This window comes from Euphorbia lathyris, chromosome 1 (assembly GCF_963576675.1).
Source record: "Euphorbia lathyris chromosome 1, ddEupLath1.1, whole genome shotgun sequence".
In the NCBI taxonomy this organism is placed as follows: domain Eukaryota; kingdom Viridiplantae; phylum Streptophyta; class Magnoliopsida; order Malpighiales; family Euphorbiaceae; genus Euphorbia; species Euphorbia lathyris.
In genome coordinates, this window is record NC_088910.1 from 38,492,298 (window position 1) to 38,564,386 (window position 72,089).

General features: G+C 36.3%; 2 protein-coding genes across 4 annotated transcripts; one reads left to right on the top strand and one right to left on the bottom strand.

Moving 5' to 3' along the window:
- Window positions 1-15,345: 15,345 nt before the first annotated feature.
- LOC136228840 (probable adenylate kinase 7, mitochondrial) lies at window positions 15,346-18,199 on the top strand. Of its 3 annotated transcripts, XM_066017334.1 has the most exons (6): window positions 15,346-15,759; window positions 16,330-16,470; window positions 16,702-16,780; window positions 16,890-16,930; window positions 17,090-17,147; window positions 17,873-18,002. In XM_066017334.1, coding segments are annotated over exons 1-6 (672 nt in total). In that variant the 5' UTR covers window positions 15,346-15,408; the 3' UTR covers window positions 17,875-18,002. The 3 variants fall into 3 exon arrangements, with proteins under 3 accessions (XP_065873406.1, XP_065873413.1, XP_065873397.1); XM_066017341.1 differs by lacking the exons at window positions 17,090-17,147; window positions 17,873-18,002 and adding an exon at window positions 17,012-17,056; XM_066017325.1 differs by lacking the exon at window positions 17,090-17,147 and having other exon boundaries at window positions 15,347-15,759; window positions 17,873-18,199.
- Window positions 18,200-18,660: 461 nt separating this feature from the next.
- LOC136228824 (probable inactive leucine-rich repeat receptor-like protein kinase At3g03770) lies at window positions 18,661-21,917 on the bottom strand. The gene is made up of 7 exons (XM_066017305.1): window positions 20,282-21,917; window positions 20,061-20,197; window positions 19,749-19,992; window positions 19,458-19,669; window positions 19,350-19,375; window positions 19,122-19,233; window positions 18,661-19,018 (listed from the first exon to the last, which is right to left on the bottom strand). The coding sequence occupies exons 1-7, from the start codon at window positions 21,627-21,629 to the stop codon at window positions 18,809-18,811; spliced, it is 2,289 nt and encodes a 762-aa protein (XP_065873377.1). The 5' UTR covers window positions 21,630-21,917; the 3' UTR covers window positions 18,661-18,808.
- Window positions 21,918-72,089: the final 50,172 nt, after the last annotated feature.

Here is a 72,089-nt window from a genome sequence, read left to right on the forward strand (position 1 = left end):
AGAAATTCAATTACAAAACTGTTTGAAAACTTTTTTTTTTAATTACGTTAATAATTATGAATTAAAAAAATACTGTTATAAAACAAGGAAGATAATATGCAATAGAATTAGAACAATGGAGAGAGTAAATGTATTCTTGTATTTCACTTGTCCTTTTGCTTGTATTGTATTACATCAAATAAACCTATATTTATAGGCTTATGAATATATAGGTTACATAAGAACATAAATTATGTAGTTACAAACATTAAGGAATACAGAGTTACAACCTTAATGAATGAAGAGTTACAACATTAAGGAATGAGGAGTTACAATGGTTATACTTATGGACCTCCATTAATTTCTTCATAACACTCTCCCTTGGATGTCCATCCATGCGAATAGGGCACTGCCTCATTAAAAACCTTACCAAGTAAAATCCAGTGGGACAAAACCATTGGTTAAGGGAAAAAGAGTACAGTGATTACTCCCCCTATTCGCAATATTACTGAAGATCTCTGAGACGGTGCATTCCAATACCGTAAACCAACTTCTTTGTAGAAGGCCTTTGTGAACAAATCTGCCAGATTGTCACTTGATCGAATTTGCTGAATACTGATTTCACCATTCTTTTGAAGATCATGGGTAAAGAAATTTTTTGTTGAAATATGTTTTATTCTATCTCCTTTAATGTAGTCTTCCTTCAGTTGAGCAATGCAAGCTGCATTATCTTCATATACTGTAGTCGGTGATCCTTCATCTGATGATCTACCACATGATTCTCGTATATGCTTTGGTTAATGATCTTTAGCCAAACACATTCTCGGTTTGCTTCATGAATAACAATTAACTCAGCATGATTTGAGGAAGTAATTGTAATAGTTTGCTTCGTAGAGCGCCAAGATATAGTTGTACTTCCATTTGTGAATAAATATCCTGAATCAATAGTTCCTTGAAGATAACATAATATATGCTTAATTCCATTCCAATGCCTTTGTGTAGATACAAAGCTATATCTGGATAACAAATTGACAGAGAAAGCAATATTTGGCCTCGTATTGTTAGCAAGATACATTAGTGCACCTATTGCATTGAGATATGGTACTTCAGGACCAAGAATCTCTTCCTTATCTGTTCGAGGTCGAAAAGGATCTTTATTTTCATCAAGTGATCGAACAACCATTATAAATAATTAATTCACTTAAATAGAATTAATAACCAAATAATTACATACCAACCATCAATCACATTTCAATCTCAATTATCATTAATAACAATAAATACTAATAGCACTTAGTCATTTATTAGCACAAGCTTGACACATCAACCAACCAAACATGACAATTACAAGTTTAACAATCAGATAAGAGTGAGCATATAAACAATAAAACCATGCATATAACTAACCACTTACGTTCATTACAAGCATAAAATTCAATTGCAATGAACATGTAAACAAGCAAACAAAGAACTATATACATAATCAATTTGTAAGTCAAGATAAAATTTTGTCTTTCCAAGATCTTTCATCTTAAATTCTTTTTTCAAATAATCCAATACTTTTGGAATCTCTTCAGGAGTTCCAGTAATATTCACAAATAGGATTATATCATATGCGCGCATATTATTTCAGTCTATAAAGATATTTATTTAACTTTATGTAGTAATGTTCTCGAGAACTAGATTTTGTTTCTTTTGGAAATTTAAATCCTTCTAGGACTTTCATATAAATGTCATTATCCAGTGGCCCATACAAGTAGGTTGTGACTACATCCATCAAATGTAAATCAAGCCCTTCTCTTGTTGCCAGACTTATGAGAAACCTAAAAGTAGTTGCATCCACCACAAGGAAGTATGTTTCTCTATAATCAATTCCAGGTCTTTGTGAGAATCCTTGTGCAACTAAACGTGCTTTATATCTCACAATTTCACCATTTTCAATCCTTTTTCTCACAAAGACTTATTTATGTCCCACTGGTTTTACACCTTTAGGTGTACGGACTACATGTCCAAATACTTCTCTTTTTGCAAGAGATTTCAATTCTGTTTCAATTGCTTCTTTCCATTTTGGCCAATTATTACTTTGTGTACACTCTTTAATGGATTTTGGTTTATGATCCTCATTTTTATCCATAACATCAACTGCTACATTGCATGCAAAAATTTCATCGACGTCGATTTTATTTCGGTTCCATTTTATTCCAGACATGACATTATTGATTGAGATCTCTTCATTCTCAAGTACCTGAATTTCATTCTTTGTCATGTGTATGGTCTCTTTAGGAGATCCTTCATTTCTATTTGGTTCCTCGGAAAAGCCATTGCCAAATTCTGCTCCTTTTTTTCCGAGGATTCTTATCTTTGGAACCGATTGGTCTACCACGCTTCATGCGTCTGTGAGACTCATTAGCAGTCTGATGTTGTCCTTTAGGGACATCAATTATATTTGGAGCATTTACAGCTGGAATATGTGACTTGGTCACTCTTTGTAAATGAATTATCTTTTGAACTTCTATTTCACATTCTTTAGTATGAGGATCAAAATGAGACAGAGATAATTCATTCCAACTAATTTCCTTTTCTAGCTGTTTCTTTTCTCCCCCTAATGTTGGAAAAATTGACTCATTAAAATGACAGTCAGCAAATCGAGCCTTAAATAAATTTCCAGTAGCTGGCTCAAGATACTTAATAATTGATGGGGATTCAAATCCAACATATATTTCCATCCTCCTTTGAGGACCCATCTTAGTGCGTTGTGGTGGAGCAATTAAAACATATACCGCACATCCAAAAACTTTCAAATGAGAAATATTTGGTTCTTGACTAAGAACCAATTGTGATGGGGAGAATTTGATTTGCAATATTTTGCAAATGTATTATCTTTTGAACTTCAAGTTCACATTGTTTTGTTCGAGGATCTAAATGAGATAATGTTAATGCATTCCATGTAATATTTTTTTTTTCAACTTCTCATTCTCTCCCCCTAATGTTGGAAAAATTATTTCATTAAAATATCTTCATTTGTAACAACTTCAGGTGTTTCCATAACTTCAGGTGTTTGCACTTCTTCAGGAAGTGTGTTTATATTAGTATCTACATCTTTAATAGATTCATTCTTATCATCGATCGAATTTCTTTTTCTAAGATTTTTATCCTTTGAACTAATAGGTCGTCCACGCATGTTTAAGAACGATCATCATGTTTTTCTTCAGGAATTTCAATATGAATTGGAATATGAATTGGTGCATTAACAGCTGGTTTTTGTTACTCATTTTGGATCAGCAAGTGCATCAGGCAACTGGTTTGCTAAATTTTCAAGATGAATTATTTTATGAACTTCTTGTTCACAATTCTTTATTTTAGAATCCATGTGAGAAAGTGATGAAGATTTCCATGTTATTGTCTTTTCCACATTTTTATTTTCTCTCCTTAATTTAGGAAATATAGATTCATCAAAATGACAATATGCAAAACATGCAATAAACATATCTCCCGCTAATGGCTCAAGATATTTAATTATTGAGAAATATTGGGCTCATGACCAAAAGCTAATTCACTACACCATAGATGGTCTCTTGCAACCTAAAATACATGTGTTGCCTATAATGTATTGCACTTTTTATGATTTTTGGATCTTTTGCAACATGGTTTATAAAAGGTTGCAAAAGACATGTCAAACTCACATAACTTTGATATTTTAGAACACTAATTATAAAGTGTTGCAAGAGATGTACCAAAATTGGAACACTTTTTATGTAAATAATCTTTATTCATCCTAATAGATGCAAAACGACGTCGTTTTGTATATCTCAGGATTAATTTTTTTTTAAAAAAAATTGTTTTAAAAAGGAACATTTTAATACTTGTGAAATTATGGAGGGAAAAAACTATTTTGTTTGCCCCTAAAAAATCAAAACCTCAAAAACTCTAAGGATTAAAAATTAGGAGGGAACAAATATTTTATTCCCCTGTCGTTTTGTATCTCTGAGGGGTAAAAATCAAAACCTAAAAAACTATCGCTAAGAACACTACTCTCAAAGTTCTTTTCTCTCAACGCTACTCTGCCATGACTCACCTTAGGTAAAATTGTGCCGGGGTTTTTCCGATCAGCCACTCCGTTCTTGCTCTTGAGGTTTTCTGTAATCATGCTTTTCAATTCTTCTGTTAAGGTAAGCCGTGCGTGATCTCCATTTGTTATTTCAATGATACAACTTCTGTAATGGATTTTTCACACTCATCAAACAAAGAAGTTTCTGGCATTTAATTCAGAATTTCAATACAAATTTGGTACTTTAATGCTTGGGAAGGCTTGATTCTTATATATTTATCTGTGATATAAAGCTTGGTGTGGGTATTGTTTTGTTTTCTCTGTGATTTGGGAAATTTTTTCTATTTTTTATGGGTTGAAACCTGCCTGTTTTAATCGTTTAAGCATGAGATTTTTTTAATTTTTCTAATTGATGAGAATTGGGTATTTTTCACCTTGAAAATTATACAGTGAATGTAGTATTGAAGAGTTTTCACACAAAGAAACTCAACCTATGAATTCTAACAAGATGAAGAAACTGACCGCCATGAAGAAAAATGATTAAGAAGTAGTTACTTTGAGATTTTCCATATGAAATGTAGGAGTGATGATTTTCCTATTGAGAAGCCATTTAGGACCTTTAAGACTAAGGAGGCCATCGCCTTCAAGTTGTTTAACAAGTGGGTGGGCTTCAATCTTCTCGTAGAAATGAGAGTTAGTAGTAAAAATTTCTCTAACAAGGTCTGGGTAGAGTAGTGCTTAAATCCCCAAGGACAAGACCTGAAATCTCCTTTGCAATTTTGAAATTCTCATTAGGATTACTCCTACCTACATACTTTGTACGTTGCACCATCTTATACTCCAAATTTCTGGGAATAGAAACAACAGAATTACCTTTCCCATTAGTTACCCCAGAAAGATCAATTTCCACACAAACCTGAATGGATATGGATTTTCCAAAGGTGTTCGCGTAATGCTATTATTTCTCCAAAATTGATTAGTAGTTAATGGAATCTAAATGGACTAATATATGTATCTAAAAATAAAAAATAAAAAAAAGTTATGAGATTGATTTAATTGAAACAAGAAATGAAAAGGGTGAAAAATACAAGAATGAAAGTGGGAAGAGAGATTATATACTAAATGCAAGCTAGGTTAGGTTTATTGAATTCAGGTTGTCTAGTTTTGGGTTGTTGATGCTTCTTCTTCTGCTGCTGTTGGTACAATAAACGAAGCCTGCGTAGCTCTCTCTCTAGCACTTCATGTTCCACTGCATGCATATATGTATATTTCAACATCATTAAAAAGCATATATATTGCAAGATAAGATATACATGATTAAGTTGAATATTTACTGTATTTGATGAGTTGTTGTTGAGATAAATTATCGAAGCGTTTCTGCAAAAGTTGGTTTTCCATATAAAGTATAGTAGCTTGGTGCTTCATAAATTGAATCTCTACTGAAACTTGACATTCTTCTGCCTCCATTATTTCAACACTTGTTTCCAATTCACCTATATACTCTACTTTCCGAACATGTGAATTTCGTGCACACCTCCTGCAATTTTAACCTTTCATCACATTTCATTACCAATCTTAATCCAACTAAAGAAAGAATGCATACTGTTTTGTTGCTTCAGATTGGTTGAAATGATTATTAGATTCTTCACTTGAACATCTTCGATGACCTGCTGCATCCTTTTTAATTAAGGTTTCTTCTATGCAATTTGAATCCTCTTCTCCTCCATTCCTATTTTCCATACCCAAAAATTGAACCCAAGAAATGAAAAGAAATGTGGAGTTAGAGAGTATTAATTTATGATATATATGAAGCCATTGTGTTTTTTTTGTTATCTATATCTATGATTAGTAGTAAAAATGAGAGTTAGTTGTAATGGCCATTGTCTAGAGATTTTTGAGCAACTGCCATCACTTTGAATATGCACTTATGCTTGCTTCTGTGATCAATGATTCTAGAGCACAGTTACTGTTGAAACACCTTTCCACATAATTTTGATTTGACAAAATTGTTTAAGTATAAATTAGAATACATATTCTAAACACACTAAGTTTAAATGCGTTGATTTATTCTACTAATGTGTTTGTTCAATGTTGAGTATAAATGTTATAAGTCATAAGGATTGGAAGGACCAAGCCCAATACGGAAGCCAAGACCCAAGTCAAACAACTCAGTACACTCGGCCCGCGTATGTCAAGACGTTGTCGTTTTGGATAAAAACGCAACTCAGCAAACGGAAGGATCTAGAAGACCTTCAGGAACAACTTCACAATGAAGCTGCTGAGTAGTCTCGACAAAGCGTACAAGACAGCAGACCGGAAGAGGAAAACTTCCAGACAAAGTGTTTCCTCTTTTAGCAAAGTTCAGACGACACAGTATGCTGTCCAGTTGACTTTACCATAAAAGGAGAGACCATCTGCTGTGCTGACCGAGGATAGAAGATACATGATTGTGATTGGCCAAGAGCTCTGTGCAAGTCAGGATGACAACGACACATAGCCGTTTCCCTCCAACGGTTATTTCGAAATTCGAAATAACCGAATGGCCAGACGTCTCTATAAATAGTGCCATCACAAGCTTCACTAAATATAGAACTTGATCAAGCCATTACGCTGTCCAAATCTCTACAAGTTCTGCAAGCAAGAAGCAAAGCAAAATTCTTACACTACATTTTCATATCTGTGTAAAAGTCTAGAGTGATTGTTTTTCAATCATCTAAGGTGTTCTAACAATTGTTGTTTAGGACAAAATCTTTATCATTTCTAGAAGTAGAAAGGAGAGGCTGAGTACTCGGTTTTAAGTACTCAGCGGAGAGATTAGGATTGAGTAGAAGTATAGAGGAAGGTACTCTTGTCATACTCAATTGCTGATATTGTAAAAGGTTTGAGGCTCTACCTTTAAAGAGCTCAGTAGAGGATTTGAAATCTCGGAAGTGTTCCGGGGACAGGACGTAGGCTTAGAAGAAGCCGAACCTGGATAAATCAAACAAACTAAAACTGACCAAGTAAAAGAGGTCAAGCTGAGTTGTGCGCTACCAACGAGAAGGTTCAGGAATAGACTCTAAGTGCTATTTCCTGACCTAAGCAACGAAGCTGTCCTAGTCACTAGTTGACTAAGCCAGTGTCTTGCTGAGTGCTAAGCGCCGCTGTTAGATAAACTTTTCTTAAAGAAAAGAAATCTGCCTAAATTATTTTTAAAAAGGTAAAATAGTTCCTAACCCCCCTTGGAACTATATTTGCAACCTTACAAGGGACCAACAGTTACTTCTTTACTTGAATATGTATTGTTAGATTTTACTTACTCTTAGCATATTGTGCTATATATAGCCGTAGACGAGCTTTTCCGGGATGGCTAAAAATGACGACACTGGTAGCCATGGTTGGAGAGCTTCACTTCTCTTGCAGACTACTGAAGATGTTGCAAGAGCTGTTGCAGCTGCGGCTGCTGCAGCTACTTCTCCCCATTCAGTTTTCGAAAAAAAAAACGTCAATGATCTTATTTCAAATTTACTCCTCAATTATTATTCATTTGTTTGGTTAGAAATGTGGGATTTTATAAAGTGATTTTCATTAATTCCCTCCTTAATTAATTTCCTTGAAAAAGTTGATTTCAATTATGATTAGTGTATCAATTTGGTAATATTTTTACCTGGTGCTGAATGGAGGGGTATAATGAGCTTTTTTCCATTTATTTTAGCCCAAGTTGATTTTATGCTATCTTCATTTTTTCTGTTACTTCAATAATTTTGCTGATAGAATTAATGGGATTTAATTGCATAATTGTATGAATCGGAACAATGGTTCTTGTTTGAAGGACAAAATTGAAATTAACACAAATAAATATTGAAGGACAAGATTGGCAGTAACTGAAATTTTGAAACATTTGATTATTGCAAATGTTTAGTAGAATCCATTCCATTGTGATTGCAAACAATAAAAACATTGATGGAAGCAATAATTAATTTCGATATTGTTGTAAGATGGCCCATGAATGCCCTTTTAGGTCCACCTATAATTATAAAGACCAATTAAATAATTAATTTTGGGGTTGAAAATGCAGGTTGTGATGAGTAACTTGAGAGGGGAAGCAGATGAATCACAAATGTCTGAACTATATATGTACAAATTGAGCCACATGTCTGAACCATTCCTGTCTTTATAGCATCACTAATCAATTGTTTATTTGGTTTAGGTAACGGAACAGCGAAAGGAGGATCTCGGAAAGCTCGAGTAGCAGCTTACAAGGTCTGAACCATTCCTGTCTTTATAGCATCATTAATTTATTTTTTTATATCTTAGATTGATAGGAATATGTTAGATTGATAGGAATATGAGTAAGTACTTGTTTCAAAAATAGTGCAGTACTCATGGAACCACCTTGACGACCACATGTGTTAACCAATATCAGCCACTCCTGACTTCATTGACTCCTAATAACTTTCCACTAATAGAAGTCTCAGTTTTTACCACTCATCTCTGCTGCTGCAAACACCTCCTTAATTAACTCATCACTCGGGGTTAACATACCTATAAATAGGTAAAACAGAAAACAATTTCTCAAAGGCTATCCCTATGGCACTCCAACTCCATGTTTTATCAAGAAATATGCTTTAAGGAGATAATCTATAAAAGTAAGCAAGTTTCCAATTTTCGTAGATTACAGAAGTCTGACCCGAAACATAAGGTTTTGGTTTCTAAGAGTACTTTCTATTATACATCAAAAGTTAACTATCACATTTTCATGCTTACAGTAATGAGATTATTTTCTATTATTTTCTATTTGAAGCAGCAATGGAGGAGAAAGTGATTCAAATGGAGGGAGCAATGGAAGAGAAAATGAAACAAGAAGTGCATCAAAAAGTGAGGAAGGGCTTGACATTGATCATAAACAAATTGGTAGAAGTTAATCTCAATCTCCATATTGATATTGAGGAAATATGTGGTGGCATTTCAAATGAAAATGAGAATGTCGAGTTTGAAGAATAGGTTACATTGTGACTTTATTATACTCTTTTTATTGTGTTTTGGATCATTTGAGAATTTTAAATTCTATTGTTAACATATTGACCTATTATGGATTTATAATTGCAATTAAAGATTTGTTCTGCTATTATTTAAACTAAAAAATTTCTTTTAATTTTTTTAGTGTTGCGTGTGTTGAAGATTATATTGCAAATATTAAGGTGTTACATTAAAACTGTCAAATTTATAAAAAAAAAAGTGTTGCTATGAACATAATATGAAATAGTTGCTTGAAACAAAAAAAAATGTTAAATTAAAAAGTGATAAATTAAAGAGTTTCTTAAAAAGTGTTAAATTAAAAAATGTTGCAAATTGTAAATGAAAGAGTTGCTTAAAACAAAAAATGTTAAATTTAAAAGTGTTGCAATACTACATAAAAAGAGTTGCATCTAAAAAATAATGTTGCATAAAAATCTATTGCAAAAAAATTTCAAAAGTGTTGCCTATAATTTTATTCGATAATTGTGTTACTTGTTGTATCGTTTAGGCAACATTTTCATTTCAGTTGCCATTAGCTAGGAATGTGTTGCCAAAGATACGTGTAGCAACACTTGTACTGATGTTGCTAAAAATGTGAAAACATGTTGCTAAATACCTCATTGGCAACAAGCGAAAAAGCAACACCCTTTTTTGGCAAATCGTGTTGCCTAAACATGTTTAGCAACACTATAACGACTTTAGCCAACACTTGTTCGGTGTTGCAACAGACCATCTATGGTGTAGTGATTGTAATGGGGAATACTCATGATAGCTTGTTGGTCTAATACATATAAGTGATATTGCATGTAAAATTTCACATCCCCATACAGATGTAGGAAGATTAGTTCGCATAAGTAATGGTCTAGCGATTAATTGCATACATTTAGTAAAGATTCTACTAGACTATTTTGTGTATGAATATATGCTACATGATGTTCAACACTTATCCCAATTTACATACAATAACCGTTAAATGTTTGGAATATGAATTCACTGTCATTATCAAGAAGAATTGTGTGATGGTAATAAACATACATATGACCATCGAGTAGAAGCATCAATTAAAACCATAAAATACCTAAATGTTCCATATATATCGCCTTCAAGGCATTGTAAAATGTTGGTGATTCAATTCCAATCTTACCCTTCGAGGGCCTTATAATTATTTTCCTTGCGAACAAGCAACACAAAATTATTCATTGCTTTGAAGAATCTTTTAGTTCTTCAATGGATGCCCATGTGCATTTTCTATAATTTTTCTCATCATTATAGAACCAGGATGACCTAGTTTATCATGTCAAATCTTATAAGTATGTGAATCAGTAAACTTCTGGTTTACAGTAAGATTTGCTCCAATTACGTTAATAAATGTGTAACACAAACTATATTATAAAGTATTAAAAAAAATTTCTAGTCCATATATCTTTCCCATAATTATATTTGTAATATAAAGTTACAGCCTCAATATGATATCCATTTATGCGAATATCTTTGAAACTCAACAACTTTCTGTGAGACTTTGGGAAAATAATGGATTGTTCATAATAAACTTCGTTTCTCTTGGTAAGACTATATTGGCTTTGCCGAACTATATTGGCTCTGCCGGAGCCTTCAACTAAATTTGTGTTACAAGATAGTACATTATATATGAGAATCTTTTCAGGAGCTTAGTATAGTAAAACTAGATGTTTAGTATAGTAAAACCAGATGTAATTTAGAATACTTTTTGAAGCCTTTCTCTCTATATTGATATTGCATGAGCATATTAAATGCATGAAAAGTATAGAAAGTTTTCTCTAACATAATTTCATTGGTAACATCATCTCCACATAATTTTAATTGAGATATAATCTTAAAAGAGCTGAATTATATTATGTACCGATTTAAAATCTTGCAATCTTAATTTCATCATGTCATAACGAGCTTTGGATAATAAAACCAACTTCTAGTGGTCTTATCTTTCTTTCAAAAATTTCTAAAACACAGATGGATCTTTAACAATTAGATATTCACATTTGTAAAATTTGATATGACTCAAATACAAATACGTGTATATTAGAAACAAGAGTATAATATATGAAAGAAATTAAAGATTGATTTAGAACTTATATGGGATTTAAATGGATGAACAAATCTGAGTAGAGATTAATCGAATGAGAAAGTTTGTGCCCAATGATGATTTTTTTTTCTCTTTTAAAGAAAAATTATCTACCCGAATCTCTGAATCTTGAATCGCAAAACCTTGTTTATTTCGGGAATCTATCTTGCTCAGACGGCTAGGGTTTCGTGCTGATAACATGTTATAAAACAAGGAAGATAATATGCAATAGAATTAGAACAATGGAGAGAGTAAATGTATTCTTGTATTTCACTTGTCCTTTTGCTTGTATTGTATTACATCAAAGAAACCTATATTTATAGGCTTATGAATATATAGGTTACATAAGAACATAAATTATGTAGTTACAAACATTAAGGAATACAGAGTTACAACCTTAATGAATGAAGAGTTATAACATTAAGGAATGAGGAGTTACAATGGTTATACTTATGGACATCCATTAATTTATTCATAACAAATACAACCATTCAGATAAATTAGGTTCTAACATGGAAAAGTATTCTGAATGTGCACTTGAATTAATTTTTTTCCAAAAAGAATATATAGAATTTTGAGTTAAGAATTTAGCAAATATCCTGATATGTGGAAAAGTTAAGTTGATGTGGTTTTGGATAAATAGAATTGGTTTTGTTATTTCGTCATTTATTGAGTCTGTTAGTAGGAGTGACAATGGGGAGGGGATTATCCGAAAACTGGGGGTGTCCGAACCGACAAGGACAGAAAATAACCGTAGAAAGTGGAGATAGGAATGGGAACGGGGGCAATCTTTTCCCAAAACCTAAATGGGAATGAGGATTGCTATATCTGTCCCGTAGGGATCCCCATTCCATTACTGTATATCTCTGTGGAAATCCCGAATAAACTTCTTAATTCTAAAATAAAAAAGGTGTGTGATTATTTAAAGCCTACTAATTCATCTAGGTTTCAGAAGTAAAAATGCCAATTTGTCTCCTCAGGTGCTCATTCAAAACTTCTAAAGGCTACTAAAACGGTCTCGAATCCTCTAAGCATTCATCACACATCATCATTGCAAGCTCTAATGGTCAAATTCTTTTCTTTCCTCATATCGAAACCAATGAAGAAAAATGTCTTAAATTTAACTAGCTAAACGTTTGACTTGCAACAAATGGACCGTTTTATAGCCACAAATATTGGTCATAAATCTCAAATTATTAAACTTCTATATGATAATTGATAAGAGAAAATTGCTAAGAGGAACATGATTAATTTATGGACAAAAACAATAACTAAACTCTAGCATAGACATGGAGAAACAATTTAAGGGAAGCATTCTTAATGGCATCAAATTAGTAAACTAAAACTAGTTAGATTTCAGCATATATAAATTAAATGTATTTTTTTTTCTTTCTCAAAAAAAAAATTAAATGTATTTTTTTAATTAATGTTATTATTTTATTATGTATGAGGATTCACCGTTACCCGTGGGAATTTGTATAAGGAGGGGATGAAGATGAAAAAATCTCTGAATCATTTAATGCGGATCCTCCGAAACCGTCCCCGTAAATATTGGATATAGGGACGATCCTTCGTAGCTCCAATGGTTCTTTTATGGCATGTCACAGTGCCTTGTACCCATTTATTATCGGGACTCGGATTGTAGAAGCGATGGAGTTACATGAAGCGATAATGTGCGTCAGCTTTACAATGTATCAATGTTATTTTTTAATGCGACGCAGAAGAAGTGGTCGATAGTATTACCTCTAATGAGGAGGACTAATCGGAGTTTGGTAATGTTTTTTTTTTTTTGTGAAGAATGGATGCTGAACCAAATGAATTTGATCATTCATCGTTAGATCTGGACTGATTGAAATCATATGGTTGAGATTCAAACATCCTAAGGTTTATATTTAATCAGTCTAGATCTAACGGTGAATGATCAAATTTTATTTGGTCATCAAGGTCCATATGAACACTATTGGACACGATAATAAGGTACTTTTAGTAACAGATACGATTTTAGAGTGTCTTTCTCTTCTCGTCTAGCGAACAGGAGTTGTCCATACTGTTGCTCAACATTCTCTTTCCAATACTAGCCGTCTTTCCATCATTTTTTTTATTTCTGTTTGGTTAGTTATTATATTTGTAAAGACTTGTTTGGTGATGTTTAATAAAATAGTTCTGTGGAGGATTGGGTTATAGGGATCTCTATGCCTTCAATTTATCTCTTCTTGGAAAGCAAGGGTGGAATTTGGTGAATAATCCAGATGCTTTGGTAAGTCGTATGCTCAAAGCTAAATATTTCCATACGGAAAACTTTATCAACTCTGAACTGGGTAATAATCCTAGTTATGTTTGGAGAAGCATTTGGAGTTCACGTGAATTGTTGAGTTTGGGTTTAAGATGGAGGATTGGTGATGGTAAGGGAGTGTTTGTGTGGCGTGATCCCTGGATTGCAAAGGAAAGGGGTTTCTATCCTATCATTCGAGAACCGGTAAATGAGGGGTTGCGTGTATCAGATTTAATGGTTGAAGGTGAAAAACAGTGGGATAGAGTAAAAATAAGAAACACTCTCAATGCTGATGATAGTGCTGCTGTCCTTAATATGTATATTCCTCAGCGGGAAGGTGGGGATCGTTTGATCTGGCATTATTCAAAAGACGGTATCTATACGGTAAAGTCGGGTTATAAAGCTTATGACCTCTCTGTTCGTAATTATGAGGGAAATACTGGATGGAAAAAGTTATGGAATCTTCATCTTCCCCCAAAGATTAAATTTTTTCTTTGGAGATTGGTAACAAATTGTCTCCCTACTCGTATGTTATTGGCTAATCGCGGTATCTCAATCCCTTTATCTTGTATTTTATGTTCCGGAGAAAATGAACATATTTGGCATCTCTTTAGGGAATGCCCTTTTGCAAATGATTTTTGGCAGCAGGTGGGTATCTCTTTACCTGGGGTTTCAGAAGACGTTTTTGGTGATTTTCTGTTGCAGATGTGTCAAATTCAGTCGTCGGATTGGTTATGCAAAATGATGGTGGTTCTGTGGGTAATATGGAATCAGCGAAATGAATTTCTATGGAATGGGAACTGGAAAACTCCGGCGACAGCAATTCGATTCGGTCAGGCGTATGTCAATGAATGGAAGGAACAGCAGGTTCCTGCATCTGCGCACCTGATAACGGATCAGCAGCCAACGGTTTGGCGTCTTCCTGGGTTTGGTCGAAAGGTTTGCAATATTGATGCTGCACTCTTTGTATCTGAACATCGGTATGGTTGGGGAGCCGTATGTCGAAATGATCAGAGAGCTTTTATCGCGTGTAGCAGCGGATACCAGTCGGGTCAGGCTGCAGTTAGAAACGCTGAAGCTTTTGCACTTCTTTCTGGCCTTCGATGGTGTCAGGCTATGCAGTGGTCTTCGGTGGATTTTCGCACAGATGCAAAAGTCATTGCTGGTTGCTGCAATAGTGAGGCAACTGATTTATCGGATTTCGGTTTACTAATACAAGATTGCAAAGATATTCTCGTGTCTAGACCAGATTTTAAAGTGTCTTTTTGTCCACGATTAGCGAACAAAGCAGCTCATACTTTAGCTAGGAGTGCTTGTTCCAATGCTAATCCATTTATTTCTTTTGTTATTCCGCATCTCTTGGAGTCTGTACTGTTTTCAGATTATAGTTCTATGATATAACGGTAGACTCGTGTTTTTCCTCAAAAAAAAAAAAAAATCTATGAGAAATTTTACTGCGTTCCAGGAGTAATACATCCAACCAATGAAAATCGTTTTGTCTATCACTACATAGAAGATGATTAGGGAATATTATTCCGGAACTACTCTAAAAAATTTAAAAATTTTCTAATTTCTATGGATGCAGTAGAAATTAATTGATAGTTGAATATGTCAAACTAACCCATCGGAGACTCAATAAATAAAAGAAAATTACAAAAATTTAGGCTTAAGATGTTTTTGACCATTTCGTGTAAGTAGAAGAGTAAATAAGGAGCAATTATAGTAAATAATCATTAATTATAGTAATTAATTACTATAATTACTCATTAATAAGAATTGAAGGAATAAAGTATTGATAATATTAATATTAATAACTTGCGAGGGAAAAAAAGAAAGCAAAATCAGTAAAATATCTAGTACCTGTAACAGAAAACGTAAAATATCTAGTAGCGCGTGTCGGTCTCCCGATTTCTAAATGACGTGGCATCCTATTAAATGCTGTTCATCTCACTCTTCTCACTGCCACTCTCACTAACCTACTGTCTTTGATTTCTCTCTCTAATTTCATCGGCCATGATCGCGCTCACCCGCCGAATCGCCACCGCCACGACGGTCGCTCCGCCACTTCAACGTCTTGTCTTTGGCCGATTCTACATCAGCGCTGGCGCAGCTCAACCGCTGCTCGACGTCGACTACTACGGTTACAACAACAGCAATCACTGCGAGTCGTTTCCGACGGTTCTTATGGCTGACACGGACACCTCCGTTCCAAGAACAGGGGTGCAGTGGGCCTTCATTGGATATCCACGTATCAAGAAGCGTGTTTATGCCGATAAACTTTCGAAGCTCCTAGAGGTTCCTTATATTTCAATGGCTAGTCTCGTTCGGCAGGAGCTCATGCCTGGCACCGTTCTATACAAACAGGTCTTGATTCCTTTCTATTTAATTGTTCTAATTTCTTTTTTCTTGCCGTAGATTTTGATGATTTTGTTTTATCTTCGGGAATTTGTTGTATGTTAATTTTAGAACTTCATTAGGGCTTTGGATTCTTGTGCTACTTATGTTTTCCTTGATAATAATCATGATCGCTTGATTTTGTGGACACTTGATTAATCTATTTCTCGTACCTTGTTTATTCTTGAAATTATACAGCGTTTGAGAAATGGATGACCACGGTTAGATGATATTCCCGTCGATTGAACCTACTATAAGATATTTTATGATATAAAAAGTTGTTTAAGAAACGCTCCCTCTTTCCAAATGGCAAATACATCGATTACTTGCATAGGTTTATTTCTGTAATAATTGAGAACTGCTAGATATTGGAAGCTGAAGATTGGTTGCTGTAGATAGATATGTTGGGGTTGTCAATTTAAAGTTTACCTTGTTCGAGTTGCTTTTTATGTACAACAATTGTGAGTTCTACTAATAATGGAAACATGAGAAGATGTAATTGCACCATCCTTATCACTTTTTGTTTTTTTATTACAATAGATTGCAAATGCTGTGAATCGTGGGCAACTTGTACCTGAGGATATAATTTTTGGCCTGCTCTCTAAGAGGCTTGAAGATGGATATTACAGAGGTGAAACTAGTTTCATTCTGGATGGAATTCCCAGTTCACAATTACAGGCTGTAAGTCTCTGTTAGCAATCTCATGTAGGTGTCATTAATTGAATGCTTTCAATCTAAGCCAGAGTTTTAATTGGCATGCTAAGCATGTTGGCAATTGGAATATTATCTACTTTGTGCATGTCTCAAATGCTAAATTTGGTTTTGATTTTTTATTTTTAGTATAAATTTGCTATATAATCACTTGACCCTGCTCTGTCACCTTTTCTTCTGATTATTTTTTAATATATGCAGGAGATTCTTGATGAACTTGCACAGATTGATGTGGTAGTGAATTTTAAATGCACTGAGGATTTTTTCATAAAGCAAGAAGGTAACACGTTAGGCCACTTTCATAAATCATTTAAAAATTGATTTTTTTTCTAGTGCAAGTCCTGCTATTGCCTTACAGGCTCAACAAAAATCTTCTGTTCTCATTGCAGAAGGTCCCTGGAAAGATAAGCTGGTAGCCTATGCTGAACAGGTAAATTGTAATTCTTGTGCTCATACATACAGCATAGTTTTCAATGTCTTAGTAATTTCCTTGGTGAAATCAATTTCCCAGTCCGGAGATTGTTTGGAGCCATTAGCATAATTTGTCCGAATTCTTATGGGGTATTTGCAAACACCCCTTCTATTTCAGCTGCTACCTCAGACTCCAAGAATAAGTCTCGATTGGTGCGCTTTTTCATCAAAGCAATGTGAGCCCCTTATTTAGATTTCCACTGGGTAATCATGAGTTTGTGAGGTTATGCTTGATGCTTACTGCGAATTTCAAGCATTGATTAGTCTGCAAGTGTTATTTCTCCCCTTGTCCTGTTTCCCTTTTTATGTCTCAGAATTTACTGGCATAAGTTCTGAACCAATATTAGTATATTACCATACAGATCAAACGAGAAAGCAGCATAATTTATGTGGCATATGATGATGGTTGTTAACAAAGTAGCAAACCATCTTTTGGGCAGTGAAATTTGCTTGTATCTTTCTGCTTTTATTCAAGTTTGCAGGTCTGAAATTCAGGATGCACGAACCTCTGCATATGGTTCGTGACAATGAAATGGTTCTAGTGAAATCTATGCAGGGGTGAGATTTTGGACAGACCCTATTGGAATAGTTTTATGATCTTGCAGGTGGATGACAATTGACAAACCTAGGAGACAGTTATATTGCTAAAACAAAGGTGCATTTGGTTCAATATCAATGCACCAGTCATGGCATGATAATTAGCTTGCTTATTTAAAATTGCTGCTTACACTGAGTTCCAAATCATGTTTTTACAATCTCAAGGAAAATAAGTTATAATTGCAGAACATCACCATAGTTTCCATCATAAGCAATAATTCGATATTTAAGTGACTTTGAAATGGTTTTTCTATTTAAGCAGAGGGATTTTCTTCTGTAATTAACTTTCCATTTTTCTCCTCAGAGCAAGCCACTGGAAGATTATTACAGGAAAACAAAAAGACTTATTGACTTTCAAGTAGGCAGCGCACCACGAGAAACATGGCAGGGTCTTTTGTCTGTACTACATCTACAAAATATAAATGCTGTACATAGTTCAAAAAAACTAACTGGAGGACATACATTGCTCTAAACTCCATCCCATCAATTCTTTTGGTCAGGTGAACTATATTGTAAATTCAAGTAACATGAATAGCATTAGTAGGTAGGAGGAAAACATGCACTTGTGTTGGATATGCACATTTTCTCAGAATTTCTTTTATGGTTCTGTAATTGTAAGCAGTTTTGATGATGCAAGCATGTAATGTCTTTCAAATTAGCTTGAGAAAATAAGTTTTTGGCATTGTGCTGTTCTCATCTAGTTGAGAAAGTATCAGGTCTAGAAGTCTCAATGAAAGAAATTTTGAACATGAAAGCAAACATCCAAGCTTATCTTTCGCCCTCTTGACTGGTTGCCATCATCATGTTCAAGTTTCAGCTGCTAACAGAAGCTTGGCGAGCTGAGTAATTGGCATTCCGCCAGCTTCATCATCTGTATATTATATTATTATCACTAGAGGAATCGTAGTTATTACATATAAAACAAACCATAGGACGATAGAAATTGTCCAAGGGAGAGTGTACAACATCTGATACTTTGTGTTGATCACACATTTCTGTTTAGAAAAATATGAATTGGCCGCATCAGCAATGCGCAATTTTGAGACTGGACACTCACGGTAATAATACTTTTGTAAGAAATGAGCTAATCCCTGAAGAAAGGAAATTTGTTTCCCTTTTGATAATTGATCATTTTGGTTAGTTATATTATACAAATCTAGAAAACAAAGGAAAACAGTTACTATGCAACAAATTGAGATTACAGATTGCAGTAGCTGCAATCTCAATGAAAAAAAACAAGTCACAACTCCTTTGAACCATCTGCTGATGCTTGGACTTGAGCTGCATACTGCAAGTTCCAGAGGATATCCTCGAACGAAGGTCGGTTCCATGATTCCGAAATGCATTTGTTTGCTATGCCAATCACTACCGATAAAGATTCTTGCGAGCAAGTCGCAAGCACCACTGGGTTTATCAATTTCCTATTGCCGCCTGGGGTGTTACATGATACCTAAACGCGAAAAGAAGCAGACAGAGAAGTTCAAAATAACTCTAATGATGTTCAATTTATGTTCACTATAAGGTAAGAATTAATATGGTATTGAAGTTCATACCAATTCATCTAGTAGAAGCCTGTCTCTCCTGACAGATACTGAGGAGACAACTAGTGATTCAAGTAATATGAACCCGAAGCTATAAACGTCGTCCTCTAATATTTCCATTTGCCTGAAATGTGAATACATATATTAGCAGTTGCTGTAAAAGGTCTACTTCTGCATTTATACTCCAATTTTTCGGTATACCAAATTACTGCGTGTGTGGAGATGAAAGGAAGTACTCACCATGATTTATTGCCTTCTCCACCTTCCTGCAAACAAATAACCAGCAAAAGTCAGGAACCTGAAGGATCAAGGTAATATTGTAGTATAAAAAATTAGAAGGTGCAGTACCTCGGATTTTCCTATTTCTTCGGATACAATGGATAGTCCATAGTCACTCAACTTTGCAATTCCATGCTCATTCAACAGTATATTATTCGTCTTCAACCGATTGTTGAAGAAACCCGGAATAACTCCTGTATGCAGAAACTGCACAGCCTTGGCAATACTAATTAGTACTGTCAATCTCTCTGGCCAATTTAGAACCTTGCTTGGATTATCCTCTGCACGTAACACAGCTTCACTAAGAATATAATTCACTACTTTATACAACATAATTTGAAGGAAATCATCAAGAATTACCCCGAAGATGAGTATGAAGATTCCCGTTTGAAATGTATTCATATATGAGAAAGACATTGTTCACTTTGTAACCATCTTGGCCTCCACCATCAATGCAGTGCCCTAAGAGGCAAACCAAGTTTGGATGCCTAAGCTTTGCCAGCAAATCCAACCTCAGTTTCAGATTCCGATCCGTGTATTTCTTCGATGATCGTAAGCACCTTATAGCAACTTGGGTCCTATCTGCTAATCTTCCTTTGTAAAACTGAGAAAACAAAGATGTTTTACCAAATATTTCACAAGAAACAATGTCACTGAAGTCTTAAGAAGTACCTTTCCAAAACAACTTTCACCCAAAATAGTAGCATTATCAAAGTTATTTGTAGCCTCCTTTAACTCCTCGAGAGTGAATGAACGACATACTGGGAGAACTTGCTGTGTCCCCAATTTTGCAGCTTCAGAAACAAATCCTGAAGAAGAAAGCGCGACAGAGGAAAAACAATCATGAGTTACACGAAAACGAAAAGACTCAAACCCACAATTCCTCTACCTACTTGCATTGTTGATCATCTCAGGTGAGAAACCTGCTACTGAGTTGTCTTGCACTGTTTTGTGCAACAAATGCTGTTCTGAGGTTCCCCTCGTGCAGCATCTTCTAACGACGAAAAAGCCAAAACCGAGAAGCATTACAGCAGCAATTATGCCAAATACAACACCTACTAATATTCCAACTCTTCCAGCAGGTTGTTTCCTTTTCTCAGGCATTCCGGCACACAATGATTCTGCACGCTGATGATGTAAATCCATGGACAAACAATTACCACCGAACTTAACAACTCGATTATCTGATTCGGTGCTCAAACAATCAGGCAATCCTCCAGTGAAACTATTGTTAGATATATCAACAAGCTGCAATTTGCTGCCACAGCTTAGACGGTTTGGAAGTGAACCAGTTAACATATTTGAGCCCAAATTCAAGTAACTGATGTTTGGCAATGAGAAAAGTGCAGCAGGAGGCGTTCCTGTTAGGCCATTGAATGACATATCAAGGTGTTGAAGCTGACTTAATTGGCTATATTGATGTGGAATCTCACCCGAAAACGAGTTGTTTCTGAGGAATACCGTTATCAACCCCTTCGGCATTCGAGGCAGATCAGAATCTAGTCGATTCGCACTCAAATCGAGAACTCTAAGGTTGTTTAAGGAATCAAGATTTGGCAACTTCCCTGATATCTCATTGTTGGATAAGACTAGATCAGTTAAAGTAGTAACCTTTTGTACTGAAGATGGAAATGGACCTTGCAGCTTGTTCTTGCTCAATCTTAGAATTGTAAGATTAGAGAACGAATCAAACCAATCCGGAACCGTATCATTGAAGAAATTATCATCTAGAATAAGAGTTTGAACTCTCACCATTGTTGAAATCTTAGGAGGTACTGAGCCAAAGAGATAATTTGAACTCAAATCCAAGTACTCAAGTGAAGACAACCTATGAATTTTATCTGGAAGTGAACCCCAAATGCCTAAAGATACAAGACTAAGAACCCTCAAATTAGTTAACCTTGCAAGAGTGACAACAAAAGAATCTAAAGTGAAATTGGGGGATAAAGTATGATCAGGAATTGCAAACCCAAAAAAGTTGTCAACTTTGGGTGTCTTATCTCCTATAATTCTGAGCTCTGAAACAAAATTATCTTGGCATGTCAAATTGACTTGTGTAGATGAAGTTAAATAGCAAAAATCAAGTGTACGATCTTTCCAAATTTCAAGTTGATTTGGGTACTCTAAATGCTTCCTCAGTTGAAGAAGCACTTGTGTCTGAGAAGATTGCAATTGATGAGTACCCACAATCACAAAACTCCATACAAGACATGACACTAAAAACCAGCAGCAATTTCCCATCAACAGAAGCTAAAGTTTTTACCTTTTCTCTTCCTTTTCCTAGAAGGAAAAGCTATGGCAGAAGTGAGGTTTCTCAAAGAAAGAAAAGAGAAAAGGTTACTGCTGAAGTTTTTTACCTTTTGGTGCTAAATTTTTTTACCTTTTCTCTTCCAGTAAATGAAATTTGTGAGTTTTGGAGTAGATGCAGCTAGTTTATTGCTTGAAGATTGAATGATTTTCCCAACATTGATGGAAAGACAAGAGCTTTAATAGTTAGAACAGTTGGAAGCTGAAATACTGAAAAGAGTACAGAGAGAGTAGAAAAAGTCAAGGAAATCTGTCAATTTTAATCTATTCAGCAATATGTAAAGACAAATTGAGAATCATAAATCCATTCAATCATTTTTTCTTTTTGGGGGTAAAATACAAAATTGTTCCCATTATTTCTGTAGAAATACAGATTTATGTCTCAAGTACCAAAATTGTAAAATGTTATATATTTTCCAACAGCATCAATTTTACCAGCTTGTTTTATCTAAAAAAAATTACTTTTCCCAAAAAAAAAAAAAATTTCAAAATAAAAATAACTAACTAAACACTTAAAACTACTAAATACCTCATAAATCTGACATATCAATTAATTATTTAAAATATTTACTATTACCAATAAATTATTAAAATTTAAATTATCGATAAATTTTTATGTTAGGTATGAATAATTTTAATTTTGTTTGAAAATAATTTTAACATTCCTTGCATTATAAATGTAAAAGAATCCTATATATATCACTGAAAAGGGTAGGTATAAATTTGTAACTAATACCTTTTGTTTTTCCATTTACATATAGAAAAGCTCCTTCCTTTGGTTTTTAAATTAAGTGAGGTTGTCAGACACAAGGAATCAAAGGGGCATAATAGTAATAATGAAAGTTCTTGGAACTTGCGATGAGCCACTTGGAGATATAGGAGTGACAGGCTGTCTCTAATATGAAATATGAACACACCCAATTTGCCCATACGAATCTGTTCTTCCATTGCTTTTGAGTATTTTGCTGTTAGGAAAATAGTTGTTGAATCATTAACAATAAATTAAGGTTTAATACATGTTATCTAAAAAGTTTGGTTCAATTTTTAAAATGCATTTATAGCATCTTCAATTTACATAAAATAGTTAACTTTATGAACTAAAATATAATCAATTAATTATTTACTTGCAAAAAAACAAAAAAGTTAAACGCGAAAAATATGTTGTACATATCTTAAAAGAAATAAAAAAAAAAACCAAAAAATGTGGTTTTAATATTAGAGAAGATAAGTTTTACCGTTGAGTAAATAAAAACATCCTATTTAATATGTTTTAATCTATTATATGAATATATAATAACATTTTAAGACAGGTGAACACATGCAACTCATTTTTTTTATAACCGAGTACTTAATTGATTACATTTTATAAATTCAATGGGTCAACTGAACATTTTATACAAGTTGCATGGGACTATCGAAACTCTTTAAAAGTTCAAGAAGTGAATCAAACTTTTTTTTTTTTGTAAATGATGTATTAAGCCATAAATTAATTATTACTAATATGTAATAGTCGATTGTTTTTTTTTGGTAGTTTATGTTAAAATTCATCTTCAGTAGCGTTTTTTTTTTTTGCGTGTTTCTATTTTCATTTCCGTTTTTTAGTTATGTTTTTTTTAAAAATAACTTTTTAAAAGTTAGTTTCCATTTTTACTAACATATCTCTTAACTAGTAGAAGCTAGTTGATTTTTTTTCCAGAATAACTAGAAGTAGTTGTTTTTCAATTCTAACTAAATAATTTAACACCCGTTTGATTCATCCGTTTTTGTTTACTGTTTCCTGTTGTTGTTTTCCTATTTATTGTTGGGGATAAGTAATAGATATTCATTATTTTTTCTGTTAAAAATAGTTGTTTCAAAATATTACCAAACATTTTTTATCTTCTTTTTATAATTAAAAGGTAAAAAGTAGTTTTAAAAAATGGAAACAAACGGATACTTATTATACTATTTTAAATAAAAAGGCAAAACAAAAGAAAAAGCTACAAACAAAACAATCAAATAGACAATCAATCTTGTAAGAGAGTTGGTTCATTTCTTGATTGCTAATTGATATATGATAGAAATTTTGATTTTGGATCTCCAAACCCATCTCTTAAAGTTACGGGTGGCTCTAGGGGGAGTCAATGTAGGCACCCGCTTAGGACCTTCTATTCAAGGGGCCTATATGACAGGCTAAAGTTATATAGCTAAATTAAGAGCAAGAGAATTCTATTCTTATCAAGTAGTAAACGTTCCTAAGAACGATATCGATCCCACAGAGACTAGTTTTCAATTCCCTATTCATATCAAAAACTCTATATTATCTAAGGAATAATTAAGATGATTTGAATTGTTGTCACTTTAATGCTAATTTAAACTAGGAAGTAATAGATTAATAATCGGTTGTTAATGAATGAGTGGAAGACTAAGATATTAGATTCTCGTGTTAACTACTATGGAATAAACTATGTTGTGTTCCAATAAATATAAGACTTCAGACGGTAGTTTTCTTTAATAAGATAGTAATCTCGGTCTAGAATTACTAACTCTATTCCTAATTCCCTTAGGTCGATGCTTGGTTAGGCAAAATCCCTAAAGTTACTAAAAAGCATGAATTATAATGAAAACCAAAGCTAAGTCGTGACTTAGACTGCAAACCCGCACTATCTGGTTAAGGTATAGGTAAAGTTAGGTTACTCGGTTGAATTGTTTACTTGATTAGGTTTCACAATTCAATCTCTTTTGCTAATTACTTGGTTAGGTTTCTTAGCTTAAACTGAGTAAATAAATTCTAACTGAATCTCTCGTTCTTATACTTTTTACAACACGATTTAAACAATAGTTTATTGATCCATATTTGTTAAACACGATTCACCTTTATCTTATCCCAAAGGTGATTTAGCTCATGTTCAAGCTAAAACATAGAATGGGGGTAAAATGGATCGAAGGTGGGCGCATGTTTATCGAATACGTTTATTAAACTCAATATGAATGAATGAAAAGATGAGATGAACAAGAACTTAAATAAACGTTAAGATAAATAAGAAATGGAGACAAACTGATATTGAAATCTTACAAATAAAGAACGAATGTACCTTGGTAGAAAGTATAAAAACCGAACTTGAACTTACTTAAACTAAAAACGAACTAAAACTAAAGCTATAATATAATTGTACGATAAAAACTGACTATCAAATACATATTGTTAAGCCTCTATTTATAGTGCTCAATTCGTCTTCTTTGTCTATTTAGGTCTTCTGGCCACTTCTCAGTCGGAATACAATATTTGAGATTGATTCGAATTAGAACTCCCGATTTAGAGATGGAATAGGAACATCAGCCCTTTAGTCATTACTCGTCGAGTAGACTAAGGTCTTACTCGCCGAGTAACATCTCTTGTTCATGTTTTGTACTTGGCTGACTCTGCTTCAATGGTTGACTTTGACTTTGATAGTTTGACTGCTCGTTTGGTACCCTATTCGATGAGTAAGGGTGTTACTGTTGAAACACATTTGCACATGATTTTGATTTGACAAAATTATTTAAGTAAAATTAAATATATTCTAAACACACTAAGTTTAAATGCTTTGATTTATTTAACTAATGTGTTTGTTCAATGTTAAGTTAAATTGTTTATAAGACATAAAGACTAAAAGGCTTAAAGCCCAAATACGGAAGTCAAAGCCCAAGTCAAACAGATCAAGACAACTCGGCCCGCGTATGCAAAATGCTGTCGTTATGAACAAAACGCAGCTCAGCGGAAGAAGGATCGAGAAGACCTTCGATGAATAACTTCGTAACGAAGCTGCTGAGTTGAATCGACAAAGAGTACAAGACAGCAGCTGAGCAAGAACAACTTCCAGACAAAGTGTTTCCACTTTGGGTAAAGTTCAGAAGACACAGAACGTTGTCTAGTTGACCTTACCATAAATGGAGAGACATTCTGCCGAGCTGACTAAAAGCTGCTCAACACTGACCAAGGACAGAAGATACTCAAATCTGATTGGCCGAGAGCTCTGAGCAAGACTGAGTGACAACGACAGGAAGCCATTTCCCTCCAACAGTTATTTCAAAATTCGAAATGACTGATGTCTCAGACGTCTCTATAAATAGGGCCTTTCAATGCTTCATTCAACAGAACTTTTATCAAGCCATTACGCTGACCAAAATTCTACTCAAAGTTCTGCGAGAAAAAGCAAAGCAAATACTTACACAAAATTCTATATCTTTCGTGTAAAAGTCTAGAGTGATTCTTCAATCATCTAAAGTGTCTTAGCAATTGTTGTTTAGGAAAAATCTTTATCATTTCTAGAGATTAGAAAGGAGAGGCTGAGTACTCGGTTATAGTACTCAGCGAGAGTTTAGGAGTGAGTAGAGGTATAAAGGAAGGTACTCTTGTTATACTCAGCTTCTAAGTTGTAAAAGGTTTGATGCTCTACCGTTAAAGAGCTCAGTAGAGAATTCGAAAGCTCGGAACGTGTTCCGGGGACAGGACGTAGGCTTAGAGGCCGAACCTGCATAAATCTGCTGAGTAACATCTTTCTAACCTTAAACTCCTTAATATATATATTGCTTGCTTAAACAAAACTGACCAAGTAAAGAGGTCACGCTGAGTTGTGTGTATTGAGTATCTGAGTTCAGGAATAGACTCAAAGTGTTATCTCCTGGCTCAACGAAAGAAGCTGACTTAGTCACCAGTTGACTAAGCTAGTGTCTTATTTACTCAGCGCGCTGTGTAATCCTTTTTCAAAGAAAAAGAAGTCAGCCTTAACGTACTTAAATTTTAAATAGTTCCTATCCCCCCCTTGGAACTAACTTGTTACGTTATAAGGCACCAACAAGTGGTATCAGAGCCTAAAAGCTCACTGTGAAAGGTTTAACTACCTTGAGTTGATCCCCACTATGGCTGAAAACAACACTCGGTTTCTCCTAGGAAACCAGACAACTCAGATCTTACCTAAGGGGTTGTCCATCACTCGGCCTCCCCTATTCTTCGGGTCTAACTACACCTTCTGGAAGAATATGATGAAAAACTTTATTCAGGCAACAAACATGAGTGCATGGCTTTCAATAGTCCAAGGCCCGTTTGTTCCTGTTGAAGTTGTGGCTGGCCAAACAGTTGTCAAAGCTGAGGCCAAATGGACAGAGGATGATCTCAAGAAGCTACAAAATCACGCTTCGGCTATAAATATGCTTCACTGTGCGCTTGATGCTGCAGAATATAATAAGATATCAGGTTGTGAGTCAGCGCAGGAGATCTGGAAGAAGCTAGAGGTCACCTACGAAGGAACCAACAAAGTGAAGGAGTCCAAGGTGAACCAGCAGATGAGACTATACGAGCTGTTCGAAATGAACGATGATGAAGGAATATCTGACATGAATGCAAGGTTTACAAACATCACCAACGAGCTCAAGAGACTTGGGAAGATCTTCACTGAGGAAGAACAAGTCAAGAAGATTCTTAGGAGTCTTCCTAAAAACTGGCAAGCAAAGAAGACTACTGTTGAGGAAGCTCAAGACTTAACCACCTATAAATATGATGAACTCATCGGCTCACTGCTGACCCATGAGATCTCGATGAAAAATTTCGAGGTGAAGGAAAAGTCTGAAGACAAGAAGCAAAAGTCTCTTGTCATGAAAGCTGACTCCACTGATGGGAGCTCAACAGATGATGAGGAGATGGCTATGTTCACAAGGAAGATGAAAAGGCTGTTCAAAAAGAATGACAAATATTCTAAGAAGCCTTACAGAAAGTTTGATAAGTATAAAACTGAGTCCAGCGACAGCAAATACAAGAAAGACAACTCAAAGCCCATTACATGCTTTGAATGTCATCAAACTGGCCATATCAAGTCAAGCTGCCCCACGCTGAGGAAAGAAAAGAAGAACGGCAAAAAGGCAATGGTGGCAACATGGAGCGACAGTGATGAGTCTTCATCATCAGAAGCTGATGCCACTGAGTCAGCAAAGATCTGTTTTATGGCTGACGAACTTGCTGAGCCGTGCGTCTCTGAGCATGCTGACCCCTCCATTGCATCTGACGATGAGGAGCAATCAAATGAGGTAATATCACTTCCCCACCTCAGAAATGAAATGGTTAATGCCTTGAGTGACCTCTACACACTTGTCAAAAAGTGTAATAAGAAAATTAGAGCACTCAGCAGGCGATGTGACGAGGTTGAGGAGGTCAAACTGAGTGACCTTTGATATTTTCTCCAGGACAACTCAGATTTGCATAGTAACATCAGAATTATGCAAAAGTTTGTCTCTGAGGTCCAATCAGATTCTAAGAAACTGAGAAAGGACGTCACATCCATTCAGAACCAACTAAAGGTTCCAAACAAAAGAAATATTCCTCTGAATGCTCAGTACCAAAGTACTGGTCAGCAGAGATGGAATCCCCAGCGAAATTTCCAGTGTGACTTCTGTGGGAAGAAAGGACACACCACAAAGGTGTGCTGGCACGCTCATCACTGGGGTGCTGACCAGTCAGTGAAAAATCCTAAACGGAAGGTCAGCTGTGACTTCTGTGGAAAGAATGGCCATACTGTCCAAGTATGCCGCCATAAAATAAAATATGATGCTTTACCTGTTGAACCTAACAAGCAAGGACCCAAAAAGAATTGGGTACCTAGTAACTAGTTACATTGCAGGTAGGCCTGAGATGTGCTGAGAAGTCAAAGATGTGGTATATTGACAGTGCATGCTCAAGGCATATGACTGGTGATGAAACGAGGAGGAAGCGTAAGTTTTGGAGACAACAAAAAAGGGTAAGATAGTAGGGTCAGGAACCATTGGAGGTAATCCTACTATTGAGTCAGTCTCCCTAGTCAGCAGACTCAAATATAACTTACTCAGCGTAGCTCAGCTATGTGACAATGGGAGAAAAGTTATATTTGATGACACTGGATGTAAAATATTCGAGGGTAAAACTAATGAGTTAATTTTAACTGCCCCTCGCATTGATAATGTCTTCATGCTGAACTTAGAGAAAAAGTTTTCAAAAACTGTATGCTTAGTTTCAAAGGAAGAAAATTCCTGGCTATGGCACAAGAGACTTGGTCATGTAAGCATGGACCTCCTGGCCAAATTAGCAAGAAAGCAATTGGTTGAGGGATTGCCAGAACTTAAATTTGAAAAAGATCAACTATGCCACGCTTGCCAAGCTGGAAAACAAACCAAACAATCTTTTCATAGTAAAAACATTGTCTCAACTAAGCGTCCATTAGAGTTACTACACTTGGATCTCTTCGGTCCAGTCCAGCCGCTGAGTCTGGGTGGAAGAAGATTTTTCTTGGTCATTGTAGATGACTTTTCTCGGTACACTTGGGCCATCTTGATGAGTAGCAAGGATGAGACCTTTGAGACATTTTCAAATTTGGTTAGAAAACTTGAAAATGATAAAGACCTAAAATTGGCTCACATCCGAAGTGATAATGGTGGAGAATTCAAAAACCAACAGTTTGTTGAATTCTGTGAAGCCAGCGGCATTGACCATAATTTTTCTGCTCCTAGGACACCTCAACAAAATGGGGTTGTTGAAAGGAAGAACAGAACCTTGGTTGAAATCGCCAGGACAATGCTGAGTGAGCATAGGCTTCCAAAGTACTTTTGGGGAGAGGCTGTTAACACAGCGTGCTATATTCTTAATAGGGCTCTTGTTAGACCTATACTAAAGAAAACCCCCTACGAACTTTGGAAAGGACGAAAGCCCAACATTGGATACTTTCGTGCCTTTGGCTGTAAATGTTTTATTTTAAACACCAAAGATAGCCTAGCTAAGTTTGACTCAAAAGCTGATGAAGCTATCTTTTTAGGCTACTCAACAAACAGCAAAGCATACAGAGTTTTCAATAAACGAACTCAAGTTTTAGAAGAGTCAGTACATGTTGAGTTCGACGAAACTAACCCTGCAGGAAGATTTCTGCCACTGACCGAGGATGATCCACACTCAGTATCCCCTGATCAAGATACAGCCCCTGAGTCATTCCCTCAAGGGCTGATCAAAGGTAAAAGTGAACCTCAAATTGTTTTCACTGACCAGTCTACACCTGTAGAGATTATTGAAACACAGACAGCACAAGACATCAATCTACCAAAGGAGATAAGGATACCAAGAGGACACTCACAGAGTGCTATTCTTGATGCCGCTGAGAATACCCTGATGACAAGAAACCAACTCAGGAGATACCTCAGCAACGTAGCCTTCGTCTTAATTCAGGAACCCAAGAACTTCACTGATGCTAAGGAAGATGAATTCTGGATGAGCGCAATGCAAGAGGAATTTGACCAATTCAGAAGAAACGATGAATGGGAGTTAGTGCCATGATAGGGGTAATAAACCCCTATCTTTGGGTACGGTTTTAGGACGGGTTTTAGCGTTATTTAGTTAATAAGCGAGCAATTCTCGCATTTAAATGCTTTTGTGTGAGTTAGTTAGAAATTGGAAACGTTCTATTTACTTTTCGTCGTTTTAGGCTCGTTTTATGATCAATTTAGGCAAATACGGCCGAAATAGCATGCATAGTATAATTCCGTTATATTTTGAAGCTAATTGGTCCGTCAAAAGTCGCACCAAACGAAGCGTTTGCTCAAAATAAGCGATTGACGGATCAATTTAGCTTTTGGACTAATGTTATCTGGAGTTTCTATACGTGCGCCGGTGTAAGTTCGGTCGAAAAAGGGCATCAAGGACATTCGGCAAGCATCGAGAGCATGCCGGGCGAAAACGCTCGACGAGCAAGGCCCCGTGGGCCATTTCTGCTCGCCGAGTAGGCCCCTGGAGGCCTACTCGCCGAGCAAGAGCCTGCTCGCCGAGCAGGCCGCCAGGCGCCTGCTCGGCGAGTAGGCCACCAGGCGCCTGCTCGGTGAGCAGGGGGCTGCTCGTCGCGAGCAGCCCTGCTCACCGAGCAGCTCGCCCTGATCGGCGAGCAGACCTGCGGGAATTGGTCAAAAAGACCAATTCCGCCCCCACGAAGCCACGATTGACCCCACGTCTTCCTACACCAATAAGGACACGAAAATAGGTCAAAAAGAGGCCCGAGCCGCGTCTATAAATAGGATTTTTCCATTGTAATTTAGATATCTTTTTCCTTTGTAATTTTCTTAGCTTTTCACCTTGAGAAAACCTCTCCACCTCCTCCATATCCTTCAAACCTCCATTGAAGACACCTCCGAAGCTCCATTCACCGAGGATTGCTCGAGCTTTATCCTTAAATCCTAGAAAGACGCCTGCATTGGTAGACAGGTTCCCTGAAAGGGATTTTTCTTCTTTTACATTCTGTCTAGCCTCTGATACATGCTATGAATTCTAGGTTTATTGTAACTTCGTGACAATGTTTCCATCTTTGATATATATTATAGTTCTTGTTTATTCAATTGTTTTGATGTTTTAATCTTTGTCTTACGCTTTGTCTGATTGGTTTAACTCATTCGATAATCCCAAAATTAGGTTGGCACATATTGCGAGCTGAATCTGACCTAGTCAGTGCCTATAGGATTGACGACCCTATAGAAGATTAAGCCCAAATTACTGAGCCTTAGAGCTAGTTTCGGCCTTACAAGGGAATCACGAACTAGGGACTTTAGGAGGATAGGTCGGGTTAATCGCCTTGGACACAAGTGACTTAGGTTTCAATTCAATTGTTTAAACATTCTATTTTCATTATCATCGTATCTCTTCATGTTCCTTCGGTTAATTGCATTGGTAAAAGATCACTTAGGAGTAGTTTAACTTAATTAGGGGTAGAGTAACTTAATTAGGCATAGAATAACTTAGTTGGAATCAGATAACTTAGCTAGGAATATCATAATTCAACCTAGGAGTAGATTAATTTAATCAAACAAACTCAAAACCCCCTAAGCCTAGATAACATCCGAGATCGAGTAGCTCGGTACTTGCAGAAATAAATCCTGTGGACGATAACTTGGACTTAAACCAGAAATTTATTACTTGATAACGACGGGGTACACTTATCCCTTAGTGAGTTCTCATCTAACCTTAGGTGAGGGCGCATCAAGTTTTTGGAGCCGTTGCCGGGGATTTATTTCTTCTGCAATATCGAACCAAAGGTCGACTTGTTAGTTTAGGCATTCCTTGTGAATATATCCTTTGTTAATATCATATATACTTGTTTATAATAACCATACTTGTTTATAATCATGATACTTTTTCATACGTATCTATACCGTTTATACTTGTTTATATACACATGTTTATATATACTCATTTATGATAACCATTCTTGTTTATACTTACGCTTGTTTATATTCGTTTGTACGAACATGTAGTTATCAACTTCATCTATACGTGTCTGTATGTGTTTATTTATACCGTTCTTATACTTGTACAAAACTGTATGATGTGTATGATTTCCCTTCAGCTTTCATTTATTTCTGTATTTATCTTTTCTCAGCGTATGCCTACGAGATCAGCAAAAATATCGTGTGTCCCTCTTAACCCTGAACTTGAACGTACTCTTCGCAGGAGCAAACAGATCGGAAAGCTGAAGCAAGACGAGATCATCGAGCCTATCAAGCCTATCAAGATGACTGACAATGAACGGAACAATGAGCGGGATGCTGAGAACACCGGACCAGAAAATGACACTCGTCTGATGAGTGAGATCCTGGCACCGCACCGACACCAGCATCTGTCCGGCATTGCTGCTCCAAACATTTCGGCGAATACATACGAAATCAAGTCCGGTATAATTCACTTGATCCAACAAACTGGACTGTTTGGAGGAGAAGCACATGAGAGCCCGAATGATCATCTGGATCGCTTCCTAATGTGCGCAGACACCGCAAGGACAAATGGGGTTCCCCAAGATGCTGCTAGACTGAAACTGTTCCCGTTCTCTCTGACTGGGCAAGCTTTGGAATGGCTGAGAACACTGGAGCCCGGTTCAATCACGACATGGGCAGGGTTGGAGAAGGAATTCTTGTCCTACTACTTCCCTCCCTCGAAGACAGCAATGCTCAGGGGTGAGATCACATCCTTCCACCAACCCGAGCATGAAGCGCTCCACACATCTTGGACTCGATTCAGAAAAATGTTGCGCATGTGCCCTCATCATGACATACCCAAGCATCAATTAGTAAGCGTCTTCTATCACGGACTAACACCCACCAATAGAGCTATTGTAGACTCCGCAGCAGGTGGAGATTTGTTTAGAAAGACAGCAACAGAGGCATATGACATGATTAACGAGCTGGCCAGAAAGAGTGTGCAGTGGCAAGAACAGAAGCTCGCCGGCCCCACAAGGCAGCGGGTATTTGCTGTGGAAGAACAGGAATAAAATCCAGTTGTTGCGGATTTAAGTAGGAAGATGGACGTACTGTTGGCTACGCTTAGCCGACCTCCCACCTGTGTGCACTGTGACGGCGACCACCATGGAAAGGATTGTCAAGCAGGTAGCCCTTTCGCTGAAGATGGGGTGGAGATGGTCAACTATGTTGGGGGGCAGCCGAGATACAATCAGAACTATAACAACTCCAACCCCAACAACTACAACTCCTACAACAACAACAACAACAACAACGGCAACTACAGGAGGCCTCAGCACCCGAACCTCTCTTACGGGAATTCAAATCAAAACGTGCTTCGACCTCCCAACGGTTTTGTTCAAGAACATAGAGATCAGGGGCTTGGCATGCCACCATATCAACAGCAGAACCAAGGGCCAATGCAACCTCCTAAAGAATCCGATGAGGTGATCACTCTTTTGAAGGAGATCTCGGTTAGGCTTGCCAACAACGAAGCCTTCTGCAAGGATTTGAGCAATCAGGTAGCTCAGATCAATAGGGACAGGCAAGAAAGGCCACAGGGTTCTCTCCCGAGCACAACGGAGAAGAATCCAAAGATCCTGAGAAAGGATTGAGTAAGGGGGAGAAATCGGGTTCTCCTCGGTTTTTAATTCAAAGTTTGAACAATTTAATTATGCATTCCCTTTTCTTTTGTTTTTATTTTCTTTTATTGTTTGGGTTAATTGAATTCTAATCTCGTTTGTTTATTTACGTTGTCAAACTTTGTTCCCCCGCACTTTATTAAAAAAAAAACGAATTTCGCCCAACCCGGGCGAGTTAGTCACTGCCCAGCTCGCCGGGCTGGTTGGCCGAGTCAGCCAGCTCAGCCAACACGGGCTGTTCGGGATTTTTAAAACCCCGAACAAAAAAAAGAGAGAAAGAAATAGGAAAGAAAAGAAAAGTAATAAGAAAAAGAGGGGGAGTGACTCATCATCCCCTTCCCCACCTTCTTCTTCCCTTCTCTCTTCTTTCTTTTTATTTCATTCTTTCTTTCTTCCTTTCTCATTCTCCCTTTTCTTCAAAAAAACCTAACCCCCCAAATCCACCATTCTAACCCGAATTCAAGATATAAGGTATGAATCTTTACCCATTTTTTGATTTCTAACATGTTTCTAGGCTTAGAATTTAGCTTAGGGTGATAATTTTTGAGATTTAAAGAAAAACCTAAGTTTTAGGTTTCTCTCTCTTTTCTCAAATAAATCTCTTATTTGCTTTTAAATTCTTGATTTTCTTGTAATTTATGTTGACATAATGATTAATTTATCGTTTGAGTGTGATTTCTATTCTCAATTTGTGAATATTTGGAGAAATTGCTCAATTTGGGTAAAATCCCCATTTTAGCTCAAAGTTCAACTATTCAAATTATAGTTAGAAACTTGTCAATAGAGTTATGAATTACATTCTTACCATGTTTTAGTCATTGGGTATCTCCAATTTTGCAAGAATTTGTGAATTACGGGTAAAACACTTAGGGACCAAATACTTATGGTTTTAGTCCCTAAAGTTCCTAAAGCTATGGTTTATGCCTATGAATGGTTTATTTGGGGGTTTATGTTAAAAATTGTAAATATGTCCTAACTTTTCCATTTTTGGTCTATTCCTCAGGAACTATGGGTAGGAAAGGCAAAGCTAAGGTCGTCGTCGAGAATGAAGCCGAATATGAGGTCGAGTTCGTCGAAAGCCTCCAAGCTAAGTATGATCCACCCTTTGGTCTTATTGATGAACGTGAGGGGATATTGTACGATAGATTTTCCAAGCAAGATCTTGCTACACACATAGTTGTTGATCAAACTTATTTATCGAGTATAGGCTTAAAAAAGGATTTCAATGAAATCCTCAAATTCCACGGCTGGTATAGACTAGCCACAAAACAGACTCCAGTTTATCACAACTTTACTATGGAATTTTTGACCACTTGGAAAAAAGAGCTACCCTTAGGCGGTGGGAAGCATTCTTTTAGACTAAACGATAAACCTTACCATCTCGATGATACCACACTAGCAGCCCTAATGGGAGTCTATAACAACCCAGAGGCAATCTCAGACTTTGAGAAACCTATGACAAAAGATATGGCTTGGGAACAATTGACAGGCATATCAGACTTTGACTCCCAGACTGCTAGCCCAGTCGCTCTCCTAGACCCACTTCTCAACCTTGTTCACAAATTTGTGGCCCAAAACTTATTGGGCAAAAACGAGAGCAATAAAGTCTCAAAGACAGAATTGCTCATACTATGGTGTGTGGCCAACCACAAACACGTGAATAATGTCAAGACCATATTTGAAGGCTTCTCAAGCCAAACGAGTAGGAAACGTGGTTCCCTAGGTCTTGGGCACTTAGTTACCAACCTACTTGAGAGCCAATTCAAAAATTTGGACAACCCCGAAATTGCTGTTTACCCTACTTTACTTAACTCCAAGTTTTTGGGGAAATCTACTTTTCATGAAGTCTTAAACAGGAACCCAACCGGAGGAGCAAGCTCTAGCAGAGGGGGACGAAAAAGAGCACGAATTCCACCACAGCATAGGGACGAGGGACCTGAGGAAGAAGAACCTGCGACAGTAGGAGACCAAAGGGAACACCAAGCGCTGGGGATGGAGGCCCAGTTCCAAGCCATCAACACCATGATGGCAGAAATGCGAGATCTTAACCTACAGACCTTTAACACTGTTCAACAGATGGACCAACGGTTCACCAACTTTGAGCAGAATATGGACCGAAGACTTTCGGGTCTTGAATACGTAGCGGCATATTACTGCAAGCGCTACAACATGCCTTGGCCATACCCCCCGGCCGATCAGTAAGTTGTCTTCTCCACCCTAACTCTTTACACACGTACTTCATGATTTGTGATGCAATGTTGGAACTTATTGCATATTTTTAGTGTGAGGAGGAGGGGTAGACAAACTTGCAAAAATTGTATAAATTTTTAATTTTTGTTGCGTCGTGTCTAGTTTAGTTTAGCGTTTTTGGGTTTTGTTTATGTTTTTGCATGTTTAGGACCTAAAACCGTGAACCTCCTTCGAATCTAAACTTCGTTATTTGTCTTTGAGGGCTGAGAACCGAATCTAAAATTGCATGACAACTAGTTTAGGCGTAGGACACAACTCTTGTATCTGTAAAAGCATGAGCTAAAGTTTGCATTTAGACCCTACTTTTGAAGAAATGCTAAAATCATTACTTAGGTAGATAACTTAAGAATTGAAGGCATGTGACATTAAACTTGAGTTTGGGGAAAACTAGTAAACACAAAATTGAAACCCAAAGAATTGTGAGTTGAATTTGAGCCTAAGAGCGAACATCAAAAAACTCTTTTTCTTGACATTTTTGTGTGAATGCTTTGACTTGTGGAAGATTACAGATTTTGCACCTAATACTGTGTTGAACCTACATGCAATGGTTTGAGATGATAAATGATGAATCAGCCTCATTAGAATTAACCCTTTTCTTTACCTTATTTCTTCTTTTTCATCCACTCTAGGAAGCCCCTTTGAGCCTACGTTTTTGTAGTTTATAGACTTTTCTTTCGTTCTAACCTGTTTTTGCAAACCATAACTTGGTTTGCTATTTAACCCAATTTCTTTTGCAAAGCTCAAATAGAGCCTTTGTTTTCTTCTAGCGCTTTATCTTTGTTTATGGCATTACAGTAGCAAGCCAAAAGTCTAAGAAGTGAATGAGCATCACAATCCCAAAAAGAAAAAGAGAAAAACAGAAAAAGAAAAAAAGAAAAGAAAAGAGACGAACAAAAGGGAAGAACTTCATTCCCCATTTCTTAAAAAAATCAAAAACGTCTCAAGGAAACATCCCAAAAAGAAAATAATAAGGGATGAATAAAAAGCTCAGTCACTTCATATTTGCTAAAGCCATTTAAACTTTGTTTTTGTAGCGCTAGAACTAATAACCCTTGTTGTACCTTTAACCCTCTAACCACATTACAACCCCGATTAGAGGCTGTTTTTGATATCATCGGAATCATATAGCATAGTAGAGGAACGCGGATGAACGTGCAAAATCAACGTAATCCTAAGCAAGAACATAAGCCGAGAGTAAACACCTTAGCCACCAAAAATTGTGTGAAATGAGTGAACTATGTATGGTGAGGTGTTTTACTTAGGGATCCCCTCAAGCTCGTTTAATTGAACATGTGTCCATTTGCTTAAAACTATGACCCATGATAATTGAAATACGGCTTTTGGATATCGTGTCTCTACTTTGTATTTCCGAATGCATGTAATTACAGATGCTCGAAATTGTGTCAAGCACCTAGTCAAACCGGGAGGTTTTCTAGCTTGCTTGTGATGGCGGGTTTAGTTTTTTTTTAGTTTACTTGGGGACAAGTAAAGTTTTAAGTGCGAGGAGGTTTGATAGGGGTCAAAAACCCCTATCTTTGGGTACGGTTTTAGGACAGGTTTTAGCGTTATTTAGTTAATAAGCGAGCAATTCTCGCATTTAAATGCTTTTGTGTGAGTTAGTTAGAAATTGGAAACGTTCTATTTACTTTTCGTCGTTTTAGGCTCAATTTAGGCAAATACGGCCGAAATAGCATGCATAGTATAATTCCGTTATCTTTTGAAGCTAATTGGTCCGTCAAAAGTCGCACCAAACGAAGCGTTTGCTCAAAATAAGCGATTGACGGATCAATTTAGCTTTTGGACTAATGTTATCTGGAGTTTCTATACGTGCGCAGGTGTAAGTTCGGGCGAAAAAGGGCATCAAGGACATTCGGCAAGCATCGAGAGCATGCCGGGCGAAAACACTCGATGAGCAGGGCCCCGTGGGCCATTTCTGCTCGCCGAGCAGGCCCCTGGAGGCCTACTCGCCGAGCAGCTCGCCCTGCTCGGCGAGCAGACCTGCGGGAATTGGTCAAAAAGACCAATTCCGCCCCCACGAAGCCACGATTGACCCCACGTCTTCCTACACCAATAAGGACACGAAAATAGGTCAAAAAGAGGCCTGAGCCGCGTCTATAAATAGGATTTTTCCATTGTAATTTAGATATCTTTTTCCTTTGTAATTTTCTTATCTTTTCACCTTGAGAAATCCTCTCCACCTCCTCCATATCCTTCAAACCTCCATTGAAGACACCTCCGAAGCTCCATTCACCGAGGATTGCTCGAGCTTCATCCTTAAATCCTAGAAAGACGCCTGCATTGGTAGACAGGTTCCCTGAAAGGGATTTTTCTTCTTTTACATTCTGTCTAGCCTCTGATACATGCTATGAATTCTAGGTTTATTGTAACTTCGTGACAATGTTTCCATCTTTGATATATATTATAGTTCTTGTTTATTCAATTGTTTTGATGTTTTAATCTTTGTCTTACGCTTTGTCTCATTGGTTTAACTCATTTGATAATCCCAAAATTAGGTTGGCACATATTGCGAGCTGAATCTGACCTAGTCAGTGCCTATAGGATTGACGACCCTATAGAAGATTAAGCCCAAATTACTGAGCCTTAGAGCTAGTTTCGGCCTTACAAGGGAATCACGAACTAGGGACTTTAGGAGGATAGGTCGGGTTAATCGCCTTGGACACAAGTGACTTAGGTTTCAATTCAATTGTTTAAACATTCTATTTTCATTATCATCGTATCTCTTCATGTTCCTTCGGTTAATTGCATTGGTAAAAGATCACTTAGGAGTAGTTTAACTTAATTAGGGGTAGAGTAACTTAATTAGGCGTAGAATAACTTAGTTGGAATCAGATAACTTAGCTAGGAATAGCGTAATTCAACCTAGGAGTGGATTAATTTAATCAAACAAACTCAAAACCCCCTAAGCCTAGATAACATCCGAGATCGAGTAGCTCGGTACTTGCAGAAATAAATCCTGTGGATGATAACCTGGACTTAAACCAGAAATTTATTACTTGATAACGACGGGGTACACTTATCCCTTAGTGAGTTCTCATCTAACCTTAGGTGAGGGCGCATCATGCCACATCCAAGGAGTCAGAAGACCATTGGAACAAGATGGGTCTTCCGCAACAAGCTGGATGAGCAAGGAAATGTAGTCAGGAACAAAGCAAGGCTTGTAGCTCAGGGCTACAGTCAGCAAGAAGGTATTGACTACGGTGAGACCTTTGCCCCAGTGGCAAGGCTAGAGGCTATTAGAATTTTATGCGCTTATGCAAGCTATATGAACTTTAAACTGTTTCAAATGGATGTTAAGAGTGCATTCCTTAATGGAGTTATAAACGAGGAAGTTTATGTTAATCAACCTCCAGGGTTTGAGGATCCTAAATTCCCAAACCACGTTTATAAACTCAAAAAGGCTCTGTACGGCCTCAAGCAAGCACCACGTGCTTGGTATGAGAGGCTAACTAGTTTCCTGCTGACTAGAAACTATGTCAAGGGCAAAGCTGATACAACCTTATTCATTAAGAGAAATGGTAAAGATACCCTGCTGGCTCAAATATATGTTGATGATATTATTTTTGGTGCTACTAATGAGTCAATGTGCAAGGAATTTAGCAAGCAAATGCAGACTGAGTTTGAAATGTCTATGATGGGAGAACTCAACTTCTTTCTTGGACTTTAAATCAAACAAGGGAAAAATGGCATCTTCATCAGTCAAGCTAAATATGCCAAGGAGATATTGAAGGAATATGATCTTGAAAATTGCAAGCCAATATCCACTCCTATGGGTACTGACATTGTCCTCTGCGCTGACGAGAATGGTAAGTCGGTAGACAGCAAATTGTATCGAGGTATGATAGGCTCTTTACTTTACTTAACAGCAAGTAGACCGGACATTCAGTTCTCAGTATGCTACTGTGCTAGATATCAATCTAACCCTAAGGAATCTCATTACATAGCTGTAAAAAGAATCCTTAGATATTTGCAAAGCTTAGTGAACGCAGGTTTATGGTATCCCAACACTCATGGTTTTACACTCGTTGGATACACTGACGCTGACTATGGACGAGATAAGCTAGAACAGAAAAGCACCTCTGGAGGATGCCATTTCTTAGGAAGCTGTCTTGTATCCTGGTTCAGCAAGAAGCAGGCGTCAGTAGCCTTGTCTACCACTGAAGCTGAGTACATTGCTGCTGGACACTGTGTTGCTCAAGTCCTATGGATTAAGCAACAACTTGAAGACTATGGTGTTCAAACAAAGACAATTGAGGTCAAATGTGACAACAAAAGTGCAATTGATCTATCCAAGAACCCAATTCAACACAGCAGGATGAAGCATGTCAGCATAAGACATCACTTCATTAGAGACCATGTACTCAAGGGTGAGATAAAGCTGACCTACGTCCCAACGGATGAGCAGCTTGCGGATATCTTCACAAAGCCACTGGCTCGTGAGCAGTTCAGCATACTGAGAGAAGCCATTGGTATGTTTAATCCTCTTCAGTAAATTCCAGCTCTTAATATAGATTCATGCTGAGTGAATTAACATGCTGAATGATCTATTATTTGTTGAGTGAATAGATGTATGCTGAGTGTTTAATGCTAAATGAATGAATATCACATACTGAGCAAACATTGGCACCGAGTAGTTATCTCAAACTGAGAAATCATCCGTTTGTATAAAACTGACCACTCAGAATATAAAACGCTTAGTATTCTAAACGCTGAGTATAAGATCTGTTGCATTTAATGCTAGAGTACGCGAATAGCCACCTAGGATGACGTATGCGCAGAATGTGTCATAAAAGCCAGGATCATTGTCGGTTGACAATCCCAAGGCAAAACTGACACATGGATTCGATAAGATCCACTTTTCACCGCTATAAATAATGGGCAAATCCCCATTGTTATCTCTTTACACTTACCGAATTCTCTGGCATAAGCATTCTCTCTCTAAAAACTCTCAAAATTTCCTAATCTCTCTCTGAAACTATGACTAAGGTTTCCGTGAACATCTCCGGTGCCGGTCACCCTAAGACCAGTTCCGATGAACCATCCAGGCAAACTACTTCGCCTGAAACGACTAAGGCCACTACACCGAGCAAAGGAAAAGCTGGCCAAGCCACCTCCTCTAAAGGAAAACCGACCAAGGCCCGAACCTACACTAAAGTCTTCCAAGACGTTAGAGAATGCAATATAGACTTCTCAAGATGGTTCTCTGAGGCTTTTGTAACAACCGAGCAACCATTCTGTGAATGGATATCGAAGAATGGCTGGACCGAGCTGTTTTCAATTAGAGATCCCACTTACCCTGACCTTGTAAGGGAATTCTACCATAACTTGCGGGTTGCTGACGATAACCAGGACTACCTAGTAACTGTGGTAAAAGAGAAAACCATCTTTATCAACCCTACCTACCTTGCCAACTTGCTAAAACTGAAGAATGAGGGAACCAAGATGAGGAGAACTGGTGATCATAAAGGAACTGGGTATGTAGCCACCTTCTGCAAACCCCCTGGCCATTCTAGAGAAATCTCAAGTTCATCAATGGGCCAGCACCAAAAGATGGCACACTATCTGCTGACCAATTACATCTACCCCAAGATTAATTGCACCAGCTCAGCGACAAATTTCGAGCAATGCTTCATATGGCATATGCTGACCTACAAGCCCATCAATATGCCAGTTTTCTTAATTGCTGACTTCCAAAGGAGCACTGGAACTCTTAGGCTGGGCTCACTCATAACCAGAATCCTCAAAGACCATCAGATTGATCTATTCAAGGAAACTGAGGCCCAAGGCTCTGAGATCATAGCTGCTGCGCTGCGTGCCTTGAAGTATGACGAACCGATTAAGAAAGGCAAAAATGTTGATGAGGAGACAACTGTCTCAAAGAAGGGGAAAAGGACAAAGGCTCCAGCTGCCCGAAAAAGGAAAGCTGTTGGGACTCCTTCAAAGAAGGCTGAGCCTCAGGCCAAGAAGCTGAAGTCAGCTGCTCAAAAAGGTCAGGAGAGACCTAAGACAGCTGAGAAGAGAAGCAGGCAAGATGAGCCTGATACAGAGGAAAGAGTGGAAGATGAGCAACCTCTGAAGAAGAAGAAGTCTTCAAAGCTGACCCCTATTGATGCTATCCCCACTGACATCATTGTTCCTGGTGATTCTCACTTCACACAGTGTCAAGGAACTGAAACTGAGCATCAAGAAGATGATGTAGAACTGGATGATCACTTCATCACTCAGGTGGAAGAAGAATTAGATAACGAAGATCAGGATGATGAGGAAGCAGAAGAAGAAGAAAGCGGTCAGGATGACGCTGAGGAAACAGCTAGTGAAGAGGAAGCTGCTGAGCCAACTAATACTGAGTTGGCTGCAGATAAAGAACAAGAATAAGGTGACCAGCTCACTACTGATCAAGAAGAAACTTCTCCTTCTCACCCAGGAGAGTCTATACAAGCTGACACTCCTCCTCCTCGCAGAAGAAGATTAGTAAAGGCAAGTCAGAAAGCTGTCATTGACCTTCCTGTTCAAAAGCCGACTAAAGATCCTTCTTCTCTTAAGCTGAAGTTTTTCAGTAAGCAAACCCCTTCTTCTCAACAAGCTTCTCTTGAAAAGCAAGCCTCTATTTCTTCACAAAAGGAACAAGCCGACTTGAATGCTTCCGCCAACTCCATAAGCCAAATCGAGCAAGTTCTCGTCAATACTGCTGCTCCAAGCACTGTGCTGACTCAGAACATTCCTGCCCCTGTCATCACTGACAGCATTAGGATTACTACTTCATCGACCATCACTACTGCCGATCAATCATCTCTTCCAGAAAACCAAGTGCAGCTCGAAAACCCTCTTCCAGTCACTGACCATGTCATCACTCTGACTCCTCCACAAACTGGTCATACTGAGGAAATTAGGCAACATGATGCAGGATCTCTCAGCTACTTGCATGCCACCGAGTCTGGTAAAAGAATCATCAACTCGGTGCAAACATTAATCCACGACCTTCATCAAACCGGTGAACCTGCTGCTGGGTCTTCAACAGTTGAGCCAACACAGCTTTCCCAAGTAACTCAACTTCTCAATGAGGTTCGAGGTATGAAGGACTTGCTGAGTATACTGACTTCTGTTCAAGCTCAACAACCCAAGCAGGATTCCATTGTGAAACTAACTGAGCTTCTGCTGACAATGCTTCAACATCTCAACTCTCTTCAAGGCCAATTCCAGACCTTGTCAGCTACGAACACTCACTATGCAACTTCAGATGAAGTTAAGATGCTCTTTGCCCAGCTTCACACTGAGCAAACCAAGACCAACCATCAGCTGGCTTCCTACTCTCAATGCTCGGTGGAGCAAATTAGCGAAGCAGTTCGTCTGCTGAACTTAAATAAGCAAGAGATGGACACTGACCAAATGAAGCAAAATGAGATATTGGTCAACTCCCAAAGGATCTTCACCCATGTGCGTCATAACAATATCCAACATCAATATTATGACTCAGCACTACTGAAGACCTTTCATCAAGTTTTTGCTGCACTGACAGATTCAATTACTTGGGTAGGTAAGTCTCAAGCTTACATACTGAGCCTGCTCAGCACCACTGAACTCGGCATACCAAAAGAGGTCTTGAATGAAGGCGTTATTGTCTTTGACGACATTAATGAAAGTGCCGACAAACTTAAGGAGCTATCCGCCGTACTAACTGCCGCAGTCTTAACCGACTCCTTTAGAATTCCTGCTCCTCCCGATGCTGACAAAACGGGGGAGAAAGAACAAGCTAGAACTCAGTAGGAGGCTCCTAGAAGCAGTCAGTCTAAGCAAAAGAAAAAGAAGTAGAAATGGGCTAGCTTAGTTTTTTTCTTAGTCTGTAGTCTCTATGTTCTTTTATGCTCATCTTTTGCTATGTATGCTGACTACGTTACTTCAATACAATACTTGCATCTTTTATCCTAACTTGAGTTATTTCATACGATGCTGAGTATTATGTTATTATGTATCTTCAAATACATCAACTACGTTTAATGCTTATAATACTTGTTGATTGTATCCAATGTTGATAATATGTTTGACATTGTCTTGTATGTTTATAAAACACTGTCTCATAAGACCCACTAAACAAAATGATTACTCAGTGCTCTCTGAATGTTAAACCTTCCGCTTAATACTGAGTAAAATAGAATATGTTCCATGAGCTAACCTATATCTGAATACTAAGCTTAGACTTACTCGATTAAACCTTAAAATGTTTGGAGTAAAACTAAGTCAGTAGCTCAACCCTGATGGGGGAGTTTGCTAAGTAATAATAGGTCAACTATCATGGGGGAGCTCAACACTGAGTTCCTCGCTGAATAGTTTTGCCAACATCAAAATGGGGGAGTTTGTTGAAACACTTTTCCACATGATTTTGATTTGACAAAATTATTTAAGTAAAATTAAATATATTCTAAACACACTAAGTTTAAATGCTTTGATCTATTTAACTAATGTGTTTGTTCAATGTTAAGTTAAATTGTTTATAAGACATAAAGACTAAAAGGCTTAAAGCCCAAATACGGAAGTCAAAGCCCAAGTCAAACAGATCAAGACAACTCGGCCCGCGTATGCAAAACGCTGTCGTTATGAACAAAACGCAGCTCAGCGGAAGAAGGATCGAGAAGACCTTCGATGTACAACTTCGTAACGAAGCTGCTGAGTTGAATCGACAAAGAGTACAAGACAGCAGCTGAGCAAGAACAACTTCCAGACAAAGTGTTTCCACTTTGGGTAAAGTTCAGAAGACACAGAACGCTGTCTAGTTGACCTTACCATAAATGGAGAGACATTCTGCCGAGTTGACTAAAAGCTGCTCAACACTGACCAAGGACAGAAGATACTCAAATCTGATTGGCCGAGAGCTCTGAGCAAGACTGAGTGACAACGACAGGAAGCCGTTTCCCTCCAACGGTTATTTCGAAATTCGAAATGACTGATGTCTCAGACGTCTCTATAAATAGGGCCTTTCAATGCTTCATCCAACAGAACTTTTATCAAGCCATTACGCTGACCAAAATTCTACTCAAAGTTCTGCGAGAAAAAGCAAAGCAAATACTTACACAAAATTCTATATCTTTCGTGTAAAAGTCTAGAGTGATTCTTCAATCATCTAAAGTGTCTTAGCAATTGTTGTTTAGGACAAATCTTTATCATTTCTAGAGATTAGAAAGGAGAGGCTGAGTACTCGGTTATAGTACTCAGCGAGAGTTTAGGAGTGAGTAGAGGTATAGAGGAAGGTACTCTTGTTATACTCAGCTTCTAAGTTGTAAAAGGTTTGATGCTCTACCGTTAAAGAGCTCAGTAGAGAATTCGAAAGCTCGGAACGTGTTCCGGGGACAGGACGTAGGCTTAGAGGCCGAACCTGGATAAATCTGCTGAGTAACATCTTTCTAACCTTAAACTCCTTAATATATATATTGCTTGCTTAAACAAAACTGACCAAGTAAAGAGGTCACGCTGAGTTGTGTGTATTGAGTATCTGAGTTCAGGAATAGACTCAAAGTGCTATCTCCTGACTCAACGAAAGAAGCTGACTTAGTCACCAGTTGACTAAGCTAGTGTCTTATTTACTCAGCGCGCTGTGTAATCCTTTTTCAAAGAAAAAGAAGTCAGCCTTAACGTACTTAAATTTTAAATAGTTCCTATCCCCCCCCCTTGGAACTAACTTGTTACGTTATAAGGCACCAACAGTTACTTGCCGAGCAAGGCTTCCAGATCGTCGAGCAATGATTCCTACTTTGTCCCGTTTTGCTACGTTTCACTCTGTTTCGTGCTTGATTGTTCCTGAAACTAGGGATGGGCAAAAAAAACCGGTCAAACCGAAAATCGATAATCCGAACCGGTGGTTTTCTTAATGGTTAAAAAAATAGATAGGTACCAGTTTCAGTTTCACTTTCAGATTAGAGTGTTCAAAAACCGCGGTTAACCGAACTGTGCCCACCCCTACCTGAAACAACTCAAAACAATTGTCAGACTAATAATTTTTTATTATAAGTATATGGACGTTGGCATTTTAGTACTTTTTGGCATTCAGATAATATCTTTTATTATGTACTTGGTATTTTAGTACTTTAATTTTATAAGTACATTGTTAATTACTATTTGTTAAACAGAATCAAACATAATCAACCTGATTAAACAAATCAATCAGAAACATATATAAAGCTAACTGGATCAATACAGAATCAACCTGAAACATATATAAAGTTAACTGGATCAATCCAGAACAATACAGAATCAATCAAAAACATATATAAAGCTAACTGGATCAATACAGAATCAACCTGAAACATATATAAAGCTAACTGGATCAATCCAGATCAATACAGAATCAATCAGAAACATATACTCCCTCCATTCTTTTTTATATGTCGTTTAAGGTTTTTTATCAAGACCAATGCAATATTAATGAGACTATTAAAATGACTAATGTACCCTTAATACTTTTCTCCTGGATCTCTACTTTCTATGCAAAATTTCTCTCTCTTATTAATTTTTATGACTTAATTAAGATAATTTGTATTAATAATTATATCTCTCTCTTACAATAAATAGGGGCAAATTAGAGAAAGTATTGTAAAAAGTGCATTGGTAATACAAAACGACATATAAAAATGAACAAATTCAAAAGTCCAAAACGTCATATAATAAAAAACGGAGGGAGTATAAAACTAACTGGATCAATCCAGAATCAACCTGAAACATATATAAAGCTAACTGGATCAATCCAGATCAATACAGAATCAATACAGAGACAATACAGACACAACCTGTAACTCGAATGAACAAAAATGAGTCAAAACAGTGACTGTCCTAGCTGCATATATAAAGCTAAATGGATCTAAGTTGAACCAGTCTTGTCCATTGTGCTGTCCTAGCTGCATAAATTCGATCCCACCCTTCAACGCTACGTTCATGGTGTTGTTTCCACCGTTCTAGTACATGGGGGACTGGAAAATTAGGAGATAAATTTAAACGAATATAGTGGCGACAGTGCGTACCCAAATGAGCTATGCAGATCTCTCGTTCTGGTCTCGTAGCAGTGGAAGGGGCATACATTGGTAAAATAGTACCACAAAAACTAGAGTTATTTCCACCCATGTAACCGAAAAACATTACAGCAGCATTGTACAATGTAGCAATCAGAAACAAGTCATCATAAGCGAGCATCCAATACTCCTGCGAACAAGCTCCACCGTCCCAACTGATTCTATTAATTGCTGCATCAACACCGTCAATTAACACAGATTTATACCGATAACGGTTAGCAATTACTTCATTCCTAAGGTGATGCCTAACTGATTGCCACTTCTCTTCGGTGCTAAAAATGTAGGAAGAAACAACACGGAAGCCACAATTTCCATCACCGACTACGTCGCAATATGTTTCAACGTAGGGCTTAATGATCCCAATTATTTTGTCAGAATGAACGAAATCATTAACTTCATACGTATTTCCATTTGCATTGAGTGAAATAAGATATTGTAAACTGCACATAACTTATGTTAAGTGTAAATGAATTAGATATTGCAAAACTATATTACCTGAGGATGCAAAATTATGGACAGATGATGAAGAGCTTTTCCTACCACTTTTACCACGGCTCATAGAAGAACTACTAGAACGAGCACGTCCACGCCGAGTTTCATTGTACTCCCAGGCACTAGGCATACGTTTTGTAGATTTACCCGCCTTCGGTCATCCTCGAACGTTAATTTTCACATCAGGTTCGATGTAATGTGCTTGATCAGGTATAATTATTGAAATGTTTCGCAGCAAGGCTGGGTCACCTTTAGAGACCTGGTCGACTAAGGATTTAAAATATCTCTGATCCTCTGTCTGACCATGACACCCTTCAGTTTCATGAGTTTGACCATAATTAATCAAAAGTGTTCTCCAGAACACATGAACCCTCTTAACACTGATCATATCGCCAAACTCATAAGCTTGTTTGACCTCGCATGCACATGGTATCTGATGAGAGGTTCTCAATACACATCTACAACGCGCATTCACTTCATGGCTCAAACTTCTCATGCGAGCTAACTCAACATTGATCAGTTGCATGCAGTAGTGTGAGACTTTGCATACCAGGTAGTTAAAGGGGAATCCGGAGTAAGAGACTCCTTTACGAAGCCTGGACTGCTCAAGCATGTACCTAATAAGAACATAAACATACTATCAGTTGACTGAGATTTACAAATACATGATAAGAATACAAACATCTTCCAATAGAACCTATTGAAAATACCTGATATGAGTTGCATGGGCTTCTATCTGCTTATGAACCTTTTGCCATACCGCATCCAGCGATCCTGTGGATGTATTGAGCCATTGCTTTAGACTCGCATATTCGCTCTCCACACGAAAAGTGGTTGTGTTGCCAAAATGTAAGAAATTTTTCGTCCATGCAACAACAAACTTCTCCTTATGCACCAACCACGTCTCCTCAACGTACGAGATAAGAGTTTGGTACCTGCTCATCGAATCCTGCATCTAGCCCAGATTTTCCTCGTACTCCACAATGGATAAGGATTCAATTAATGTTCTCCATTTTCCATTCTTGAATTTACCGGCAATTGATTTGTCTCCCATAATTCTGTACGCCCGATCTTCTACATCCTTGTTTATATGCCAGGTGCATAGCAAATGTGCTATATATGGGAAAACCTCCAGAATCGGTTTCAACAACCCCAACTCCCTATCACTGACGATAACAGTCGGGTTGAGATCAAACCCAATCAAAACCCTCAGCCGCTGCAGGACCCAACGGTAACTTCCTTCAGTCTCATCTTTAATGATGGCATATGCGATCTTGAAATTGTTATTGCAAGGCGTCATCCCAACAATTTCAACAAATGGCATTTTGTACTTGTTGGTTTTGTACGTGGAATCAATGCCGATGTACCAGTGATAAGTCCTGAATAAATCTACTGATTCTGGATGTGCCATAAACACATGTGTAATGACGCTGGAATCACCCTCAGTTTGCGTATAATGAGCATACTTGTTCTCGATAGCGATATAATAAAACTGACTAGCCAAGTCTCTACCTTCAAACCCATCCTTCCTCATCTTATCTCTATAGTTGTAGACGTGTTTAATTGTTGGGTGGTCTTCAGGATGCTTTTCTTTAACGGCTGCTAAAATAGCACAAGGCTTTACTTGAGCCGAACTCATATCACGAACGATTAATTTAGATGCGATACTGAGTCCGTTCATCTGCCGACTTCCCTCTGGATACACACGTAACGAATGATTGTGCTGGCCAGTTAATCCATCCTTAGCCTTTATCCCCCAACCAGTAAGGTCTGACCGTTGATAGGCTTTAATCTCAAATTTACACATGCACGCTTTAGTTTTAGTTTTTCGTATTAACCCTGCATCATCTGTTTTCCCTCTGTAGCGTTCACCCCGTGAACATCTCAATTGCTTTTGCTTTCCACCATTTTTATGCGAAGATATTGTAATCTCAAACCCAATTCGAATAGCTACCTGTTTTGCCCAAGTAACAGCATCTTCACACGAAGGGAAAACGATGTCCGTTATAAAACGAGAACTGTAATCAATGTCGTCCGGTTGCCAATCTTCTAACGGTTCCTGAATATATAAAAATGCATAATATGTATTAACAATACACACAAAAATGTTAAAAAATGGCATTCGGTTGCATAATAGGTATTAACAATACATGTAAAAATTTAAAAATATAAATTTAGGGCTTAGTCGGGTTAAAAATTACAATTCCGAGCTTGTTCGGGCCTCGTATAGGCTAAACAGATAGGCTGCCCCGTTAAAATGCAAAAAATTGGGCAAAGTATGCCTAAAGGGGCAGCCTGCCCGTTCCACCGTAGGTGGGAATGGGCAGGTCACGCTGCTCGTCCGACGGCGGAACGAGCGGCGCATGCCGCTTGTCCGCACGGCCGAACGGGCAGTTCGTCCGTTCGGCCGTGCGGACGAGCAGCATGCGGCGCCCGTTTAGGCCAAATCCAATTAAAAAAAATTCAAAATTAAATAAACGAAATTTTAATTTAAATTTATATCGTAGGATTACCTCGTGTACGAAATCATGGTCTTCGGGAATGCTCGGGTCCATTTTCGTCCAATTAGGGTTTTTAGGCTTGGGACAGAAAGAGAGGAAAAAAAAGTTTTGGTTTTTGATAAAAATTATGACAAGGGCATAAATGTCAAAAGAGTGCGGTGGTTGGAAAAAATATTGCGGTATATAGCAATACCCTAAAACAAGGTATTATTGCTATAAAAGCATATAAACGAGGCTTAAACTATACCTAAAACTCTATATAATACGGTGCTAACACTCGACTCCCCCTATAGTCCCATCTAAGGGATCTGATCAAATTTTATTATTTTTTATAAAATTTAAAATTTATTTTAATTATAATATAATAATTGTTAAAATCACAATTTTTAAAAACTGTATCCAAAATTAATGATTATTCTGTATCTGAATTTAATTGTAATCATATATAGAAAACAAAAATACAACATCTTAAAATGGAATGTGAAGTTCATTATATGGCTTATCATGCCTTGAGAGTAAGTAGATTTGACTTTCATCCAAACTTTATATTCGAGTTTACATATCGTTCTATAAGGTTGCACATGGATTAAAAGTGGCTTTAAAAGTCTTTTATTACTCTTATTAATTGGCTTTTGATCTATTACATTTATGTAAGATTTTTTTAGCGGTTACACTTGGGAAGATAAAACGTTTGATATACTTTATTTTCCTGTAAACATCTCTTTCTCAGCAATCTTCCATAAAGTAAAAACAAAATAAATTGAATTTGCATAAACTGAATTCGTAGCATTTGCATAAATGTTGACCTCTAATTAAAACAAAATAGCAGTAGAAGCAAAGTAAAAGAAGCAACAGACATTCCCAACTTTTTTCACTTTTTGAAACGAATGAAAAAAGAAAAGGGTAGAAGCCAAGTCAAGTAAAGACCTCCATGAATTTCTTCCATCTTCACTTTTCCTTCTTCCTAGGCACATTCCTTTTATTTTTAATAAAAATTGGGAAGCAACAATCAAAAAAATTTATGCATTTGGAAACTTGTCCAAATCGAACAATCCATTAGTAGGAAGATTCAAATCAAAATCATGAACTATTGGTTCCTTTTTTTGCATCCATTGATTGCTTGAGGATTAATAAGATTTGGAAGAATAAACGAGTAATAGTAATTTGAATAGTCATGTTAGTAGATAAATATAGAGTGTTTTGATTGTGAAACCGACATGATAGGCAATGAAAATTTCTCTCTTCCTCGACCCTATAGCAAGCGCCGCCGCCTTTCCCTCCTCATTTCCATTTCCATTTTCTTTGTTATTCTTTCTTTCAGGCTGGATTTGAAGCCTTCAGTTGCTAATCAGTGACAAAAGTAATTAGATCTATTTAAAGGAGGGAGAATGAAGATTTTCTTCATTCTCCCCCTCCCATCAATGTTTCTATTACATTTTTTTAGTTTTTTTTCCTTTTAAGTTGAAATACATACTTTTCATCGGAAGAAACTAAATAATGATGATTGGTTTGCATCTGCTTTCATGCGAATTTGGATTCAAGAGAAGCATGCGATTTGTCGTTTTTTGTTTTAGTTGTACTTTTTATGATTTTGTTTTGCTATTTGTAGTCATTTTCTTCCTTTATGATTCCTTACTATTTTTATGTTTTATTTGTACTTTTGCTTTTAATGAAATGATGTAAGCATTTTTATCATAAAAAAAGTTGATAGGAAGTGAAGAGTTTTTAAGAAATTGTGTAATTTAAGTAATACCCTGCCTACCCTGTAAGTTTTCCTAGGTCAGGAGTCGTAAGTAAGAAAGATTCTCACTCTCGGGTGAGGAGGGGGATTAAAATGTAAAAGTAAATTCTCTTAAAAAATAGTTTATTTATATATAAACCAAATTAATTTTTATTATGGACTAAAAAATTCTCTAAAAAATATATATTGTGGAACATGTATTTATTTTAACAGTAATCTTCACCTGGTCAGTGACTGACTAAGTGAATTTAAACAGTCACCGTTAGATCTAGAATGTGTAAATCTTAGCCTTACGATCATTTTAATCTCCACCATAAGATTTTAATAAGCCTAGATCTAGATGAAAACCATCATTTTTTTAAACACCTAATCTAAATATTTGTTTTAAATACCTAATCTAATGCCTACTTGCGGAGTTTAAAAAACTCAAGAGATCAGTGAATAAAAAATTAGTAAAAAAAACACATAAATTTTTTAGATTAAGAATCAATGACGGAGGAATACATCGTTAATTATATCTATAAATTACCACGGATTTTTATATTTAGTGACATAATTTTTCATTATTTGTAGGAGGATCGGGTCGGCGGTGTTAGAGATAATGTTCCTATTATCTCTGTAAATAGATTCTTATCTAGTTAGAGTTTCAATCTGTCTATATCCCTAGCTAGGTAGAGTTTCAATACTATTATACTTGTGTATTGTATTCCTATACAAACTACTATTGGCTCACTATAAATACAAGGCCTCTGAGCCATAATCACTAAGGTGATTCAAATCAATATTGTGCTATTACTTATCTCTCTCTATCTCCATAATATCCCTGTATATCAAACTATACATTCAACATGGTATCAGTAGTTTTAACTTTTGCATCCTCCGAATCCTCTGATAATCCGCAATCAACAACATACACCCAATATCAAGCCGAGGCCACCGCCGCCACTGATCAAACCATGAATGACGTGTCCGGCGGTTCGATTGCACCAAGCTCGGGTTGGCGATTCACCTCGCCCTTTGTCACCGGCGAATCGACATTCCTCGCGGCGTCGCAACCTCCACCGCAAGCGCCGCAGCAGCCTATGCCGACAGTAGCCGACGCGCTACCTCAGGCGGTTCGCAATGCGCTAGCTGCGTACCAAGCGGCCAGCCTTCAGGGTCCGCCGCAGCAGATTCCGCCGCACCACCTGTTGCAGCCGCTTGCGCCCTCTGCAGCAACTGTTGCCAATGCGCAAGGTGCGCAATTCCTGAGTCCGACGAACTCAACCGCGGATGCTGCGGTTTCAGCGACAATCGCAGCATATCAGGCAGCAGTCCCTCCTCCGTTGCACCATCAATCAAACCCGGTTAAGCAGCCACCAATCCAATCACAACAACCATTGGTCACCACGACCACTCAAACCCTATTTTCTCCATCAGTTCTTGCTGCCCTAGTCACCTATCAGGCAGCCGAAGCTAGCAATAAACCACAAGTTATTTTTGAATCCAATACTTCACCGTTTCTTTACAATACCCAATTAACCAGTGATCCCTCTCCATCTTTTTTCTCCAATTCGTTTCACAATACTGTAGATGCACCTTCGAATAATTTTAGACCTAATTTTATTCCTTCCTCAAATCCTCCTATTTTATCCAATTCTGTCTATACAGAACCTGTCTCTACCACTGTCAATCAACCACGACAACCACCCACAAATGTCACCATTAACATCAAATTAACCCCACACAACTACAAAGCATGGAGAATGTCCATGGAATCCACCCTCAAAACCTATCACCTTTTTTCCCATATTATCAGTTCAACACCTCCCCCACCTCAATTTATTGCTAGAACAGGTTTTGTGACATCTGCTGCGGATTTAATCATAAATCCATCTTTTTCCCAATGGGATGATTTAGAAAATATGATTAGGACTTTGCTCCTAAATTCCATCACCGAAGAGGTTTTTCCTGATATTGCATATCTCAAATATTCACATGATATTTGGCTAGCTTTGGAAGATGCCTACGGGCTCATTACAGGTACTAAGCAGTTTCAGTTAGGAGTTGAACTCCATGAGCTTGAGCAAGGGGGGATGTCAGTCACTGCTTACATGCAAAAAGTGAAGTCTATTCTGGATGATCTGGCTGCCTCTGGGAACCCTTACCCTCGACACTTACTAACGTCAGTTCTTTACAAAGGTTTGGGAGAAGAGTACCGCTCTACTGTTCAGAATCTTGTCACTCAGCGCAGCACAAACATCAACTATCAAGAGATTTTGAACAGCTTGAAAACAGTTGAAGGCATGATTCAATCAACCAGAAAGACTACTCTACTTCAATCTGATGGTATACCAGCGCACCGAGAAGCTAATGTATCCACCATGGAAACAACACAATCAAAGAAGCAGAATCCAAAGAAGAGAAGAAGTGGCAAGTGCTACAATTGTAGTGATCCAAGCCACTGGGCTGATAAGTGCAAAAGACCAAAGAACAATCCACAGTCAAACTACAATCCTGGACCACAAGCACACATGGCATGGAAACAACCACTAAATCCATTCATGGGTCCTACTCAGCCATGGTATCCTAACACCGGAGCAACAAACCACATGACGGCTAATCCAGCTCAACTTCAACAAATGCAGCCATATCCAGGATATGACACGGTTCAGTTTGGCAATGGTCAAGGTTTGCAAATTTCTCACTTTGGGAATTCAGATATCAATAATTTGAAAATTAATGATGCCCTACTTGTTCCTAAGCTCACCAAATCTTTACTATCTGTTCAAAAATTTACCCGTGACAATTCGTGTTTCTTTGAATTTTGGCCTAACCATTTTCTTGTGAAGGACCAAACAACTGGGAAAATCCTGTTATGAGGCCCAAGTAAAGATGGGATTTATGTGCTTACACCCACCCTGAAGGAGGCGCTAGTAGGAGAGAAGTTGTCTTTTGAAAGGTGGCATGCACGGCTTGGACATTGTCAGAATCAGACAGTCAGCACAGTTCTCAAAGGAAACAATCTATCCTCTTCAAAATCAGTTAGCAATTGTTCTTTTTGCCTATTAGGCAAACTTGCTAGAAGCTCTTTACCCTCTATTAGTCGCTATAGCACATTTATTTTTGAGAACTTACATCTGGATGTTTGGGGACCAGCTCCAGTTGTTTCTTGTCTTGGTCATCGTTATTTTTTAATAATCATTGATGAATTTAGTAGTTTTGGATGTGTTTTCTGCTTAAAGAACAAAAGTGATGTTTTCTCAACCTTTTGTGATTTTTATGCCATGATCTCTAATCAGTATAGTGCAAGGGTTAAGAATATTTATTCAGATCTTGGGGGGGAATTTCAAAAACAAAAACCTTTTTTCAAACGACATGGCATTATACACAAAATTGCGTGCCCTCACACTCATGCACAAAATGGTATAGCTGAGAGAAAAATTAGACATGTCGTTGACACTTGCCTTACTTTGTTAGCCAATGCATCTTTGCCTCTCAAATTCTGGAACTATGCCATGATTCACAGCATTAGGCTAATCAACTACTTACCCACCAAAATACTGAACAACAATTCACCTTATTTCCTGTTCCACAAGAAACAGCCTGCCTATAAGGCATTGCGCATCTTTGACAGTGGTATCTATCCTCTTCTTCGTCCATACAACCAGCACAAATTTGATTTTCGTTCTAAGTTATGTGTCTACCTTGGTCCATCGGAAAATCATTTTGGGGATATTTGTCTTGAGTATGCCACCGGACGAATATACATCTGCAAATTTGTGCAGCACAATGAAGAAGTATTTCCTGCATCAGCAGTCACTGCATCATCACCTTCATCTAGCAACTTAGGGGTAAGCACATCTTGTCAACTACTATCTTTACTCGGCCCGTATCCAGGTAATTTCTCTAATCCCAATCCTATATTATCTCCTTCTAACTTGGTTCCATGTTCCCAACCAATCACACCTGTCCACTCTGGGCCTCATCCTAGTACCCCAATTATTCCCCCTGACTCTGAAGCAATAAACATTACTCCACTAGCTCCACGTCAATGTTTGTCACCAGTAGTCACAGCTGCATCAACACCTGTTCCTCAGAATGATCTCACCACACCAGTTGATTCTGTGAACATCAACACACCGGAGATACCGAATGCAGTACCTCATGAAGAGAATGTCATGCCATAAACACAGTCTCCTCCTCATGAAACTGCACCACCTGCTCCTGTTCCTACTGCAAGACCCAGACCTCGTAATGCATCAATGATTGGTCCACGTCAACATTATATACAGCTTCGACAGTCGTCTCTTCACTCGGGGGGACGGTTTGAGGGGCTTCTAGCTACACATCCAAATGGCATAGTGGACCCCACGTGCTTCAGCAAAGCCAACAAACAACCCGAATGGCGCACGACAATGTCTGAAGAGATTCAAGCTCTTCTTGAAAATGGCACCTGGCAACTTGTACCAAGACCACATGATCAACATGTCATCACCTCTAGGTGGCTCTTTCGTACAAAGAAGAAGTCAGATGGAACCATTGATCGATATAAAGCTCGTTTAGTAGCACGGGGATTTACTCAGAAAGCTGGGATTGACTACAAAGAGACATCCAGTTCAGTAATCAAGGCTACAACCATTCGATCTATCTTTGCCATTGCAGCAGCAAACAACTGGTTCATCAATCAACTGGACGTCTCTAATGCACTCCTTCATGGAAACTTACCAGAGATAATCTATATGGAACAACCGCAGGGTTTTCGGGATAGTGACCGACCAGATCATGTTTGTCTTCTCAAAAAGAGTCTTTATGGATTAAAGCAAGCACCACGAGAATGGTTCACACGGCTTCGAACATTCCTCCTCTCATTTGGGTACAAGATGTCACAGGCTGACAACTCTCTGTTTATCAGACGCACCGACACTGAAAAGACTTACATATTGTGCTATGTTGATGATATGCTCATAACAGGTAACCATCCTGCACACATCACTAACATAATTGCAGCCATTGAATATGAGTTTCCCATTCGCAATCTTGGCAAGGCAGAATACTTTCTCGAAATTGAGATAAGATATGAGAAGAATGGCATTCACATGTGTCAGGCCAAGTATGTGGCTGGCATCCTAGACAGAGTGAAGATGATTGACTCCAAACCTACACTGACTCCCATGGCCACCACGCCAACACTTTCAAAAGAGTTAGGAATCGGCTTAAACTCTGGAGATGAATATCGAAGCATTGTGGGAGCACTTCAATACTTAACATTCACTCGTCCTGACATTGCATTTGCAGTTAACAAACTATGTCAGTTCCTGCACTGTCTGACTGATGAGCACTGGAAAGGAGTCAAGAGGGTCTTACGCTACATTCAGGGCACATCAGACTTTGGGATAGTCATGTCCATCAAACCAATAGATCACATTCATTGTTACTTAGATAGTGATTGGGGAGGGTGTCCTGATGATCAAAGATCCACGGGTGCTTTCTGTGTCTATCTTGGATCCAGCATTGTATCGTGGCAGACCCGCAAGCAACCAACAATAGCCAGATCCTCCACAGAAAGTGAATACAAGGCAGTGGCAAATGCCATGGCAGAACTCCTATGGTTCAAATCACTTCTCTCGGATATGGGCTTTCCTTTACCCATCTCGGTTCAGTTATGGTGTGACAATGTTGGAGCAATTTATCTCACTTCAAATCCAGTTTTTCATGCCCGTACGAAGCACATTGAGCTAGATTATCATTTTGTTCGCGAACAAGTTCACAGAGGATTTCTCAGTGTCAGATTTATTCTAACCGATGATCAGGTTGCATACATACTCACCAAGCCGCTAGCTCCTGTTCGCTTCACGATGCTACGCTCTCGCCTCTTTGTTCGTGCCTGCCATCGGCTTGAGGGGGGGGGGGGTGTTAGAGATAATGTTCATATTATCTCTGTAAATAGATTCTTATCTAGTTAGAGTTTCAATTTGTCTATATCCCTAGCTAGGTAGAGTTTCAATACTATTATACTTGTGTATTATATTCCTATACAAACTACTATTGGCTCACTATAAATACAAGGCCTCTGAGCCATAATTACTAAGGTGATTCAAATCAATATTGTGCTATTACTTATCTCTCTCTATCTCCATAATATTCCTGTATATCAAACTATACATTCAACAGGCGGAACCTTCTAATAGAGAAAAGTTGAATGCGTGAAAAATGTAATGGTGAAATGAATATATTCTGAAGATAGGGATAGGGACATATCATTTAAGCAAATATACTCTGCAGGGTCAACCAAAACTCATTTAGTAGCCCATCCCTTCCATGTATAGGTGATAATTATGATATAGTGATTGATCAAGTAGTATTATTATTGCAATAATTTGACTTTTGACACAGAGTCTAGATTTAGATAAAAGTTAAAAACTTCAATATGATAAAAAGGAAATAAAAAGGAGTAGGCCATAACACCTCTCTGTGTATCAATGAATATATTGAAGACTTCTCAGAAAATAAAAAGTCCCCACCTGAATTCTAGATGGCATTCAATGTTCTAATTAATGAGGAACCAATTAAATATCACCTACACTGTGGTCACAACAATTTTACTATTAGAGAAGGATTTTAAAAGGATTTATTAATGTATATTTGATTTTAAAATAACATATCATAGTTGATTTTAAAAACCTATTATATATTTATAGTTGGCTCATTTGAACCCTATACATACAAAATTGTTGATATGTGATGTTATTTTTGACAGATGAGTGGTCACCTATCAGCATATCAAAGATTTTGTACGTATGATATTTGTTGAATGAGCCAACTATAGATATATGATAGGTTTTTAAAATCAACTATATATGCGATATGTTATTTTAAAGCCAACTATATATTTGAAATATATTATTTTAAAAGTTCAAAGTATAAAAATAGATAAAATTTATTAAATTTAAAGATGTAAATATGCTTTAAACTGTTTTAAAATTAGGATAATTTTTTTAAAAAAAAAAAAAACTCATGTGGTTTCACTAATTTTCAGATAAAGGACTGTGATTTACTTTTTTTCAAAGTAAGAACTGAGGTTTTCAACTTTAGCAAAATAAAGATTTTTTCGATTGATACTATTAAAATCACCATTGGCGACTTCAAAAATGACATTTTAAGAACTACTAATATTCTAATCAACTTTAGTTTAAACTTTTTTATTTTGAGATTATTTAGACGATGTTTGTAAAGAGAGAGAAAATTAATGTTTAGAGAGGAAAGTTCCAAAAAAGATGATTTTTGAAAATTGAAAATGTAGTTTCATAGCAAATATGATATTGAACAACTTTAATTCTTGAAAATTTTCATTTTCAGGTCGTTAAAGATAATTTTAATAACATTAATTCAAAAGGTCATTGTTTTATTAAAAGTGCGAACTCTCAATCCTCGTTTTGACAAAAAGTAAACCACAGTCAAATTAGTAAAACCAGATTTTATTTCAACCTTAAAATTATTCCTTATTCAGGAATAAAAGTTGCATAATTGAATTGATTGATTATTACGTTTCGTTTCGTGCCTTCGATGGAATTCAATGATGACCTCGTTGAATAATTTTACATATTTATTATTAGCATATAAGAAAAAAAATCCAAGTATTCATTTCACCATTCAATTGAAGGTAGCTAAGGATTAATATAAAAGCTATTTTTGGTAAAAACTTTTAGTATTGATATATGATAATAAAACTTCTTAAATCAAGTGGTCAATGGATCAAATTCTGTCAATCTAGCATTTGCAAAATGTCAGAAATCTATACTATATATAATAGTGGAAACGGAGAGAAATTAAAAGAAGTGTTTTAAATGGTTTTTTTGATGAGTTGTCAACGTAGTAAAAAATCAAAATTAAAAAGATTTAATTAATTAAAAATAACAGATTTATATTTATAATATATTAAACAATTACTAGCCTATTAATTAAAATAATAAAAGAAAGTAAGAGTTATATGAAGATGAAAAAACACAAAGCAAATTAAATCCAAAAGTCACAAATAAACTTCTATATAAAGCATGATAGATAGTATTCCACCATTATATTCATTGGTCATGATAGATAGTATTATGTTTTTGAAGGTAATTATTCGATTTTTTTCATATATTGTAGTTATTTTGTTCTCAATTGTGTTGTTGTTTTATTTTTTATTATCTTTCATATCCATTTTTGCCGTTAGCCAGGTTCTATACCTCTCGCTACCTTATCCATGTTTTCTTTTTTATTTGTCTTTCTTTTGCAAACTGATATCTCAAATTGAAGAAATCCGATAGAAATAGAAGATGCATGGACAACTAAAATCGAGAAACAGAAAGGTGTCGAAAATTACAAGAAATTCTTACCTTTTTCAAGGTAATTATTCGATTTTTTTCATATGTTATAGTTATTTTTTATCTCAATTGTGTTGCTGTTTTATTTTTATTAAACAATAGTTGTTATAGTTTTATCTTTTAGAGATGAAATTCCATTTCTGTCGTTACCCTGGTTCCATACCTCTTGCTACCTTATCCATGTTTTCTTTTTTGTTTGTCCTTTTTTTTCAAAATGACTAAAATAAAGATTTTGTATATTTGCATTCTTTTTTTAATATATGTTGCTACGTGTTATCGTTTTGATTGTTAACTCTAACTAAACTTTAGATTTTCGGCTTTATATGAACTCAATTATTAGCTTTATTTTTTTTAATTCGGAACCTGTTGAAATCCACTCATTTTTTTAGTTTGAGTTTATCTAACTGATATGGATTGTATTTTTTATTTTCATACATTTTGGTACAAATAGATATAAAGTTTCACAAAATAGTTGTTCATTGAAGTTGGAGACATATTGAAGAAAATATTAAAGAGGTATTGAAATATTATACTTACAATAAAGTTTATTTTAATTATAAATTATGTTATATCATTATTATTATTATTATCACCAAGAAGTTATTTTTCTCCAGTTCTCTAGACAAATAGATTATAAGCGTCTAGTACACTTGATAAAATGTTTATTCTTAAAGAATTTGGATTATGCTAGATATGAATTCAAAATGGAGGTAAATAAAAATAAATTTTGATGCTCAAAATCCTAAAAATGTTCATTAATTATGGGATATTGATATAATTGTTTTTGCAACATTGACTTATATAATTTTTAACTATTATATTGTGGTTTGTACAAAATTGTTAGTATTTCAAGAGTTTTTAACAGATGATGAAACATGATCATAGGACAAGTTGTTGGAAAATATTAATTAAAAAATATTATTATTTGAATCTCTTCAAATTCTCAAATATTGAGCATAATGATTCTAATTAATAGAATTAATTTCACATATTAATTATAAAACGTTTTTTTTACTGAGTGGTTATAATTACAATTTAATTCTATTTAACTAAAATTAATTTATGGATTTAATATATAGTTCATTAGAAAAAACAAATTTTTAATTAATGTGAAAAAAATATTTTCACGCTCCTTTTTATATGCTTATATCTTGACATTCTCTCTTACTTTCGAAAAAAAAAACAAGAGGAAGATAGTTTTCTCCTAATTATCTTTTTTGTCCTTTCATTTTTGTTTTTTATTCTTTTATTTGTTTTTCTTGCTTATGAAATTCAAGAATATATAATCATTAGAAAATATTAATAAAGTCAAATAAGTGATATCTGCGAGTGTGACTGATATTCTATACAGTAAAAGAATGAAGAACAAATTGATTGAATGTCTTGATGGGATATTACGAGATGAAAATATGAGAAATCATCACCTTAAGCTGATTCAATTGAATATATTGGGTCATTGCAACATAATGAATAATTGAATTCGAATACTTGGTGATCATGAAATTCCATCAAGCAAAATGGTTATCATCAAAATAAATTTGTGATTAATTCTTATGAATTTTATTTTTTTATATGTAACATATTGAATTGATAAAGTTTATTCATGTGCGATATTAGAAAAGTATTGATTGCAATAATTTATAGCATAATATATTGATGTTGCTTCCATTTTAACATAGATTGTAATTCTTTTGTATAGTAGACATAATATTTAATTTTTTTTGAATCATATATAATATTTAATTTTAATTGTAGTTTAATCCAATTTTTGTTTAACATAGATTGTAATTCTTTTGTATCATATAATATTTAATTGAAGTTTAATTCAATTTTTGTTTCATTATATTCTAATATATTTCTTAATTAATCTCCTATTGTATTATTATTGTTTTACAGAATTCCCGTTATAAAAAATATGAAAATATATTAAAATTAATAAAAAGTAAAAATTATTGAATTTTATAAAAATAAATAAATCATTCACCGTTAATTAAAATTCTATAAAAAAATTAATCAATTATTTTTAAAATTAATTTAATTGGATTTGAATTATCAATAAAAAAATATATATTAATTTCAAATATGCATAATATAATTTTTTTTCATAGCATGATATAAAATTACTTAAAAATAAATATGTCAATTTATTTATTTATCTAAATTATATAAAAATTTCATATCCCGTGCATCGCACGAGTTTTCAACTAGTTAATATAAAAATTATACTTAGACTTTAATTATTAACTTAAGCTTTTCAAAAGCAAGGCAAGGCAATGATTTAGTATTTACAAACCAGTTCTAGTCATTTTTACAACTTATGAATTTTTAATAAAACAACAACCGATTTATTTATCTATATTTGCCCTAGCCACCACTGTTTTTTTTTTTTTTTTTTTGTCTTTTATCTAGATTTTTGGGTTTTTTTGTTTTTAGTTGAAAGATAAGTCATTTTTTTACTCTGTTTTACAGAAAAAGACTATAAAATCGATTCTAAGTGGAGTATGTTTAATATTATCGTTATGCTAAAAGTAGTTTCAAACAATGACTACTATTGTTCTATCACGATATATGGATTAAAAATACAGATTCAAGTGTACTTTGGAATTATTTATGTTAAGATATAATATTTTTTCTACGAATAAAACAATTATATTCCTTCTGAAAAAATCTACAATTATATTCCGCCTGTGAGGGTCACTTGGTGGCATTTACAACCGGTCCCAAGCCCGGACAAAGGATGAGGGTTGCGGTAGGTTTGTGGCGGCTAGCGTAAAACTTAGCCACATTTTATGACATGAACCAACATATGAATATCGTGGGGGCATCCCCTACTCAGCGACGCATTGCACTTCTTAGACCCGGGTGTAGTGAAAAATGTGCAAGGGTTGCTAGGTCGTTGTCCCAAAGCGGTGCACCACCCCAGGACCCGGGGGTGGTGTCAAATATGCAAGGGTTGCGGGTAATAAGCTAGTCCACGGTAATGGTAAGGGTAGTGATAATAGGTTACACTTTGGGACATGGAACATAGGCTCTCTGACAGGAAGATTAGTTGAAATTGTAGATGTTATGAAGAGGAGAAGAATAAATATAATGTGCCTACAAGAAACCAAATGGGTTGGAGCCAAGGCTAGAGAGATAGCTCATTGGGGTTATAAACTTTGGTACTCAGGAAAGGACAGTGGTAGAAATGGAGTAGGTATTCTTATTGATCGGGAGTATATTGATGTTGTAGTAGCGGTGTCTAGAAAGAGCGATAGAATTATGAGTGTTAAGCTTGTGATAGGGGACGAGGTTGTGAATGTCATAAGTGCATATGCGCCATAGATAGGATTAGATGTCTCTATAAGACAAGCCTTTTGGGAGGACTTAGAGGAAGTGGTGCAACAGGTTCCTAGGGATGAAAAGATGGTACTGGGTGGTTATCTCAATGGACACGTGGGTTCTAGGCGAGATGGGTTTGAGAGTGTCCATAGAGGGTATGGTTTTGGAGATAAAAATGAAGCAGTAAATGATATCTTGGAATTAGCAACAGCCTATGACTTGAGTATCATGAACATATGGTTTATGAAAAGAACATCCCACTTAGTGACTTACCGGAGTGGCGGTAATGCGAGCCAAATTGACTTCTTCCTAGTAAGGAGTGCTGAAAGAGTTATATTGATTGTAAGGTGATCCCTGGTGAGAGTACGACAACCCAACATAGAGTAGTGGTGCTTGATTTTTGAAGTAGGAGATGTATGAGAAAACGAACACCACAACTGGAGACTAAGATTTAGTGGTGGAAACTTCAAGGGGAGAATCAACAAAAAATTATGGATGAGATGGCCAAAAAAGATATTTGGACTTGTAATATGGATTTAGATATAGATTCGATATGGACTAAGATGGAGCATAGTATAAGGGAAGTAGCGAAGGAAGTTCTAGGGGAATCTAAAAGTAGCATGCCACCGAGTAAGGACACATCTTGGTGGACAGAAGAAGTACGACAAGCAGTAAAGAGTAAGCGAGAATCCTCTAAAAAATTAGGGAAGTGTAGGAGTGATGAGAACTACGAAAAGTACAAAGAGGCTAAAAGGGAAGTAAAGAAGGTCATAAGAGATGCTAGAGCAAAGGTGAATCGGGATCTGTATACAAGATTGGATACGAAGGAAGGGGAAAAAGACATATATAGAATTTCTCGGATGAGAGATAGGAAGACGCGAGATCTCGGAAAAGTTAAATGTGAAGGAAAATAGACAAGTCTAGGCGCAGCGGAATAATAAAATTTTATCTATTTTATCTATTTCCCTTTTCCAAGATCTGTTAATTGTTATTTCATATAAAGAGGGATAGAAAGTAATACCTTCGGTGAAGAACTATCTACGGTTGCAAACGAAGTGCCCACAACTCTTAATCCGTGTATCACGAACAACAAAAGAAACAACACATAAAAAGATAACTAATCAGTAATCAACCTTAATAATAGCAATCACAATGATTGCCTCTAACAGAAATCAATACGAGATCAAAGAGAGAGTAAGAAAGATTGTAATTAGCCGAGACGGTTGCGGAACGATTCCTCTAGCCCTTCTATTTAGTGTTGGCCGAATTATGGGGTTAGGGAGTCTATTTATAGACTTCTCAAAACCCTAATCCCAGTTGTGTTAGGTAATTAAATAATTGGAATCTTATTCGGAATAGGATTCCTAATTAAATAATTAAATAAACACTTTACTATTATCTAAATAATAACTAATTATATCTAGATAATTATTATTAATCAAATTAATAATTAATTAATGTTAGGGATAATTAATTAGAGTTTCAATCACATAAAAACTTCTAATTAATATTATCAGATAATCCTTTAATTTAATTCATAACCATAATCAAATTATAATTATTAATCAAATTAATTTATCCCTAATTAATCTACAAAGTTCGGCCCATATATATAGTGTCTCACTAATTACATTTTTGTCCTCCGATTCCAAGTCCCATATGCGATCCATTAGGTTCTTTATTGCCACTAGCCGTATATATCCTTTGAAATTATTCATCACGATTAATTCCAACATATATATAACGGAATACCGTCGCGAGCTGTTACTAGCAGAACCTATGATATTCCCCCAGAGCAATTAAGAAGTCAGGTTGATAACTGACGTTAACCTTTCTATATTAGGTACAGTATAATATGATCCTTCATCAACTATATCGAATCGATCAATTCCTTATAACCATGGAACGTGTCAAGGTTACATATAACGAAGAGTCCGGTTTTACTTGTACAGGTTGAATTCACTCTGAAAGATAAGTTAAGTGAAATGTTCATTTATACTCTTAACTTTATCACCTTGCAAGGATTTCAGTCAATTCACCACAAGCGGCCATTTGGATATATCTCCCACTTATCGGGAGTGACGAATGCTCAATCTGACATTAACTATTCTGCAATTACTTTGTGTGATACCCAACCCTGCTCTCACACACCCCAGGCTCTCACCTGTTTGATCGTGCTCGCACAGAATCAAAGTATCAGACTCCATAATCCAGAATCACTAATTAATGAATGTTTGAGTCTGAGGATTAGTTATACCTACTAATACCAATGTGATGAACAGTTGACACTTTTAGATAAATTAATCCATGTTGTTATCTCAAGTCGGGTCCCAATCCTAATGAACTCCTTCACCGGATCCATGTAACTGTCTAGATATCTAAATATCTAAAGCTTGTGAGATCAGCTTTCTGTCTCGATAGAAAATACTGTTACATGCAAGTCTCAACAGTAATATGCCAACCCTATAACATATTACTTGACTTGGGTTGATTTTAAGTCTATTATAAGGTATAGTCTCACTTCATGCTTGTATGAACACTTTATAACTGCTTAAATAAACTTAGGATTACTTTCTTTATAAACTTAGGATTACTTTCTTTATGAAAGATTTGTGTCTTTATATATAGTTACATTTTAATGCTATATATATGATTAAACAAATGACTAAATAAACAATTTATTCATTAATATTTATATCCTAAAACAATTGCCTTTAGGACACTAAACTTCAACATTCTCCCACTTGGACTAAAACCAATTGTTTCTGAAACATTCCCATAAGCGTTCGTATGACAATCATGAACCTTTTGGGGTAAGGCATTCTTTTAAATGGATCTATAAGATTGTGCCTTGGTGGGCACTCTTTTAATTCTCACATCTACTCTTGTTGTTATCTCCCGGAAGAGATGGTAACGACTGAGGTAGTGTTTGGATGTATTATGAGACTGTGGGCCCTTAGCAAGAGCAACAACCCTATTGTTAATCTCATTAACAATGTCAGGTACCACGCCTAGTTCATTAATGAACTTGCATTCCAAACTTCCTTTTAGCTGCTTCTGAAGCTGATATATATATATATATATATATATATATGGGTGAGATCCAGCGTGACAATGGCTTAAGTTGTGACAAGAAGCTTATTGTGTGACATAACATAACTACGTAGTTTTGATGATAATTAAAAAGGACAAGGTGGCAAATTGGTAAATAAAATGAAAGAGAGGATAGAGAAAATTGTTTTATTTCTTTTCTTTAAAATATATTTTCCTGACATCTCTAACATCGTTTTTCGAAAATTTTTATACTATTAGACTCGTCTAAATTAGACGGTAATTTTAAGATCCCTGAAGCTCAACTAAAAAAATTTCCGGTGAACGGAATCCGGATGAGCGTTTTCTGGCGAGAAAAAAAGTACCCAGAAAATTCTCAAAAAATGTAAAACATTATTCTAAGAAACTTTAATTCTTGGATCGAAATAGGATTTTTTACGGTTTAGTCCCAATAAAACTTTTTCCTTAATTTTATCAATTTTACATGCTTCAACAATTTGTTGGGACTATACCGTAAGAAATCCCGCTTCGACCCAAGAATTAAAGTTTCTTAGAATAATGTTTTACATTTTCTGAAATTTTTTGAGAATTTTCTGGGCACTTTATTTCTCGCCAGAAAGCACCCACCTGGATTCCGTTCACCGGAATTTTTTTTTACTTGAGCTTCAGGGATCTTAAAATAACCGTCTAATTTAGACGAGTCTAATAGTATAAAAATTTTCGAAAAACAAGGTTAGAAATATCGAGAAAATGTATTTTAAAGAAAAGAAATAAAACATTTTTCTGTTAGAACAATGCAAGTATTATGTTGGAACAAATGGTACACTGATTTGGAACAATGTAAGTAGGACAAAAAAACGTATCCAGAAAATTATCAAAAAATTCGAAAACATGTAAAACATCATTTTAAGAAACTTTAATTCTTGACTCAAAGCGAAATTCCTTACAGTTTTGACCCAATAAATTGTTGAAGAATGTAAAATGGATAAAATTAAGGAACAAGTTTTATTGGGACTAAACCGTAAGAAATCCCGCTTTGACCAAAGAATTAAAGTTTCTTAGAATAATTTTTTACATTTTTTGGATTTTTTTTAGAATTTTCTGGGCACTTTTTTTCTTGCCAGAAAACGCCCACTCGGATTCCGTTCACCAGAATTTTTTTTACTTGAACTTCAGGGATCTTAAAATGACTGTCTAATTTAGACGAGTCTAATAGTATAAAAAATTTCGAAAAACGAGGTTAGAAATGTCAGAAAAATGTATTTTAAAGAAAAGAAATAAAACAATTTTCTGTTGGAACAATATAAGTATTATGTTGGAACAAATGGTACATTGATTTGGAACAACGTAAGTAGGACAAAAAACGTGTCCAAAAAATTATCAAAAAATTCCAAAACATGTAAAACATTATTTAAAGAAACTTTAATTATTGGCTCAAAACGAGATTCCTTACAGTTTTTACCCAACAAATTGTTGAAGCATGTAAAATGGATAAAATTAAGGAAAAAGTTTTATTGGGACTAAACCGTAAGACATCTCGTTTCGACCCAAGAATTAAAGTTTCTTAGAATAATGTTTTACATGTTCTGAAGTTTTTTGAGAATTTTTTGAACACTTTTTTGTTTACCGGAAAACGCCCACCTGGATTCCGTTCACCGGAATTTTTTTTACTAAGCTTCATGGATCTTAAAATGACCGTTTAATTAAGACGAGTCCAACGGTATAAATTTTTTTAAAAAATGAGGTTGGAAAAGTCGGGAAAATGCATTTTAAAGGAAAAAAAAATAAAACAATTTTCTCTTTCCTTTTATTTACAAATTTGCCACCTCCTTTTGGTTAATTACAAAATTGGTCATTGTCACACAATAAGGTTTGTCACACCATAAGAGATGTGTCACACCTGATCTCTCCTATATATTATATATACTCTGATTTAATTTACTGGCTCGGTCATGATTTCCTGCTCGGAACTATTCCAGCTAATCGTACCTCTTTCAGAATAAACTTGTATTCTGTAAGATCATCTTTATCTGTTTGATGACTTATATCTGAAAGTCTCCAACTTTCAAATTTCATCTCCATATACCCGGAACATATCTTCAGTCATTTTAAGTACTTAAGAATGTTATTGACACAATCCAGTGACCATAACTCGGATTGACCTATAATCGACTTTGTCATGCTTAAAGCAAAAGTGATATTAGGTCTAGTGCAAAACGCTTTGAGCACTTTATCAACGTGTTTAGACTAGGAGGGGTCAAGCAGTCTTCTCAATCTATCTCCACAGATCTTAATCCTTAAGATGTAAGCTGCTTCTCCTAAGTCTATTATGGAGAATTTTATCCGATAACCAAAATTTTCACCGATTGCAGTATAGCTATGTCGTTCCCATTAGTAAAATATCATCGACATATAATACTAAGTAAACGACCAAGCTCCCACTAGTTTACATGTAAAGGCTCATACGAGCTCCCACTAGCTTATATGTATAGGTTTACAAGACCATTCTTATAAGTTGTAGGTTCATCGTCTAACACGTGAGCCTCTTCGTCGTCTCCCACTAGAAATCCAAATCTCTTTGGGATTTCATCGGCTCCCACTAGAAATCCAAATCTCTTTGGGATTTGATGAACTCGACCAGACCTATGAGTTAGTAATGTCACCAGTGTCTCATCTTGTGAGACAGATTCGGGTTCCACCATTGCTTCCGCTATGTCAGCTAATCCTTCTTCTTGAACTTCTTCAAGTTCAATCACGCTTTCTACTTGTGTTTCTAGAAGAAACTCTTTCTCTAGAAATACACTGTTTGGATACTGTTACTTTCGATCATCCGAATGATAGAAGTAATATCCTACTGTTTCTTTTCGGAATTCCAATGAAGAAATATTTATCAGATTTAGGGTCTAACTTAATCTGATGCTATGTATTTAACATGTGCTGAACACCCCTAAATTCTCATGAAAGAGAAACTGGGTTTTCTTTCCAATGAACAATTCAAATGGAATATAACTTGGCGGTTTTGTGGATACTCGGTTCAAGGTAAATAAGTCAGTTTCTAGAGCGTAGCCTTAGAACATCTTTGGAAGAGAGGTTGTGCTCATCATGGATCGTACTATATCCAATAGAGTACAATTTCTCCTTTCAGATACATCGGGGTGTATACGGAGGAGTCCATTATGAGCGAATCCTATATTCAATTTAGATAATTCAGAAAAATCATTAGAAAGATATTCTCTACGACGATCTAATCGAAGCACTATAATATTCTTTCTTGTTTGTTTTTCTTCATTCTTGAAGCATTTGAACTTTCTCAAAAGCTTCTGACTTATGCTTTATCAAGTAGATAAATCAATATCTGGTATGATCATCTTATGAAGCTAATGAAGTGATTGAACCTTTCTCTTGCTTGTGTTTGACGTATGACTACATTCATCTGAATGTACTAGTCTTAGAGTGTCTGATACACATTCTCCTTTATTGCTAAAGGGTGTCTTTGTCATCTTTCCTTTAAACAAGACTTACATGTGCCCATTGATTCAAAATCAACCGAGTCTATAAGCCCATCTTGATGCAGCTTAGACATGTGTTTCTTGCTTACATGGCCTAGGTGACTATCACAAGTAAGTTGAATTATCTATCTTTTAGTTCTAAAAGTAAAAGCACCATCATGACCCTTCTTCTAGAAAGAGTCTAAGTACTTCTTACAGTTCCTCTTCCAATTCCCTTCTTTACCATATTGGTGGCATTCCCTTCTTGCTTTTATTGACTTGGGTTTAATGCATTTGTTCTTCTTGGAATCTTTAGAATTGGGAAACTTCCCTTTCTCTCGTGAGATCCCTCAATAACAAGTGCTGACATCACTTTCTTAAGATTTGGGCTCAACTGACTTGAGCATATTCAAGAGCTCTTCTAGAGAGGTCTCTGAGTTTATTCATCTGACAATTCGAGATGAACTTATGAATAAATCTCTAGGAGGGATTGTAGAACTAAGTCGACACTTAATTCATTATCCATCACAAATCTAATACTAGAAAGCTTTGGTGATGTAGTCAATCATCTTGACACAAAGTGCCACAACAGAAGAACCTTCTTGCATCTTGGAGCGAAACATTCATCGCTATCTCATAGCGTCCACATTTGAGTACAGTAGAACCTCGATAAATGAATGTTCGATAAATGAATAACCTCGTCTAATGAATAAATTTCTTCGGTGCCAACTTGGTCCAATGGGCTTAACGAATAACCTCGCTTAATGCATTAACGAATAAATACAAATGAAGTCTTTATAGGCCCTATGTAAATATAAATGAATAATCACTATATTTCAAATAATATATTTTTATTTATATAATATATCATGAATACATTTCATCCAATGACTAATTTTCAAACACATTAATAAGTCATATTTTTTCGAAAAATACCTCCAAAGTTGATTGTTTCTTTCCTCCCCCAAAATGCATCTGATCCTTGATTTTGTGTAATTACAAAATGATATAATTACAAAAAAAGTCTAAAAATATCATCTAAATGAATTATTATTCATTTATCGATAAATAAATATTATATTCATTAATCGATAAATAAATAATCTCGCCAAATGAATATTTTTTTTGGTCCCAAAGGTATTCATTTATCGAGGTTCTACTGTATGTTTCTCAAAACACCTCTTCCAAGTGTATAACCATGGAATACGTATCTATGTTCTCATGTTGCTTTTGTAGCTCTAGTGCCATAACTGAAAGTATGATACATTCTGTACGTTCGTCATCTGATTGGTGCTTCCGGTAAACATCAATCCTCTTAACAGGAGCATCATCAACAAGGACATTGGGTATTGACGTATCTTAATACATACACAATCTTTTCGAACTTCAAAACAATTTTGATGATGGGTATCAGTGTATCTTAATACATACCCAATCATTTCGAATCCTCAAAACAATTTTGAGTTTGCCAAAATAGTTGGTGAATTTTGAACTATTCAATTTGTTATCGGTTAAAATATTACGTAGATCCATTTTAGATATGATGATTCAAAGTATTTACTTGAGAGTGAGATAGAGTTACAGATGTTATTCATTTGCTCAATTCATTTACAATTTAAATACGTTGGTCTTTTATGTTTTTAAATTGTTCCCACTATTTTACCAAATTAATAACCCTCAATATTAATTCGAAGAATTTCACAAATCCCTTAGTGATCTAGAATCCTAACTCCTTAAATTTCACCTTGAGTTTGCTCAACAAGCTAGTTTCATTCATTAGGTAGATTCATGCAATCAATCACATCAACCATGTGATTCCTAGGTTATTAGGTTACTAACCACATTAGTAACTGATATGTTTTGTTTATCAATCCCAACCATATTGCCCATTAGGTTAGAACAACATGAGTTTGCTCATCCAATTATTCTAACCCAATTTAAGTATTACCCTATATTCGTGAAAACGATTTTCGATAATTCAGGTGTTACCATAAGACCCCGAGCTTGAGTTTGCTCAACAACCCAAAGGCCCCCAGTACTGCCGGCTGAATTATAATATTAGGGAGGGGCAACTGATTTTAATAACTTGCTTATTTACTTAACTTTTAATTAGTGAGGGATTTTATTTTAGGGATAAGTACAAAAAAAATGCCTGTGGTATACCGGATTTGCGAACTCGACCATGTGGTATTTTTTTTTACAAACAGAGGCATGTGTTACAAACCGTTAGCAAACAGAGGCTAAA

What these genes read in the sequence shown, in the direction of transcription:
- LOC136228840 (XM_066017325.1), top strand. Translation starts at nt 15,409, where the DNA reads ATGATCGCGCTCACCCGCCGAATCGCCACCGCCACGACGGTCGCTCCG. An exon ending in GCACCGTTCTATACAAACAG is followed by an intron (nt 15,760 to 16,329) that starts GTCTTGATTCCT and finishes TTATTACAATAG; the next exon opens with ATTGCAAATGCTGTGAATCG. An exon ending in TGGTAGCCTATGCTGAACAG is followed by an intron (nt 16,931 to 17,872) that starts GTAAATTGTAAT and finishes TTTTCTCCTCAG; the next exon opens with AGCAAGCCACTGGAAGATTA.
- LOC136228824 (XM_066017305.1), bottom strand. Translation starts at nt 21,629, where the DNA reads ATGGGAAATTGCTGCTGGTTTTTAGTGTCATGTCTTGTATGGAGTTTT. An exon ending in GTGAAAGTTGTTTTGGAAAG is followed by an intron (nt 19,993 to 20,060) that starts GTACTTCTTAAG and finishes TTGTTTTCTCAG; the next exon opens with TTTTACAAAGGAAGATTAGC. An exon ending in GGAGAAGGCAATAAATCATG is followed by an intron (nt 19,234 to 19,349) that starts GTGAGTACTTCC and finishes TTCACATTTCAG; the next exon opens with GCAAATGGAAATATTAGAGG.